This window comes from Humulus lupulus, chromosome 1 (genome assembly GCF_963169125.1).
Source record: "Humulus lupulus chromosome 1, drHumLupu1.1, whole genome shotgun sequence".
In the NCBI taxonomy this organism is placed as follows: Eukaryota; Viridiplantae; Streptophyta; class Magnoliopsida; order Rosales; family Cannabaceae; genus Humulus; species Humulus lupulus.
This window is the reverse complement of record NC_084793.1, coordinates 86,577,766-86,649,854: the sequence shown is the minus strand read 5'-3', so window position 1 is coordinate 86,649,854 and position 72,089 is coordinate 86,577,766. Positions and strand designations below refer to the sequence as shown.

General features: G+C 38.5%; 4 protein-coding genes across 10 annotated transcripts; 2 read left to right on the top strand and 2 right to left on the bottom strand.

Annotated features, from left to right (window-relative positions):
* Positions 1-34,759: 34,759 nt before the first annotated feature.
* Positions 34,760-36,307, bottom strand: LOC133817768 (uncharacterized). The gene has a single exon (XM_062250371.1). It carries the CDS (start codon positions 36,305-36,307, stop codon positions 34,760-34,762), a length of 1,548 nt encoding a protein of 515 aa, XP_062106355.1.
* Positions 36,308-44,972: 8,665 nt separating this feature from the next.
* LOC133817748 (uncharacterized) lies at positions 44,973-47,309 on the top strand. Its single transcript, XM_062250345.1, has 2 exons — positions 44,973-45,294; positions 45,343-47,309. The coding sequence occupies exons 1-2, from the start codon at positions 44,973-44,975 to the stop codon at positions 47,307-47,309; spliced, it is 2,289 nt and encodes a 762-aa protein (XP_062106329.1).
* Positions 47,310-47,688: 379 nt separating this feature from the next.
* Positions 47,689-63,159, bottom strand: LOC133795518 (uncharacterized). Of its 7 annotated transcripts, none has more exons than XM_062232979.1 (8): positions 62,655-63,159; positions 61,577-61,656; positions 61,196-61,258; positions 60,881-61,025; positions 49,420-50,274; positions 48,604-49,341; positions 48,018-48,520; positions 47,689-47,936 (listed from the first exon to the last, which is right to left on the bottom strand). In XM_062232979.1, the coding sequence occupies exons 5-8, from the start codon at positions 50,272-50,274 to the stop codon at positions 47,795-47,797; spliced, it is 2,238 nt and encodes a 745-aa protein (XP_062088963.1). In that variant the 5' UTR covers positions 60,881-61,025; positions 61,196-61,258; positions 61,577-61,656; positions 62,655-63,159; the 3' UTR covers positions 47,689-47,794. The 7 variants fall into 7 exon arrangements, 5 of the variants coding, with proteins under 5 accessions (XP_062088963.1, XP_062088955.1, XP_062088960.1 ...); XM_062232971.1 differs by having other exon boundaries at positions 61,577-61,639; XM_062232976.1 differs by lacking the exon at positions 61,196-61,258.
* On the top strand, positions 52,070-54,907 carry LOC133795544 (uncharacterized). The gene is made up of 3 exons (XM_062232998.1): positions 52,070-52,578; positions 54,126-54,364; positions 54,467-54,907. The coding sequence occupies exons 1-3, from the start codon at positions 52,114-52,116 to the stop codon at positions 54,714-54,716; spliced, it is 954 nt and encodes a 317-aa protein (XP_062088982.1). The 5' UTR covers positions 52,070-52,113; the 3' UTR covers positions 54,717-54,907.
* Positions 63,160-72,089: the final 8,930 nt, after the last annotated feature.

Sequence of the window (72,089 nt, the reverse complement as noted above, 5' to 3'; positions counted from 1 at the left end):
GAAATTCCCTTTTCTCAACATAACCCCACAAGTAGACCTACGACCAGCCCAACCAATATGGGTTGCGTAAAGTCCATCACTCAAAAGAAAAAGAAAACAACCAAATCTTCTGCCAATCAACCTGCTCCTCAGGTTGAAACTCCTTTGACTAGCCCACAACCTGAAAACACCTCCCAGCCAGAAATTCAAACAAAAGCCCGACTTCGAGACGTCCTTCGACCAGAGGTCTAATGGTACGTAGTACCTCCTAGTGTTATTACAGCTAGGATGGCAGGGAATTATCTCAAGAAGTACGGATTTCCTGGGATAACCTTAATCAAGCCTCAATCGACCAGCGGGCAAACCTGCCTGGGGGCGCCTTCAGCGCCTAGTCGAGGTATCACATTGAGGCAGGGGCAACCTTGCCTCTTCATCCGTTCCTCCAGGGGGTGGCCAATTATTTTGAGGTCACTCCCTTTCAAATCACCCCAAACGGATATAGAGTGCTCTCTGCTCTATATATTCTATACAGCCATAAGAAGTGGCCTGTCCCTATTATTTGTTCGATCTCAAATCTAACCCCAACCACAACAACACGGGGTTCTTCCATTTCTACCACCAGGAATCTACTCACACCTTCCTGAGTGATATTACCCACAAGTCCAACGTGGGAAAGTACTTCCAGGAGTACTTCTTAACACCGAACCTAGTCGCCAACAACCTGGCCTTTACTGAAGGAGGTAAACCATTTATTTACTGGTCTTTAGATTTCGTTTAGCTTTTCTACACATTCTTTAGAACTTTGGTGTCATTCAAGTCCATGGCATCGACCGGTCCCCACTCCAAAAATGGAGATACGAGCAGCATTCTTGGCCAGCATGACAAATATTGAAAAAAGTGTCAAAGAGCTGGTCATGGAGAATAATCTAAGGCTGGTTGGCCTTCTAGCACCTCACCAGGACGTGAGGTATAGTGGGGGAGAAATTCCCGAGCAGCATTTAGATGTGTCACAACCCCCAAGGAGGGCAATGGGAGTGACCATCAAAGAACCATCCAGCACCCCGCGAGCAGCGGCTGTCCCTGCCCAGCATGGGAAAGGCAAGGAGAAGCTTCCTGATCACCCCGAGCCTATACTTGAGTCCTCGGACGAGAATGGTACTGATTTCTCACTCTTAGATAGTTTGCCCATTCCCTGACATTTATTTGACGGGGACGACAACTTTAAATACACGCCTAGTTTTAATTCAGACTTCTTCAACGCAGAGAGTGAGTGTAGTAGTAGTACAATAAATAATGTAGCGACCAGTAGTTGTAATTCAGGTATTTTACCTATAATTTCTTTTCTCTCCGTTTTTTTGTCTTTCTTGCATGACAACTTGCCTTGACTGATCGTATGCTTCTTTTTTGCAGACATGCCTACCGAGAGGGCGTTCGACTTGTACACCAATCCTACCTCATCTCCTCCTGCGAGCAGGAAGAAATCAAGTCGGTGCCAGCCTGGGGAAGGCTGTAGTGACCCTTCTGCAAAGAGGGCTCAAATGGAGGGCCCTCATACACCAACTCCTTCAAAAGATACGACTCCTCCTCTAGTCCCTGTCAACCAGAATCCTCCAGCTCCCGTCGACCAAACTCCTCCTTTAGCTCCCGCCAACACAACTCCTCCAACTTCCACTGACCAGGCACCTCCTGGTCAGCCAGAAAAATTTCCAGGAGAAGCCCTTATGAACATGGCCCTCAGCTCAGCCAAAGATAGGCTGACAAAGCTATCAAGGCACTGACACAGCCGAGAGGCCATCAACGACACTGAATCTATGGAAGTCGACCAGATCTTTAATAGTGCACTGAATGAAGTGCTCAGCGAGAGTCGTCGTTCTGGTTGAGCATTATTTGTTTGTCTTGTCAATTTATTCTCACTAATAGTTTTATCTTTTTTCTGATCACATGGAGTTTTAACCATGAGTACTGGTTGGCGCCGCTCGGGGGCATTAACTGCTCAGTACGAGAAGAGGCTTAGCAAACAGCTCAGAATGGTTGAGTTCAAGCACACCGAGCAGCTCAAAATGGATGAGGCTAAGCACGCCGAGCAGCTCAAGGAGGTCGAGGCCAAGCATGCTGAGGAGTTGCAAACAACTGAGGCCAAGATTTACAAGCTCAAGGAGGAATTGAAGAAGAAAGCATACTATGTTGCCAAAATTACTGCCTCCAAAGATAAGTGCAAGGAAGCCTTGCTGATAAACTACAGAGAAGCCCACAAACTTCAATCAGAGTTGGAAATTAGCCGCAAAGAGGTTGCTGATCTTGAGGAGACCAACGCGTGCAATTTGGAGAAGTACGAGGGAGCGGCTTCCAGTGCTTCTACATATTCTGGAGATGTAACCCCAAGGCTGATTTTACTTATCTACCAGATCATATAAGGCAAGCTGAACTGGAAAAGTGTGCTGCTCGCCTGGAAGAGGAAGAGAAGGCTCAGGGATCTTCTGAGATATCCTTAGCAACAGGCATTGAAGGTGTCAATGAAGATGCTGGGCCCTCAGTCGACCAGCAGCCACAAGAGCCTCAGCAGGATCCTCCGGCTGCTTCATAAGTTTTCCTATTTTTTATTTAGTTTGTAACTTGGGACATACGAACCTCGGTTCGTGATGTCAAGACAATATTTTTTTTTTTTTTGCTGCATGGGTAGCTTTTCCTTTTAATTAAATATTACATCTGAGTAGTAACTGCTCGTGGTGTAAAGGATTTTACTTTTGATATTATAATATTTGCATTTTATTATAACATCTGTTCGCATGGTCGAACTTAGCATAGCACTTTGCTTTGATTTAACAAAATTTTGAAAAATACTTTAAGTACCGTAGTATGCTTTCCCTTATTTTGCTCGTGTGTTTACATATACTTGTTGATATGCTTTGCTTGCCTGGTACCTTATATGCCCCCCAAGTGATTGAGGAGCTTAAGGTCCTCGGTCACTTGCCTTGACCAAGACCTATACGAACATTTCTGCTCGTGATAATTACTTATGAGAATGAGAATATAGCAAAACAATACACGTAATGATCAAATACTTGGAATAAATACAATAATTGGCAAGAACAATTGGCTGCGCATAGTTCCTTTTATTTCTCGTAATAAATGGACAATCGTATCTGTACGAGTGATCAAGAAATGATCTTACACTTATAAGTGATCAATCATATGACTGACTGACCCTTGTTCATAAACTTGTAAAAAGTTAAATTAATACAAGCCAAATCTTTAAAAAGAACTGTTTATTGATAATATTTGCGCAGGTGTTCTCCATTCCAATAATGAGGAATGAGATCTCCATTTAAGCGAGCAATTTTGTAGGTGCCTAGTTAAAGGACTTCTTCGAATTGGTATGGCCCTTCCCAGTTAGGTCCAAGCACTCCAGTAGCTTGATCGCGGGTGTTGAGGAAAACTCTTCTAAGCACCAAATCTCCCACATTAAATTTTCCTTCACATACTTTAGAGTTAAAGTACAGGGCGACCTTTTGCTGGTAAGCTTCCTTTCGTAGTTGGGCTTGCTCGCGCCTTTCATCGACCAAATCCAGAGATTCCATCAATAACTGGCTATTAACGTCTTGATCGTATGCCAACCTTTGATGTGATGGCTAATTCAACAGGAAACATTGCCTCATACCCATAGGCCAAGGAAAATGGAGTATGACCTGTTGCTGTTCGATGGGATGTTCTGTATGGCTAGAGGACTTCAGGCAAATGCTATGGCCATGCCCCCTTCGCTTCTTCAAGTCTTTTCTTCAGAGTATCCTTTAGTGTCTTGTTGACAACTTCAACTTGTCTGTTTGCCTGTGGATGAGTACTGAAGAAAAGCTTTTGATAATCCCATGCCTCTCGCAAAAATCTGTGAACAGATCACTATCAAACTGTGTGTCATTGTCTGAGATGATTTTTCTTGGCAATCCATAGCGACACACAATGTTCTTGACCACAAAATCCAACACCTTCTTGGTTGTTATGGTTGCAAGTGGCTCAGCCTCAGCCCACTTCGTGAAGTAGTCAACAGCAACCACAACATACTTGACATTGCCTTTTCCTGTGGGCAAAGACCCAATCAAATATATCCCCCACACTGTGAATGGCCATGGGCTTTGCATAAGTTTAAGCTCATTAGGGGCTGCTCACAGTATCTTGGAGAATTTCTAACACTTGTCGCATTTTTGAACGAAATCCACAGAATCTTCATTCATCGTTGGCCAGAAGTATCCTTGTCTTAGGATCTTTTTAGATAAACTTTGCCCCCCAGCATAATCCCCGCAGAATCCTTCATGGAATTCTCTCATTAATTCTTTGGCCTTTTCTTTTGAAACACATCTTAGGAGTGGCATTGAGTACCCTCTTCTATATAAAATTTCATCGACCAGGATAAACCGAGCAGACTGCCTCTGGAGGGCTCTTGCTTTGTTTCTGTCTGTCGGCAGTACACCATGAATTAAGTACTCAATAAAGGGTGCCATACATGTGTCCGCTCACTGAATTACCAGAGAGGTTTCTTCTGTTTTGATGCTTGGGGCAGATAACCGTTCAACAGGCACTATGTTCAAGGTGTCAGCATCCTTTGCACTTGGTAATTTGGCTAAAGCATCAGCGTTTGAGTTCTAGCTGCGAGGTACTTGCTGGAGAGTATATTTTTTAAATTGTTCCAACAAATGCTTTGCTTTGTTCAAGTAAGAAACCATCTTCAGACCCCGAGCATGATATTCTCCAGTAATTTGATTACCCACTAACTGGGAGTCACTATAGATTACAAGCGATTTTATGTTCATGTCTTTGGCTAATCTTAATCCTGCGAGCAAAGCTTCGTATTCAGCTTCGTTATTAGATGCTATAAAGTCGAATCTGATTGCGCAGTGGAATCTATGCCCTTCAGGTGTGATTAAAATCACACCTGCTCCAGCGTTGTCCTCGTTGGAAGAGCCATCTGTGAACATTTTCCAAGAGGGAGTTGGCTCTAAGGCTCAGGCTTTTATATTGGTTCAGTGTCTTGAAGTCCAGTGAACTCTACAACAAAGTTTGCCAGAGCCTTGCCATAGGGGCTGGTCGGTTAATACTGTGATGGGGTGAGCTTGGAAGTATGGTCGTAGCTTTCTGGAGGCTAGGATCAAGCAGTAGGCTAATTTCTCAATGGGTGGATATTGCAATTCTGCTCTTATTATCTTTTTGCTTATATAATACACAACTTTTTGCACATGTTCCTCCTCTCTTACCAAGACAGCACTAGCAGCATATTCTGTGACCGCCAAATAGATGAATAAAGTTTCATTTTCAACCAGTTTAGAAAAAATCGGTGGCTGCGACATATGAGACTTTAGAGCCTGGAAAGCTTGTTCGCACTCTTCCGTCCACTCGAATTTTTTATTGCCCCTAAGTAGATTAAAAAATGGGACGCACTTGTCTATGGATTTAGAAATAAATCTACTTAGAGAGGCAATCCTCCTGGTTAAACTTTGAACATGTTTTTATCTTTTTTGGCGATTTCATATCGACCAGGGCCTTCAGTTCACTATAAATCCCAAAAATTTCCCTGATCCAACTCTGAAGGAACACTTAAGGGGATTCAGCTTCATCTGATATTTGTTTAAGATGTTGAAGCATTGTTGCAGGTCCCCAATGTGTTCTTCTTCCTTCTTCAACTTAACCAGCATGTCATCAACATATACCTCCATATTTATACCGATCAGCTCTTTGAACATGTGATTGACTAATCGCTGGTAAGTCGCACCAGCTTTTTTCAAATCGAAACACATTACTTTGTAACAGTAAAGTCATGTATCGATCCGAAAGCTGGTGTGATCCTCATCAGGTGGGTGCATAATGATTTGATTGTACCCAGAGTATGCATCCATGAATGATAGGATTTCATGCCCTGAAGTGGCATCGACCAGCTGGTCAATCCTTGGGAGCGGGAAACAATCTTTAGGGCAGGCTTTATTAAGGTTTGTGAAATCCACGCATGTTCTCCATTTGCCATTCTGCTTGGGAACTAGTACAGGATTAGAGACCCACGATGGATAAAATGCTACCTTGATGAATCTGTTCTCCTTTAGCTTCTCGAATTCTTCCTTTAAGGCTTTTGATCTATCTTTGTCGAGCATCCTTCTTTTATGTTGTATTGGTGGAAAACTTTTATCTATGTTCAGAACATGGCTGATAACTGCTGGGTCAATTCCAACCATATCCTTATGCGACCAGGCAAAGACTTCCTGGTTCTTCTTCAAAAATTCCACCAGTCTTTGTTTTGTTGTTGTCTCTAAGTTTTTACCGACTTTCACAACCATAGTCGGATCTGCCTCATAGTGTTGGGCCTCCTCGAGGTCCTAGACTGGTCCTACTTCTTCATTAAAATCCCCAAAACGAGGATCTAAATCCCTATCCTCACTTTGGGAAACACCCTATTTGGTGACGTGCTCACCTAATTGGGCTTGTACCTCATCGGTCAATTGCAATTCTTTTCCGACTCCTTCCATCGATCCACCCTTTTTTTCCTTAGTAATCAAGGAATTGTAACATTCCCTCGCTTCTCGCTGGTTTCCCAACACGCATCCTATCCCCGCGTCAGTTGGGAACTTCATGGCGAGGTGCCAGACCAAGGTTACGGCTCGCAAGTCGACTAGAATAGGCCTTCCAATCGCAGCATTGTATGCAGAAGGACAATCCACTACTATAAAAGTAGTGAGTAATTTCCTATTCACAGGTGCAGTTCCTGCTGTAACTGGAAGCCTAATCGACCCTGTTAATGTGAGCCCTTCGCCAGAAAAACCATAAATGGTTTGGTTGCATGGCTCCAGGTCTTTCACTGACAATTTCATTCTTTCCAGCGAAGACTTGTACAAAATGTTCACTGAGCTTCCTGTAACACCCTAGGTAGCCAAGATCATTACACTGTGTATTTATAAAGGTGCGGGACTTGCTAATCAAGTCATTTAGTTAAAAATGTGTCACTGACATCACTAATGAACTAAGGTTAAAAGGGTTTTGGTCATAAAGTATACATTTCAAATAATTAAACGTTTTGAACAAGGGATCCCAAAAGAAACAGTGTTTAAAATTCAGTTTACAAAATTTCTAGAGTACAAACAACCACTAGCCACTCTAAGGTAAAACAGACATTTATGGTCCCCCTGTTCCTGTCTCCTCCTCAAACGTGGCGGCCGAGCAGCTAATCATGTACATTCTGCCTTCAGAGCTCTTCGATTCAAGGCTGATCAAGCTTACCCTTGCCTTTACCTACACCACGTAGCACCCGTGAGCCAAGGCCTAGCAAGAAAACATAACATTATAGTATAAACAATGATAACAATCGAATAATTCTTAAAGCATGTTCATACACTTAGCATACCACACTAATCACATAGTCCGTAGACATAACCAGAGAATCAACAAATCAACACTCAGCTATTCAGCTTGACAAATCCATCAATCAATAATAATAATCAAATCACATGATAATCAGGGTTGACGACCTTAGGTCGCACCCTCTTTTTACCCCACTGACTCCGGTCCGCTTAAACCGAGCTAAGTGCATAATAAGTTGTCCTCAGCTACTAGTGGCTGAGCCGCGCCCTGTGCGCTGATGTAAACTTCGGCACTCTTAGGCCATTTGTTTATTATTCACATGGTATAATACCATCCTTCATAGAGCATACAAAACAGGGAACCCATAGTCCCATTATAAATTCACAACCGGGTGCAGTTTTCTTACCTTTAATTTCCAAATGTACTGGTCACGCCAGATGCCTCTTAAGCACGATTCGTTTCCCGAGCCCATATCTTATACCTAGTCATAACCAAGATAAGGGATACCATTAATAATTGCAAAAAGGGTTTCCGGATAAGGTTCTAGCCTCTGGGACATCGAATTCCACCAAACACGGTAGTAGAATCGATCCCGAGCACCCTAGGTTATGTTCCCACGCTTAAAAACTCCAAAAGGCCACAAATTTCCTTAAGGGCTGCGGCTCAAGCTCCCTATGTCGCGGCATGGCCCCAACCAGAGGCTCAGCCTCGCCCATAAACTGACACGGGCAGCGGCCCGCCCTCCATCTCCAGCACCCATCAGCCTCAGAGGGCCGCGGCACACCAAGAACTATGCCACGGCCCGACCCCTTCGAACCCAGAAAAACCACCATTTTTAACACTCAAACCTCACTCAAACTACCCATAACCATCCCAATAATATACTCCAACTATCACTAACATTCTAGCATGATTTCAGTAACATAAGCTAGTAGAAACCTAATCTAAAAACTCACCAAAACACCACTTTAATTTATGAAACCCACACACTCAAGAACACCAAAACCAGTCAGAAAAACACAGAATTCAAACACTATATCATAAATTGGAGCTTACCTTCACTAAAGAATCAATCCTCCAAGCAATAACTGAGCTAACACCCAAGCTTTATGCCTTAATTCAACCTTGAAGTTAAGAACCTAAGAACTCTTAGAATCCAGCCCCAAAACTACATAATCAATTGATCAAAAATGTAATTCAATGCTTACCTCTATTCCTGGTTAGTTTCCTTAGCTTCTACTGAGTTAATCTTCCAAAATCTCTACTCAATTTGTTGAATTCCAGCCAAGTTCTTCTTGGTTCCTTGTGGTTTCCTTTAGTTTTTCTGTAGTTTTCCTTGAGAGAGAGAAAGAGGAAGAGAAAAGGGTCGGTTCTTAATGTTTCCACCACTTTCTAAGTTTTGTCTATCTATCCTTAAGCAATTAAGTCTATCCTGAGGCTTGGGGCACCGAAAACGTCCCCTAGGGTAAAATGGTAAAATTCCCCAGTATTCCCACTTAAACTTCCTAACCTCAAATATATCTCCAATTATTTATTTCCATAACCCGATAGCCCAAATAACCATCTAATACCCGAAATACCCCTTGACTTGCCCCAAGTCAAGTATTAGGTCCCGTTGTGACTTTCCCGCTAACTAGCTCCCTAGGATCGCCTCAAGTCGCATGCTGCAGATTTACCCACATAATAATGTGGTCCTCGCAATTATAACATATAATTACATTTACGCCCCCAACGGGCCAAAATTACATTTACTCGTAGACATGCACTTCATAGAATCATGCATTAAACTACTTAATTTACACATGATCCAATCGTGCCCTCCCAGCACACTAATCAAGGCCATTAAGCCTTATTAGTGATTTTGGGTCGTTACACTTCCTGTGCCCACTAACACCCGCTTAACCAACATATTGGCTATTTGGACATCCACGACCAGAGGGTCTGAATGAGGGAACCGGACATACTGAGCGTCAAGCTCAGAGAAAGTTTTTAGCTCTTCCTCTATTCGAGATTTCTTGGGAGTTCGCTCCTCCACATTCAGCATTTCGATGTCCTGGTCGTGGCGTAAGGTCTGAGCGTATCGCTCCCTTGCCTTCCCACTATCTCCTACAAGGTGTGGACCGCCACAGATGGTTAGCAATGTACCCGCCACAGAAGCTGGCTATAAAGGGGGCGAGTGTTGGCATACAGGAACCTTCTCGTTGCCTCCTTGAGCCTCTCGCTAAGAACCTCCAGTGGCTCGTACATACCTCCTTAGGTTTCCTTGTCTGATAAGGAACTCAATTTCATCTTTTAGTTGGTTACACTCATTGGTGTCATGACCATAGTCATTGTGGAAACGACAAAACTTCGTTGTATCTCTCTTGGAGATATCCTTCCTTATTGGCGTTGGTCGCTTGTAAGGGACATTGGTGTTGGTCGCCTGGTACACCTTCGTTATGCTTTCGACAAGGGCAGTGTAGTTGGTGAATCTTGGCACGTACCCATTGCCCTTAGGGTGCTTATTTTCAGATGTTGACGACAACTTGTTCACCCTTTTTCGACCATTTTTCTCGTTGCTTTTGCCGTTTCCATTGGGTTTATCTGACCTATTGGCGGCTTTAGAGGGATATTCCTTTGGTCCCTTTTCCTTTGCAGGCTACTTCCCTTTGTTGGCAATCGTCTTTTCAAGCATAATGTAACGGTCTACTCAATCAAGGAATTCTTGGGTACTCTTCACCCCATTCTTCCTCAAACTGTTCCAGAGGGGTGGGTGGAGTCGTACTCCAGCAGTAAGTGCCATCATCTTTACCTCATTTCCAACTGTTTTAGCTCCAGCTACCACTCGCATAAAATGCTGGACATACTCCTTTAAAGACTATCCCTCCTTCTAGCGTATCTCGACCAGTTGGTTGGCTTCAGTCGGGTTTACACAACCAGCATAGAATTGCCCGTAGAATTCCTTCACGAACATTTCCCATGACACAATGCTCGCATGAGGGAATTTAAAAAATCATTCCTAAGCAGTATTGGATAGGGTGGCCGGAAAGATCCTGCAGCGGGCATCATCCGACACCTTTTGGATATCCATCTGTATCTCGAACTTATTCACATGAGATACTGGGTCCCCATATCCATCAAAGTTGGGCAATACTGACATCTTGAATTTGCTAGGGGTTTTCACCATTTATATTATTTGTATGAATGGAGTGCCTCTTCTCCGATCATAGTCGATGTAGGATGTTCGGCTCCCTACCACCTGCTAGACGGCCTGGTTCAGCGCATCGATCTGGGCCTGCACTGCGTCTGGTATCACTGGGGTGACTGGTGCTGGAGGAGCATACTCATCGTGCCTTTCATGCCTATCATTGAGCACATCCCTCAAGCCATCATCTCTACACCTTTGCTCGCTAGCGCCTAACCAATCAAAGATGTTAGGTTGCCTAGGCTGCCCCCCAGCGTTCTAGCTCGCAAGCCTATTTTCTCTTGGTGGGGGGTTCCTTTCTCCACCTCTCTCTCCTTGCCCTCAACCAGCATTCCCTCAGCCGAAATCAGCTTTGTTATAGTCATGACCATCCTGAAACGTGATTGGTTATGGCGCGACTTGTTGATCGCACTATTCCCTCCTCTTGCTGGTACCTCTTGAGCGTCAGGGGGAGGCCTGCGTTGGTCGGTGGGTCCCCGGGCATTATTATGTTGTGGGGGGCCCCTGATCGCAGAGCCTGAATCAGCATGCCTTTTGTTAGCAGAAGGATGTTGTCCCCTGCTCGGTGGATTCAGTTCCTCAGTACTTTGGCGTCTAGGGCTTCAGGGAGGCTACCCAGCCCTATTCTGCCTTTGACGTTGGGGATTATCTCGACTAGCACAGAAAGGTGGCTGCTGCTCAGGATCTTGAAATGGAATATCCTGTTGAGTAGCAGGATGTTGCTCCGGCCTTAGAAGGCTTGCCGGTTGAGGTGGAGGACTTGGGTCTAGAACTTATTGTGGTGGTGCACTTGGTGGCTGATCTGGTTGAGAAGTTGGCACAGGTTATCCCCATGGCAACTGAATGGCTGCCTCTAGGGCGGTGGTATCTTCTCTTTGTCGGCGGTCCATGTCAGCCTGTCGCTCATTCAACTCTTGCCGTTGACGGTCAATCTCCCTTTGTTGCAACACCATCGTCTCAGCCACATTCTCCTAATTGGCCCTCATATTGGCCAAACCTCCTGCAACACCATCAGTGTTGTCCTCAGGGTCTCAGAATCCATTTCCTCCTCTTCAAAATCCAATTGTGGTTCATCTTCAGCCACATTTTGCGAAGGAGGCTGGGTGGATGCAGCACCATAAGTATGTCCCGTCTTTCTGGATGTTTTCGCCATTTGATTTCCTTGAAAGTCTTGAGTTGAACTCTCAATGAAAGCACCAAAATGTTGACCCTCGAATTGGTCAACGACATGGAGTCAAATAAACGATATAAAATGAGATGAAAACAAGAAGAAATCCAGACGAAAAGGTAAACGATGCAAACAATTTATAGTGGTTCGGCCCCAATCAGATGGTAATGACCTACGTCCACTTAGTGTTCTTATTGATGTAGAATCCAAACACTGTGATCAATGAACTAGGGTTCACGAGTTTCACCAGCTTCAGGATGATTACGATTTCGGTGAATAATAACACTAGAATTTTCTCTCAGAATTCTCAAAAGTTTAAAAGTCCCCTCCCTTGAGCCCTTTGATTCGTATTTATAGGCTCAAGAATGTTACATGGGCCAATGGGCCTTAATTACCATTACAACTTGTGTATCTAGATAATAAGAGAAATTACAATTAATGCATAATTACAAGATTGCACATCTGAAGGAAATAAATGAATATATGCGACCAGGCTAGTCACACATAAGTATGATGCTTGATAAACCAATAATCTTTTAGTCGATGGTCGAGCAGGATACACTTACTTAAAACAGCCACGTGTAGACCAATCCTACCACGTCATCAGGTAGTCCATTTTTGGGTAAATAGTTTGTAAATCTAATTTTATTATCAATAAAATAATAGAAATCAATTTTTGACTTGGTCAATCACTTTGCTCACATGTTTTATTTTCATGATTATTTGTTTAATATAAACTTCTATTAAATCCCGAGCATATAGCTAATTGTATCTATAGTGACGTAATCACAGTGGAATATAAATATGATTATATGTTCAAACATAAGTTAGTCCTAAGATTAGTTAGTGCACAGGATTTACACTGACTTGCCAATCTACAATATGATCTACTTAAACATTGTAGTGTTATGTTCTTTCCAAAACATTAGCAAAGTAGATAAGATCGGATGTATTTGTTACATCGGACATGACTGATATTGACAGTAGATAGGATAAGTAAACATACTGTTATTATCTATTCTAGTCATACCATATAGTTGACCATAGGTCAATTCAATCTCAATTCTGAGTGGTTAGTATTCTAATTGATTGTATTATTTGAGTTCTTTGACTTGTTCATTACCAGCTTACCCTACGAACTATCCCATACTTACATCTTGGGAACTTGGTTGTAAAATTGAGTGAGAGTGTTAATCATAGATATGAACATCTATAGCTTCTAATGAAGAAGTAAAATGATGGTTTCCTTTTAGTTTGGTTCAAGGTGCTAAATGATAGAGATCTCATTTAAGTAATTAATATTAGTTTACTGAAATATCATTTACAAGGAACTAAGTGTTTTAAGGATAAAATACAATGAGAGGTAAAACGGTAGTTTAGTCCCATCACATTGTAGACAGTCTATAAAGGATTGAGTGATAATTATGGTTGTAACAATGGATAACTAATAACGTATCTATATTTCTTATAGAGTGTTCTATGAAATCAAGAGTGCAATTCTGTGCCTTTAGTGGAGTCACGGGGAATTAATAAGTTAGTAAATTTATTTGTTAAATTTATGATAACTTATTGGAGCTTGATTTCATAGGTCCACAGTTCCCACTATACCTTGGATAAAATCATCTAGATAGTCTCAATTAATTGATTTAATTATCAAAGTTGACCAGGTCAATTTTGGATAGTTTCACAGAGTTATGCAATTTAGAGAAGAAAAGAGATTTTAGGGCAGATTTATTAATTAAAACAAACTGGTATCTACATTAAGAAATAAGTTTAAATCAAGGTTCAAATTATAAATTTGATAAATTATTTAATTAATTAATCAATAGAAAATAATGCATGCCTTGATTTTAAGCCCAATGGGCTTATAAAAAATGGGAAATTTCACGGGCCTAAAGCCCATGAGAATTTCGACCTAATGGCCGATATTATCTATTATTTTATTGATTGTTTAATTAAAATAAATGACCTAATTGAGCCTATAAAAGGAACGCTAAGTGAGAGTTGAAATAAGATTTTTGAATTACTTGTTTTTTAGAAGATGAGAAGATCTATTCTTGATGCTCTAGCCAGTTTCTTGGCGATACTTTGCTATAGAAAGGATACAAGGGTTAGAAAAACTGAATGAAGGACTAATACATTCTGCTACGTATAATGTAAGTGTTCTTATAATTATCTATGTTTCAATTCAATTGTAGAAACATGTTCTAGGTTTTCTTATATTAATGTGTTTGATATGGATTTACATGAAAATAATTAAGATCCTGTATAAGTTTTACCAAATCATGCTTGATCAGCCTTTCCTTTGCCCTTACCCATGAGCCAAGGCCCAGCAAGAAAAATCAACACACAACAACTCATTCCAGTAATACACAACTTGAACAGATAGCAGACTAAACACATAGCGGCCTACGCCGACCCAGGTGCTTTACCAGGCACTGGGTTCACGATCTTCACCTAGTGGGTGAGTACAGCACCCTTAGAGGGTCTCACCCTAGCAGCCTGCATTCAACATGCTTAATGTCATTCTTGGCCTTTTCCTTTCTTTCATAATCATGAAAAACATAGCATATCAACTAAAAATATTCACACACACATTAACACAAATAATAGGGTCATGCCCTGCTCTACGGGCACAAACAGTTTTCTTACCTGTGTCTTGAGCTGACTGATTAATGCGATCCCGAGCATGATCCCCTAATCCGAGCCTTGGCGGTAACACCTAGTCACAAAACAATAATAATAATAATAATCCATCAAGCCCTATATCCATTAAGAACTTCATAACAATATTCTAGCCTCCGAGACCTCAAATTCTACTAAACCGGGTAATAGAACCCTTCCTGAGCCCTTAAATTTGGGTCCCGAGCTTAAAACCCTGTTTTGGCCATAATTCTCTATTTGAGCCGCAGCCCAGCCCCTTAAGGGCCGCGGCGCGCTACAAGATAGAGACCCTTGTGGCTCTCTTCTCGAGGACATGGGTTGTGGCGCCCCCTGCTTCCGTCGTGGGGCCTAGGCAAAATCTCGGACGCTGCCAGCCTCTTCGAACACATAGGTTGCAGCACCTAAACAACAAGGTCGCAGCTCGAGCCCAAAACCCAGAAACTCCCATGCATTTCTACAAGCCAAACCCTCTAAAATCCACCCAATTCAAAGCCTAAACCTAGAATTCAGTCTACAGTTCGTATCAAAGAAGCATAACCAGTATGACCACCCAAAAACTTAGCCTATAACCCATCAAAACTCAAAAATCAGACCAAAGCTTAAACCTTAAGAAAACCTTTAAACCCTAGCTAAAACCACCAAAAATTCAGGGCAAAGCCTTACCTCATTGAAGATTCAAATCCCTTAGGCTATCTCAGACCTCCATCTAGCTTGATTTCCCAAAGTTTCAGCCTCAAATCCTTGATCCCTCAGCTAACTTTCCAAGAGCTCCACCAACACTTCAAGCCTTAGTGTGAGATAGAGAGAGAGAGAGAAACGTGACAGGGAGAAGTCTTTGAGAGAGGGAGTTGTGTTATTTGTCTAATTTTTGGTTCATTCCATGGAGTTCTTAAGGCTAAGGCTGAGTCTATCCCATAGTACAAAAGAGAAAAATGCCCCTAATTTATCATTAACCTTTCTAACACCATCAAGGGAAAAACTGTATTTTGCCACATTCTCGCTAATTCCTCAAATAGTTCTATAAATCCCCATTTAATCTTGACATACCCAAATAATCGCTAAATCACTACCCGTTACCCGCTAATCTCGAACACGTGCTGCATTCCCAAAATACCCCTAGGCTCACCCCGAGTTAGGTATTCGACCCCGTTGTGACTATTTTGCTATCCTACTCCCTAGAACCATCTCGGATTACACATCACAAATGTATCTCCACAATATTGTGGTCTCTAACACAACATACACATCATTTACATTTGTGCCCTCAATGGGCCAAAATTATAAATATGCCCCTATTAACAAAAATGGGCCAACATGCATATTTAATTCCCCTAAACATGCATTTCTAATCATATAACCATTTAATCCACGTAATAACATAACTAAATCAATTATTGCCCTCCCAGCACATTAATCAAGACACTAAGCCTTATTTGCGGATTTGGGACGTTACAGTAGCGGCCCTAAACTGCTTCGTTTCAAAATCAACTGAAAAATGTCTCTCGTTCTATAGCTTGCTCAGGGGAAACAAAAAGTTTGAGAGGACCGAAGAATGTGAGTCCTAGATTTAAGCTCCGACGACCATAAACTTGAAGAGAGTCTTGGATTTTGTTGTGAAGAACATCGTAGGCCATTTTGGGCTCCCAAAGAAGATAGTGTCTAACAACGGAACCTAATTTGGTAGTGATCTTTTCATGAAATTTTGTGACAATTATGGCATAGCCAAGAGTTTTTCTTCAGTGGCATATCGGCAAGCTAATGGGAAGGTCGAGGCTGTAAACAAAACCCTAAAGGCAAGCTTAAAGAAACGACTAGACGAAGCTAAGGGATTATAGCCCGAGCAGCTCCTACAAGTACTTTGATCCTATAGGACCTCACGTCGCACCTCCACAAAGCACACTCCTATCTCTTTAACCTTTGGAAGTGAGGCTATGCTCCCAACTGAGGCACTAGTGGCGTCACATAGACAGGAAACCTTCGATCAGGATCGAAACCACAACTTACTTAACACATCTTTGGTCCCGATCGAGGGAAAACAGGAGGAGTAACAGTTACAACTCGCCCATTATCAATAGAGGATAACTTTCTATATTAACTCGAAATTCAAAGGATGAAGTCTCGAACTAGGTGATTTAGTGCGCCGAAGGTTATTTTTGGTGAATAAAGATCCTAAGGATGGTGTAGTGGGACCAAATTGGGAAAGACCCTACCAGATCGGGGAAATCTTGTATGAAGGAACCTTTAAGCTAGCTCGGTTAAATGGAGAGTTCGTCCCACGGACCTGGAATGCTCTACATCTTAAAAAATACTACCAATAATAGGATGGCTTTGTTAAGTTTTATCTTAGTAGTACTTCTTTCTTGTAAGGTTTATTTATAAAAGTAATTGTTATTTTAAAGAATTTGAATAATATAAGGTTACCGCGTAATTTAAACGAGGTACTACAATTATCATTTTTTTGTAATGCATCTCAAGCTTATTTTCTAAAAGCGACCTAGAATACTTATAAGTTTTGATCGCTTGGGGGCATATAACCCTCCACAGTCCTTGAGAAATTCGGGAAAATTTGATAAAAAAATTCAACTTAGAATTCGGAAATTTGATTATTCTATGGATTTTTAAAGCTTGAATTTTCAAAGAAATTCCGAATATGAACTAAGAAAATTCAAAGAAAAAAAACCTAGAAGTTCGACTAGAAAATTCTTGGATATAACCAAGTTTGAGGACTGATTCCTAAAAGGTATAATGCTATTAGGTGAGGTAACTCCTAGATATAACCATGTCTGAGGCATGATTCCTAACAGGTATAACGCTATTAGGCAAGCAAACTCCTGGATATAACTTGGTTCGAGACTTGATTCCTAACAAGTATAACCCTATTATGCGAGCAAACTCTTGGATATAACCAGGTTCGAGGCCTAATTCCTAAAAGGTATATTGCTATTAGGAGAGAAAATTCTTGGATATAACCCTTATGATTACAAATGTACAAGGACTTAAAAGTTCATAAGAATAGCAAGATAATAGGTTAAGGAAACAAAAATTAATCAGAAATTAATGAACATGTACTAACACAAGTATATGAATAAGTCGAGGAGAAATAACGTCGAGTTGAGCCCAAAGGCAATTCTCTCAACTTTTAAAAGCTTAATTACAATATGTTCAAAGAACTCGAAAATAAAGCAAAAAAATAAAAAGTAAAAAAGAGGATGCGGGCACCCTAAACATCACTGAGCCTTGATGACTTTCCCTTGTGATGTAACCTGATCATCGCCCCCTTCAGCAACTCCGAAAGCCTTCATGGTCTCGAAGGGCTCTTGAGAGAGTTATCTCTAGAACTTGGCGAGGTAACGCTTCCAAAGCTCCGCATCCAAAAATGAGAAATCTATTTCCTGGTTGTATGCCCAGCACTGGCATAACATCTCCTCCAGGGCGTTCATTGCCTTGGAAACGTCCTGCTTTGCCTTCTCGGTATACTGCTTAGCTCTTTATTTGACCAAGGACAATTTCTTTTTGAGCACATCGACTTGCTCAAGTTTCTTGTTGAGGTTGTCGACCTCGACCTGTAGCTGGTCTCAACGCTGGCTCACTTTGTTGACCTGTACCTTGTAGATTCGCTCATTGTCTTGGGATGCCGCCAGCGCGGTCCTAACCTCATCTCTTTGAGCTCGGATCCGGGTGATGTTGCAGATTTGAGCTAAGCAAGACTACAACAGAAAATACATAGCAAGATTAGCTCGCGGAATAAAAAAAAGGGAATGTAGCGAGAAGGAGGTTAAGTCACAGTCATATTCATTCCGAAGGCTGACTCTAGGATGTCCCCTGGGGAATGCTCCTCTATGGCCCTCAGGTTCTTTATGTTTACTTGGTTGGCATGACTCACCATGTGATTCGCCATGTTGTGAAGGGGGCCACGAAGTGCTTCCGGGATCCTTGCAACCTCGAGTGGCTTGACTGGGAACTGCAAGTCTGGGAGCTGCGTGTCTGTGAGTTACGTGTTTGTGAGCTGAGCAGATGGAGTCTCGCCTTGAATAACTTGAGGAATTAGAGTCAGTTCGCAAGGACGAGGTGGAGGAGCCTCATGAATGGTACTGACACCTTTTTCCTTTGCATGGGATCAAGTGGTAGCTTCAGCTCTAGAGGTATTTTTCTTTGATACTCTCGCCCTCTTGGCGATGGGTCCAGTTACAGCCCCACCATATTTGAAGGCACTCTTCAAGTCCATATCTTTGTCTACAACAGGGCAAGTAGAAGAGTTAAATAAAAATGGTGAGCAGAAGAGTCAGATCCTAGAAATGATTAGTCAGGATAACACAAAGTAAAAGATATAACAAGAATCCTACTCTTCGAGCTAGAGGAGGAAACTATTATGATTGGCTCTAGATTATGAATCGGATTGGGTAAAGCCTTTAACTCTTGGATTATCAGAGGAGGGGGAGACTCTAGTATTATTACACTTTGAAACCTACATGGTTTAGGCTCCTCATTTAGACTAGACTCATGCTCGGCCTGCCTAATACCTAGAGTAAAAACACCATGACATAGGGAAGGCCATGACAAAAGGTTTGTACCGTATTCTTCAAAAAATGGTGGACCTAAAGTGAAGGGTATTATCTACCACTACGATACATCTGGGGTAGCTATGGTTGTGGCATACGACCAAGTGATCCACACACTGAATGAGGGTCATATTCAGGTCCGGATCACTCGGATGTCAACTCACGAGCTGCCTTGGGTTGAATCGGACTAGCCTAAAAGTGGCAGCAGCTCGGTTCATTTCTCTATATGTGTTACCTTGGCCAGAGGTGCCAGTTGCTTCCCCCGATTCAACTAAGCCTTGATCAGGATTTTGTCCATCCTTAGGAACCTTTCTTTTGCATACCAACTGCGCGACCTCCTCCTCCTCTTCATCAACCTCTTCAACGCCTAGGATGAGTTCCTAGGGAGAAGGGATCTTGGGGGGGCTCAAACTCTGATGGCCAGTGTCTGATCTTTCTAGATCACCTTGCAGGCCACCATGGCAGCATCATTTACCACCATCCAGAACTATTTCTCCCTTACAGGAATATGAGACAGAGTCTGATATTGACCTCCGAAGGTCTCTGACTGTCTCGTTCTCTTATATATAGTTGCACAAGGTAACAACTCGATCAGAATATGTTTAAACTAAGTTGAGAAGAAATTCAAGTACAAATTTCAAGGAGCTAAGAAACTTACTAGGACAATTGAAATATCGATGGGTGCAGTTCTTGAACCCAATTGACATAAAGAATTTATCCTTGTAGTCAGCCAGATGGATGGGGAGGTCGATGATGCAGGTTGTGCTAGGGAATCTGGTGAGGTAGTAGAAGTTATCACCTCTTCCCTTTGACTTTGCATTGGCCTTGAGGCAAAAGAAATACATAATATCAGTCGGGGTGGGGACCTCTCACTCGTGCTTCAAAAATAGATATTTTATCCCCGCCAAAAGTAGGTACGAATTTAGGAGGAGCTGGAATGGTGCCAGTTCGGTGTAGTTTAAAAAATCTACAAAATATTGGTGCAAGGGAAGAAAGGAAACTTCCTTCAGGTGTTCATCACTCCAAGCCCCAAAGTTTTCCTGAAGCGGAGTGCAGCTCTACTCTTCCTCCATCGGAGGGGGGGAAACAAGACCCTCGGACCCCAACTCGATCTCGTGACTCAGTAAAATTTTATTCACCTTCCCCTGAGTCATTATCTGGGATTTGATATGCTTAGCCTTAAAGAAGGCATTGGGGTCAACCATGATCTCTCTATCCACTACTGGGCCGAAATAGGGAATAGGGGTCTCGGATGCAATCTGCTTACCCCTATTCTCACTTTGGGAAGAAGAGCTCGCAAATGACTTCTTCTAGTTAACCATAATTTAGTTCGACCGGTGACATAGCAACCTGTTAGAGGCGACCTAAGATACAACCTTGCTACGATGATAAAGGTTTTGGATTTGATCTATTCGACCTAAGAATACGAGCCAAGATATCCCTTAGCGCCAATGTGTGTGCGCACGTGCGGTCAGTGACCAGGCGCTGTAACCTCGGGAAACCCCTGATACTTCGAGATGTGTGAGTCAGACCCAATACCTTTTTGGAAAAGTGGTTTAATACATAACTACTCAAGAAACTGTGACCCTTAAGCTACCTAGAACTTAACCTAAAAACCCTCCAATCTTTACATTCACATACTCAGACGATCCTCTTTCAAACCTAGAAAACCTAGAGAATCACCTGTTTCTTTTTGTGCATTATTTCTAATTAGACCTAGTGCTATTGTTTTTGGCCTAACAAAGACTCATACTAAACTCAAACGTAACCGAAGTAAGAAAATATACTGGAAACTTTCATAAAACTTATTGAAAAATAAAAAGATGAAATTTAAATTGAGCATAAAGATACTTACAGTTTGATTTTCAATCGAGGAAATGATAGCAGCACTGGAGGTAATAACCTGGGAGTTTTTGGAAAATGAGGGAACGCATAAAGCTCTAAAAATATTTTGAGAAGAAAGAAGAGGAAATTTTTGAATGCAAAGGTGGTTAGATTCAGGTTTGATTCTCCTATTTATACGTAAACTTCGGGAACCGATCTTGGCCACACGATGAGATCAGTTCGAGATCCAAGGGCCTAGATTAAATAAACCAAGTCGTGGCAAAAAGTTGACAAGATAGTTTTCACAGTACTTGAAACCAAAATAGGCTCCTATTACAGACCGACACGTGTCTCATACTCAAGTGAGTTGGTAGGCATGTTTTCACATAACAGAAGCTTAGAATGCTTTACTGTGCATGTCAGAAGCAACGTCATGCACGAGCAGGAGCTTGGGGGAAAATGTTGTACCCCAAAAATATGAGTTGAATTACTTAGCACGGGGTACAACTGGTAGACAATCGTATGAAGAAACCGTGCAGATAGAATATCTAGCTGACTCTGGAGTGAGTAGCTCGAGTCAAACTTGATAGCTTACAACAATCAGATTGTCTCCATATTGCCTCTCGGGCCAACAACTTAGTTCGAGATGCGAGGGAACCAAATTGCCTTCGTGAAATTCTGAGCGTGACCCATATCAATTTAGATTAGTTCTTTGACCCCTAGCTCGAAGGAAGTATTCAGCTCGCGAAAGCCTGATCATGACGCACAGTGAAGGATCCAAAAAGACTCAGAAATTCCTTATACACTCATTAATGCTCATATATTATTCTGTATTTATTACGCAATATTGGGGGCATAAAATCAATAGGCATTAATATATTTATATAAATAGGATGTTACCAAAAATGTATGTTACCATATTTATGCACGGTTACACAAAAATGTTCAGTTAGAATTCCCTATAAATACAGGGGAGAATGGATAGAAAGGGGGATTGACATTTTTGTATAATGAAACTCTAGTTAAATAATCACACATAATTTCACGTGAGAACAGGTTAATAAGAGTGACTTATGGACTAGGTGGATTTTAACCACTAAACCATGTAAAAAGTATGTGTTCTTAATACTTTTTATTTACCCAATTAGGGTTTAGCAAAAGCCTAATATCTCTATTTTCAGATTTCTTAATCCATTGTTGGCGAAAAATTGCCTCAACAATAACTCTATATATGTTATACTATTATATATATATATAGATTTTGGATTTCAGGTTTTAACTCGAACCCAAACTTTCAAATTCTAGAATCTAAACCCGATCTGAACTGCACTCGGGTCAGACAGGTTTCACCCTTTTTTTATTTTTCATTTTTGAGCTTGTTTCGAAATAGGTTTTTTGGGTTTTTCGGGTCATGTGTGCACCCCTACATTGTAGGCATAGCGAACGTCCCATAGGTTTTTGAAAAAATCTTGATAATTTATTATTTACTGCCTCGACCTACCCATTAGCTTGAGGGTATGCCACTGAAGAGAAACTCTTCATTGTGTCGTATTTCTTGCAAAATGTGTTGAATAGGCCGCTGTCAAATTGAGTTCAATTATCAGACACAATCTTCTTTGGGAGTCCAAAACGACAAACGATGTTTTTCACGATAAAATCTAGCACTCTTTTCGAGGTTATAGTCACCAGAGGCTCGGCCTCAACCCACTTAGTAAAATAGTCAATTGCGAAAACTACGTAGCGAACTCCTCCTTTTCAAGTAGGCAACAAGCCGATTAAGTCAATCCACCATATAACAAATGGGTAGGGTGACGAGATCATTGTTAACTCCATGGAATTGGTGGGAAAATTTTGGCATTTGTAACACTTGAGGACATATGAGGTCGAGTCCTTTTTCAAGGTGGGCCAGTAATAGCCTTGCCTTAGTACCTTTAGAGCCAAGTTTTGCCCCCCAGTGTGGTCTCCACAAAATCCTTCGTAGATTTCTCGGAGGATAGCCTACACTTCCTCGGGTAAAACGCACCTTAGGAGGGGTAAAGAATGACTTCACCTATAGAGAATTATGTCAACCATAATGTACCACGGGACATGATATAACAATTTTCATGCATTCATCTTCTGGTAGTTTTCCAATCGCGAGGTACTCAACTATGGGAGTCATCCATGTCGGTTATTCACAAATCATTCCAGCCTCAACTGGCTCTTCATTGATGCTTGGTTTATCCAAGAATTCTACTGGGACAACATTTAATGTTTCCACTTCTTTGATTGTAGCGAGTTGGGCTAATGCATCTGCATTCGTATTCTGCTTGCTGGGGACCTGCTTGATCGAGTAAAACTCAAATTCTAACAGTTTGCCTTTAACCTTAGCTAGATCATGTTCAATTTTAATTCCTCAAGCCTAGTATTCTCTTAATATTTTGTTAACCACGAGTTGAGAATCACTAAAGCATTGGATTACCCTTGCTACCAAACTCCAGCCAATAATGTATCGTACTCTGCTTCATTGTTGGAAGCATCGAAACCAAATGGGAGAGCCGTATAGAAGCGATGTCCTTCGAGTGAAATTAAAATTATTCCAGCTTTATGCTCGTTATCGTTTGAAAATTCGTCAACAAAGAGTTTCCATAACTCTTGTACATTCAGCCACGATGTCAGAGAGCGCTAGGCCTTTGATTGTTGTTCGTGGTTTGTATAATATCTCAAACTGACTAAGTTCGATGGCCCATTTTAACAAATGTCCTGATGTATCAGGTTTTTGCAAGGCCTGCCTTAAAGGTTGATCGGTTAAAATGTGTACAATGTAGGACTAGAAATACGGCATGAGTTTTCTCGAGGCCAGGATCAAACAGAATGGAAGTTTTTCAATCAGAGGATATCTGGATCCAGCTCCCAGAAGCCGCTTGCTCACATAATACATTGGTTTCTGTGTTTGGTTTTCCTCTTGAACTAACACAGCGCTGACCGTGTTTTCTGTTACTGCGAGGTATAAGTATAAACATTCCCCAGCAATTGGTTTTGATAACACAAGGGCTCAACCAGATGAGTCTTCAGATCCTGAAATGCTTGTTTGCACTCTTTTTTCCATTCAAACCGTCTATTTCCCCTGAGCAATTTGATACGAATCGATTTAAGGCCGTGACCTTTCCAGTTAGGCTTTGTACATCTTTTCTCCACCTAGGTAAAGGCATTTCTAATAGCGACCTGATCTTTTCTGGATTTGCTTTGATTCCCCTTGCGTTGACTATGAAGCCTAAGAACTTCCCCGATGAAACCACAAAGGTACATTTCTGGGGGTTCAACTTCATGTTGTATTTTCTCAGCACGCCAAAACATTCTTCCAGATCGAATACGTGGTCATTGGAAGTCTTTAACTTGACAAGCATGTCATCAACATACACCTCCATGTTTTTCCCGATCTGGTTAACAAATATCTTATTGACCAGCCTTTGATATGTTGCACAACCATTCTTTAGCCTGAATGGCATGACCTTGTAGCAGTATATGTTATGTTCGGTCATGAAGCTGGTGTGCTATTGGTCCACAAGGTTCATCGCAATCTGGTTATATCCAGAATACGCACCAATGAAGGACATGAGCTCGTGGCCAGCTATGTCGTCAACTAGCTAATTGTTCTCAGTTGTGGGAAACAGTCTTTAGAACAAGCCTTGTTGAGGTCATAGAAATCAATGCAGGTCCTCCACTTTCCGTTGGGCTTCAGGACCAAAACGGGGTTGGCTATCCAGGTCAAATATTTAGCCTCCTTAATGAATCTGCATTTCAATAAGCGAGCTACCTCTTCCTCCAGAGCTTTTCCTCGCTCTTTTCCCAACAACTTACATTTTTGTGCCTTCGCATGCACATTTTTGTCTAGGTTTAATGTGTGCATCATCACGCTTGGACTGATTCCTACCATGTCATCGTGCGACCAGGCAAAGACGTCAAGATTTCTTCTTAAAAACTCCACCATTTCTTTCTTTCTTTCAACTCCGAGATTTTTCCCAACCTTTACTACTTTCGAAGGTACTTCTAGGTCGAGGATGATTTCCTCTAGCTCCTCTAAAGCCTGGAGCTCAAATCTGTCTTCTCCTAATCTTGGAGTAATTTCTTCAGGTTGGGTGACCTCATTTTCGACTTCCTTAGGTTCTTCCACCTCTCCGACAGCTACCATTTCCTGAGGTTCCTCATTCTCCTCGGTTATTACAATGGCTTGCTGTGCGGGTTATTATTTCCCCTTCATGGCAATGCTATAGCATTCCCTGGCAGTGAGTTGATCTCCCCCCACGGTGTATATTCTTAAAGACAATGGAAATTTCATGGCCAAATGGCGAACTGAAGTTACAGCTTCAAAGGCCATCAGTGTAGGTCTTCCTAGAATCACATTTCAGGCAGCCGGACAATCAATTACCACAAACTCGGGCATCTTGGTGACAGCTCGCACCTCATCGCCTAATGTTACTATGAGCTTGATTGTTCCTATGGCCGCCATTCCCTCTCTAGAAAATCCGTAGATGGTCATAAAGGTCTCCTTAAGATTAGCTACAGATAGCCCCATCTTTTAGAGGGTGGACCGAAATAGCATATTCACAGAGCTCCCATTGTCAATCAGTATTCTACGTACCCTCAGGTTGGAAAATTGAATAGTTATCACCAGTGGATCATTATGAGAGAATTGGACATGGCTAGTGTCTTCTTCCATAAAAATGATTGGTTATTTATCCAATCGATGTTGTTTAGATAACCCTTGCTCCAAGACAAACTCGGTGCCATCATGCATTTTTAGCTCCTCAATATATCTCTTCTGGGCACCACTACTCATCCCTGCTAGATGAGTTCCACCTGCAATGGTGGTTATGTCCCTTCCTTCAACAAGGGGAGGGATGATATGATTTCCCTGAGCTGATTGTGCTGGATTGACTTGGTTATCCGGAGTCGGTTGAGGGTTCTTTCCTGCCTGCTGATTAGTAGCCACCCTATTCTGAACGTATTAGGCTAACGGTCCAACTCGAATGAGAGTCTCGTTCTCATCTTTTAACTGACAAAAATTGTCTGTATTGTGGCCTATATCATTGTGGTATCGACAGAATTTAGATGGGTATCTCTTCACCCTTTGATGCTTCATGGGCTCGAGCTTCTTCCAAGGAAGGAGAGTAGAATTGGCTAAATAAATACACTCTCACGTATTTGTTAAATGAGTATAGGTGATGTAGATGGAGGTATATGTATCCCCGTGCTTATTTTTCTTGAACTCGTTCTGGTCACCATCACCATGCTCTTTTCTTTTATTAACCCCCGCCTGGTTATTTTGGGTAGCGGGCTGAGTCGTAGCTGCATCATCTGTCACCACTCTAGCGAGTTGAACGAGCGTTTGGCTGGTTCCGCGACAACAGATACGGCCTCTCCTCGATTTATCCACTCTTGAGCTCGAGCCAAGAATTCTCACTCCTTTCCTTTGGAGCTCCTTCCATAAATCTCCTTCTATAGTGATTCCTATTCTCATGACCATGACCTTGGCACTATCATCAGCGTCTCTAGCTCGGGCCACTACATTAGTAAAATGATTGAGGTAGGCCTTCAGGGACTCACCGAGCTGTTGCTTAATGTTGGCCAGTGTGTCGGCCTCCACTTGAACCTCTTTGGCAGCTCGGAACTGTCTTTTGAACTCATAGGACAACTTTTTTCCAATAGGTAATTGAGTGTTTCTTATACTTGTTGAACCATAGCTTGGCTATTCCGGTCAATGTAGCTGGGAATTGAACACATCGCAGGTCAAGGCTCACGTTGTGGGCCATCATCAGAGCGTTGAAGGTCCCAATGTGGTTGGATGGATCATTGGTTTCGTTATATGTGGGCATAGTTGGCATCCTAAAGCCAACGGGATACGGAGCTGCTAAAATATGATGAGCAAAAGGCTCCAGCTCCTCATTGGAATCATAATCATCTATGTTTTTTCTAGACAAGAACCTCTTCATTTGCTCCTCCGTCAGGGCCAGCCGTTCGAGGGTTGGATCCTTAGTCTCTAGGATATTTAGGAGCTGGTTACCAGCTCCCATTCTATTGTGCGTGTTCAGTGGGTTATTCTCCCCCCAAGCTTGAGCTTGGTTAGGCAAGACATTCCCATTGTCACGCACAGTAGACAGATCTCCCCCGTTCTGAGTATAGCTCAAATTTTCATAACGAGTTGACTATCCTTTTTGCATGTTTAGATAATCACGTAGGTTGGACGGTGGATTGGAAAGCAAGCTTTGATCTGAAATCAACTAATTTCTCATAGATCTTTCATGCCTATGGTAATTCGCATTACGGGCATTCCCGGTCCTGCCCCCACGATGGCTCTCTATAATGACCTGAATTTCCTAATAAGGTTTAGGACCTTGATTAGGAGGCCGAGAGGGCCATAATTGATTTATTATGGCATTAAATAATTATATGCATGTTTATGTAAATTATATTATTATATGATGATAAATATATGCATTTAGGTCAACTTTTAATTATAAGGGCATTTTGGTAATTTGGCCCGTTGAGGGCATAATTATGCATTTTCATGCATGTTGGTGAATTATGAATACTACCACATGATAATGTGGATTTGTTCGAGCCATTCGGCATGAGACAATCTTTAAAGACAAGTTATCAGTCTGGTCATAACGGGGTTAATTTCGAGGCTCGGGGTGAGTCTCGGGGTAATTTGGTGATTAGAAAATTACCAGGAATTAAAGGGTAATGGGATTTGATTTATTAACATTTGAGAATATTGGAAATAATGGGAATAGGAGGGTGTTAATTATGATTAACGAGATAGGCGGGAAAGGACGATTTTGCCCTTGGTGGCTGTTCAGGGTTTTATTTAAGCCTAGGGGTATTTTAGTCTTTTCACCTAAGGATATATATGAACCATTGAGAAGCCTGTGGAAAGCTAAGCAAAACAGAGCATCCCTTTTTCTCTTCTCTCGTTCATCATTTCTTCTTCATTTCTCTTTGAATTTTGAAGCTCTTTTTGAGGAACCAAGCTTTGATGACCTAGAGTTATGTTCTACCATTGAAGAGGATGTGATATTGAGATTGAGGTGAGTTTCTAGTCATTTAAACTGTGGTTCTTGCTCTGTTTTCTTATTGAGTTTCAGTTGGGATTTTGGTTTGAAAGTTGAGAATTCAATGGGGTTTTTGGCAAAGGTTGCTTGGGTTATGTTGCCTAGAACATGTAGAGTGGATATTTGGATTCATTTGGGGGTTTGAATGGAGTTTAGAAGCTTGTTTTTCAGGTTGGAAATGGAAAACTCGAAGGAGGAGGAACCAGGGCTACGCTACTGCGCTGTCCGGGACCAGACTACCCTGGTTGTAGCGCTGGGGTGCTAGGGGGGCAGCACTGTAGTGCTACCCTATTTTTCCTGATGCATATTTTGGGCACTTTTGAGGGTTTTTGGCTTGGGGTTTCAATTTATAAGGCTCGAGATCAAATCTACTCATCGTTTGGGTATGATTCGGGGTTCCAGGAGTGAGGTTTAGGTCAAAAACCTTTTATTGTTGATGTCATTAATTGGAAATTATATTTAGTTATGACTAGGTGATCGTTAAGGGATCAAAGGATTAATTGTTCTCAAGGGTCGTTCAATTGTTATTTCTCGCTCGAACCAGAGGTAAGAAAATTGCACCCCATATGTGACATGCATGGTTATTCATGTGGCATGTTGAGTGACATATATGTGGACATTGATTGCATATTAAATGCTTAGCAATCTTTCTTACTTGTGAATGGCACTGACTCATTAGTCATAATCGGCAATGGTGTAGGTATTAAGAGTGAAGCTGTGACTCATTAGTCAAGTTCGACAGTAGTACTGAGCACTGGTCGTATAGTATTGGCTTATGAGTCAAGAACGGTATTAGCGTGTTTAACGCAAGCCGAAAAGATTAGATCTAATCAACATAAGCATTGAATGACTCATCATGAGCATTAATGCTTGACCGGCCTCAAGTTCGATGAAAACTAAAAGCGCTTGTCTAGTCTCATGACTAGTCACTCAGAGCCAAGGTCAAAAGGCCCAGGTGACTACATCGTAACATGGCTAAGGGTGCGAAACCCATGTTAGTGATGTTAGGAGTGTGTCCTAAAATCATGTAAAGACATTTGTTTTTCTGTGAATAAATAAATACAATGGTTTATTATTATTGTTATATTTAGATTGTTAAATTATTGTTTGAATAATTTTGTAAATATCAGAAAAATTCCATATTCATTATTGAGGATGTGATCTTGTATTAGTACGAGAGAATTATGATCACATGAATGAATAAAAATAGTCAACAACAACAAATTAAAGTTATGGAATTCTTTAATTGGAGTTGTAAGTACGGTTTACTGAGTATCATAATGACACAAATAATCTAGATTCGGATTATTGATGTGGAAAGACATCTCGGTAAATGTGCTTTATATAATATGATTATATATGACATGGACCGATATGAATTAAAGTCTTTATCCAAAAACCATTTAACAATAAAGGCTTGTAATTCATATCATAACTGATGATCATTTATAGATCAACCTAAATCCTGAGTGTTCATGAACTCATGTTCATGTTTATTAAATCTTTTGATTCATTCGTTAAGGTCTCTTCAAAGAATGAGGCTAATGACTTTTGTTTTGGAGATTTAATATCATGGATGGCTGGGAACATGTATCAACAATACAGAATCTAATCTTTCCTAATGGATCGTATATTAGTTCCCTTAAGGGTTAATTCTGGAACTGAATGATTTTGAGCTCAAATCTATAATTAGATTATAGATTAATTATTCACTAGTGAATTAATGGTACTTAAGGAATAAGAAGTAAATTAGAAAGGTGAAATGGTAATTCTTCCATTCTAATTTATGAACTAATTAATTAGAGGGTTGAACTATTGTAAGATGGTTATATCAATGGACGACTTAAGAAAAGATTTCTGTAAAAGTATATCTATAACATAGAGTGCAATTCTAAATTTATAGTGGAGTAATATCAGAATTAATAAATTAACTATTATAATTAAAGAGTTTAATTACTTAGTTTATTTATTGGAGCTTAATGTTATAGGTCCATGGTCCCCGAAATGGCTCAAACAATCACTGACAAAGGTAAATACAAAAATAGGCAAAAAAGGACTTATGTGATAAGTAAAATATTTTTCTATGTATCAAACATAATTATTGTTTAATTATGTGTAATTAATTAATTAAGAATTAATTAATTATTTGATTTAACAAAAATATAATTAATTTTGAATTAATTTATTTTTGGGATTTTTTGGTATTTAAATAATAATAAAAATTCGGAAAAACCACGTGTGGCAAAGTGCACAGTCACTGTGCTACACGCATAAGAGACTGTGTTCAGTTTCTTGGTTCCACAATTTTAGTTATTTAAATATTAAATAAATAATGAGATATTTTAATATGATTAAAATATTATTATTTAAACAAAAATCTGATAACTGATCAGTTATTTTAAATTGTTTAAAATAACAAATATATTAATATATTTGATATATTAAATATAGGATATCAGTTTTATAGAACGTAACTTTTTAGGGATAGAAAAATATCTAGAAATCTCTCTCAGAGAAAGAGAGCAGTGAAAAAAACAAAAGTCATTATTCTTCACAAAACCTAGGTCCAAACTTTATCAGATCTCATGTGTTGAGAACATCTGATAAATAGTTTTTTGCCTATTGGTTGTATAGCGAGCCCACACTCGTTCTTTGTGTGCTGAGAACATTTTGGAAGATCTTGGTGTGAGATCTCAAAGATTTAGCCATACAAAAAGATAGCAGCAAGAAAGGACCTGAGGTAATTTTTCTATTCTTGTCTTTGATTCAATATATATATGCATGTGAAGAAGTAGATCTAGAAATCTTTTGGGATTAAACTGACAATTTGATTGTTGTTCCGCTGCGTATAATCTCTGATTTGATCAATAAAAACTAACAAGTGACTCACTCATCAGTCACTCATTTGGTTTAAGTTAGTGACTTGCTCATCAGTCACTCATCTAAGGGTGCGGAACCCATGTCAGTGACTTACTTCTCAGTCACTCATTTGATTAAGGCTATAAGCCCCAGCATGGTTTTCGAAACCTCCAGTGTTAATCACTCATCTGTTTAGGATTGACTTGATAGTTGTCCATACAGGAGGGCATGGCCCACAACTATCATTATTTGGACTTATTTGCATGCTTGAATAGGGCTATTATTGCTAGGCATGCCTGTTATGATTTGGTAACATGTTATTAATGTTCATGAGCATATTGAGTTTTCTTGCTGAGCTTCGGCTCACAGGTGCTATGTGGTGCAAGTAAAGATAAAAGAAAGCTATACCATCCTTGAGTTGGAGAGCTTAGGTGACGATGTGTACATATGCGGCTGCTCGACCGCCACAGCCGAGGGTTGAGAAAGGAACTAGGGTTAAACCCTATTTTTCCGCTTAGGTCAGCTAGTTGTAAATATTTATTTGTAATTAACCTCTAAATTATATTTTTGGGATCCCAATGTATACAATAAACGTTTTAGTGAAATGTTGTATCTTAACCAAAACAAAATTTAACCCTAAATCGCTAATCATACTTAGTTACACGATTATGGCCAAATGACTCGATTAGCGAGTTTAGCACTGTTTAAAATGCTAACTGTAACAGTCCCTGGGGTAGTAGGGCGTTACACTTTCTATCCAATAACTACAATCCATAAAGCTTACTACTCGTGGTTAAGGTCGAGGAGCTGGATTATTAGTGCGAGATCGCAGGGCATATGCATCTTCTACATATATAGAATTTCTCCTTTCATTTTCCCGCTCTGGAGCATTCCTCTGTGGGCGTGGTGGTGTTGGATGATGAATAGGTGAGGGAGGATGCCTTATCGGTGAGGCATTCTGTGTCCTATCTGGGCGGACTAGATTAGCGCGCCCATTGTCTATTCTCATTTCCTGACTTGGCGGCAACACGGAGTTATTACTTGGTACCTGAGCCACTGGCTGAGGCGCTGGTGGATTCACGAGGACTTCCACCCTTCTCGATGTGGTCTCAGCTCGCCGTTCATGGCTAGATTGATTTCTGTGAGTATGAGTCTTTTGTCAACTCCTACGATTATTAGTAAGAGAGTTGCTCCTGGGAGTCCATTCTGAAGGCACAAAGCTTGGTGTTGTTGTTCTAACAGAACAATTTATATTAGGTTGATTATTTTGGTGGCATAGAGATCTGTGGGACCCACTTTTCCTCCTTCCGAAATTCTCGTCGGTTGTAGGAGGAAGTAGTCAAGCCATGATCTCATCTATTCGCCTGTTAGCCTGGGCAAGGTGGCTCCTCAGCTGAGCATTCTCCATTTCAATGGCGGTCAGGTACCCAGGATTGGGATTTGGTGGGCGTGAAGTTGAACTTCCAGCATTGTCCTGGTCCACATGTTGTTTTCCAAGGAGACGTTGTGCGAATGTACCTTCTCCAGTGGGGATGGTCGTACGGTAACCTCCCTGATCATCAGGTTGCTCAATTTCATTGTCACGCATAAAACAAGTGACCACCATGATGATTGTTGGGTTGAATATCGTGCAAAATCTCAAGCTTAATCTGCTCTCAATGAAAGCACCGATCTGTTGACGCGATTTTTCGTCAACAGAGGATTTAGAAATCCAAGACAGAGAGAATAAGATTTTTGTAAACCGAATGTATAAGAATATAAAAACACTCACAATTTACGTGGTTTATTGGTTAAAATCCACCTAATCCATGAGTCACTGTTATTGATTTGTTTGTGAACTCTTAGACAAAATTGTTTAAAGCAATTTTGGCATAGTTTTTGCATACAGAATGTATGTCCTTTTTACAGTCTATTCCCCTTATATTTATAGGGAAATAGGATGGACGATATTGGATAACTGCGATATAATTGGTAACGTACAACATTGGGTAACTTCCCTAATTAAGACACTTAAATATCCTAATTAGGCCTATTGCCGTTTTACACCAATCTATAAATACATATAACGATTGTATGCATTTATCTCACATAACGGGTATCCGAGTCTATAGGGATTCTCCCATCCGACCTAGATGCCAATCATGAGCTAGACATGAAGGAACATAATGGTTTGTCTTAAAATAATGCCTGGGCCTGATGCAGGCAATCTAAATGTTGGGTGTCTCGATCTTCGTCATTTGCCTCTCTGACAATCTGGAAGATCCTATACTGCTATAGACCCAGTGACACAACCTCAAGATGTTAGGTCCGGAGATAAGAAAACATTTCCAAAGTCTTGCTTATGTTTATTTCGCGTCAGTTGTACCCCAAGCTAGATGGTTGAGCTCGTATTTTTAGGGTACAACATGAGTCTAATATTAGAATTTCCCATATAATATGTATAAATATATTTTAATTTTTAAAAAAAAGTTGATATAAATTTATACATATATTTAATTTTTTAAAAGATATTGAAATTCCGTTTTTTTATGATTACCAACTTAATTATTCAAATTAAATAATTAATTGTTGAACTGTTACAGAAATGTTTAAACAGACACAAAGACTGTTTGAACAGAAACCAAATATGTTTAAACAGTTTGTGACCAGAAGATAAAAACGAACATAAAGTAAAGAACACACTAATTTTTACGTGGTATCAGCAATCTTTGCAGATTGCTACTAGTCCACGAGGCCACGCCCAGAGAATGAAATTTATTAGAAGAATATCTAAACGATTACAAAACCAAATTGACTTGTACAAATAAAGACTCCCTCTTGAATTTGTCGCAACTGTTGTAATCTAAACTCCTAATCAAATTTCTGAAGTGCTAAGATCTTGAACTCATTTCAAATCATAACACTTGCACTTTTCCTCCTGAAAAGTGACTCACGAACAAGACTTCTCCCGAAGCTTGATGACCAATGTCCAAGTGTGTTCAACCTGCACAATTAACACAAAGAAAACAATACAGAAGTACACTGTAATAAACCACTAAGAACTTGCTGGACTCAAGTTCTTCACATAATAAAAAGTCTCTATAATATTTGAAAATAATACACCAAGAGAGATATTCAAAAGCCAACGACCTAAGGATGATTATATACTTTAAAGAACCCCTTTAGGTCGTCGAAAACAAATCAGAAACCAATAAGCCAATAAATGGAAAATCTTCCAAAACATGAAAGTCAGAATCTGTTCAAACAGACTGGCAATCCGTTCAAACAGATTCATTGAACCTGGACAGTTTTTAAACCCAGTTTCCCTAAATAAATAAGGAAACAATATATACATTTTCTCTGCAAGCTGTACACGATTTCTGGACAAATAAATCAGATCAAAAAATAAAATAAATACCAATAATTTCCATTTCAAGAAAAGATATTCTTTTATAGGAAATTATATATTTATTTTATTAACATATATATAATAATCTGATTATAGAAAGACATATCACAATAAAACAGGAAACTACCCATTTTGAAAAATACCACTCAATATTACAAAACAATAAACTACCCATTTCGAAATACTCATTTAATTAATTTTGTCAAATATGCCAATAAAGGATTTTACAATCTCCCCCTTTGGCAATTTGATAGACAAAATTAATTCAAAAACCTGCAACACAAATGTTAGTGATAAGTAAAGAGAAAGAACTCCCCCTGAAAACATGCATTAACTTATAACAAACATGTAAAGAAACTAGACTTAACTCCCCCTCAAAATAAGAAGGTCCAGAGTTAAACAAAACAACAAACAAACAGGTTTTTGGAAGTATCTACTCTCCCCCTTTGTGTCTTTCAAAGAAGCCAAAGAACCATAAAACAAAATAACAAAAGAGAGTATCAATGTTCAAGAAATAAAACTAAACGACTGGATCTTTTGATAGAGATTGAACAGCCTCCAACACATAACGTTGCAGTCCTTCAAGTGACATCACTTGAGCAGCCAAAGAATCAACAGAGGCTCGAACAGCAGCTATTTCTGTGGCAACAAGTCCGGAATCAGTGGCAACAGAGGAGGACGCATGAGGAATGTCATCCGAGGAAAACTTCAGAGATTGGGGCTTGACTTTCTTGGTTGATGAACATCAGTGGCTTCAGAAGGAGGAGCAGAGGCTTTGTAGGAAGCAGCAGTAGTGGGAGCCACCAAGTCTTCTTGATCACGTTGGAGATCTTTTTTCTGCATACTCAACACTTTATAAATAACTTGAGGAAAAGGAAGATTCAAGTTTTTTCTATTACCTTTGCGAAACCCAATGATTTGATCATGAATAACCAAAGCCAAATTTATACCAAGACCGGTCCCCACCTTGTACAAAAATGAAGCCATATCAAAAGAGATGGTGGCGGTGTGAGAAGTGGGCTTCCAATTCGTTGTGGCAAACTTATGGAGGACAGCATAAGTGTAGGTGAGATTGGAGACCGAGATGACTGTATTAGATGGCCATACCATTTTTTGCCCTACCAATTCAGTGATAACCGTATCCTTGTCAAGAGAGGCAACATCATCATCATGCTCGACATCAAGGGGAAGATGCAAAGCAAGGGCAATGTCTTGAGGAAAAAAAGAGAACCAATGGCCCCTAACAAACACTTTATTATACAAAGAAGATTTAGGTTCTATAATTTCATTAGTAAGATTGGCATAGAATTCCTTGACTATTCTATCCACAAAACCAGTAAATTTAACCAAAGAACCTGTCCATTGTCGATCTTGAAGCATTGTTAGCACACCATAAGGCCGATGATCACTCAAGACATAATTTCTCTCAATGATAAATTTCCTTTGAGCATAGAGAACCACATCACAAGTATTATCATTATAACAAAAAGTGGAAGAATAAGGTTTGAAATTTACACCTGAACGTTTTGGAGAAGGTGTAGGATCAGAAATTGGTCTCTTTCCTTTAGCCTTGGATGACAAAGGAGTTGCAATTGGTTCTGCGTCAGATTCGGCTTCTTGTTCAGAGGGGACAATGTCTTCTTTTTCTGGCTCATCAGACTCAGCCTCTGATTCTGCATTGTCAGGAACTGTTTCATCAGACAATGTGGTATCATGGGTTGCTTCAGATTCTGACTTTTCTTCCTCAGGGTCAGATTCGGATGAAGACAGAGAAGGGGGATGAGCCTTCAATATTTTCTTGGCAGCAGTCAAGGGGGAAGAAGACGTGTCAACTCCCAATTTCCTTTTGGGAGCCCCAGAAGTTTTCTTGGACTGGCTCGGCTTCAAGGGCAATTTGAGCAACCCAGCAGCAGCTTTGGAAGAAGATGAAATAGATTTAGATTTTTCCCTAGCCGCCAGAGACAAATCAATCGGAAGAGGAGATGGGTCCTTGGCTCGAGAGGGCACCACCACTTCAGATGGTGGTGCAACATCAACAATGTCAGCTGAGATATCTGGAAACACCATGGGGTGTTCATGAGAGAGAGAGAACACCTTCTTGCGTGCCTTGGATTTGCAAGTCTTTCCAACAGATGGGGCAGGTGCTGGAACAGATGGAGTTGCCGTTGAGACAGATGGAGGTGGCGATGGAGAGGGCACCTTTCGGGATTGAGAAGTAGGGATCTTCTTAGAGGAAGCACCACGAGTTCTCACCATTGTTTCTTCTCTGAAAAACAAAAAGCACTTACAAAAAAAAAAGAGAAAAAAATTAGAAGAAGAAGAAGTGACTTAGTGAGATCGTGGGTGAGAAGAAAAAGGGTTAATGGCAAGCTTTTTAAGGACAACACTTACCCAATTTGGAGACCCACGGCAATAAGAGGTTTCCTTTTTTTTTTTTTTTTAAATGTTTTAATTAAACAAGAAAAGGAAACAATCTTGAAGACACACCATCTACATAAATCCTTACACTTTTTTTTATTTTATAAAAGGAAATAGATATAAAATGACAATCCAAAAAAGGTAACCGAAAAAATACCCCATACAATCTTCTAATTGACCTTTTCCTTTTTTTTAACAATTCTAAACAAGGTACAAGACAATAAAGATACAAATCATGGTATTCCAAATTGAGAAAGAAGACAAAAATAAATTCCTTGGAGACAAAGAATATATTAAATCACACAAAATAAATGCATAATTTCACAAAATTACCACAATGATTCGGTCCACCATGAATTTCCTTGCCAAAATTTTTTTATTATTATTTTTATTTTCATTTTATATATGCACAAAAATAAAAACTCAACCAAAAAATTCTGCTTTGATCAATGTGAGTCATCCTGATAAGAATAAAAACAAGCAAATGAAAATAAGTGTTAGTGTATACCATGGATAAGAACACTTGTGAAAATAAAAAATTAGAAAGAATATTCGAGAGAAATAAACCACAATTCAGTCACAAGCACATATTCTTAAGTGAATCAATCAACATGTATGAGACTTACACACATTTTTTTAATTTTTATAAACTGTGTACAATTTTTTTATTGCATTGTTTCAAGCATAAGTGTGTGACAGTGTAAGCAAGGGAACATTTCCCAATGACAAATAAGTCTTTTTCGAAATTAAAAATAATTGTAACCTATGAAGACGCTGTCACACTATACCAGTGGTAGCCCTTTTCTATGGTAGCGTATCCTCTTCATAACTCTGAATTACAAAGTTCCAACTTACTCAAAAGACGGCTTTCACACACTGATGTGGGTAGCTCTATTCTTTCATAGGAGCTTGAAACAATGCTACACAAATGGAAGCTCAAACATTAAACATTGATTAATTTTCTCGAATATGCCTAGGAGGAATTGATTAAATTTCTCTCAAGAATATACAACTAAATGTTCATAAACACAAGTCATATTATCCAGCTTGACACACAACAAAATTTTCAAATTGATTGACAATTTTCTTAACCTTAAATAACACACATTTGATCAAGCGGATAACACCATAACAAGACAATTTAAAGATAACAAACCCCCAAAGATTTTCGGAGGAAATCAAAGCGAACCGAATCAAGAGCTTTAGTGAAAATATCAGCAATTTGTTTATGTGTTTCAATATATTCCAAGACAAGAACTTTATTTTCAACTAATTCTCTTATGAAATGATGACAAATATCAATATGTTTAGTACGGGAATGTTGCACAGGATTTTTTGAAATATTAATTGCACTTGTATTATCACAAAAAATAGTTAAAGTGTCAAGATCAAACCCATAATCCATCATCATTTGCTTCATCCACAAAAGTTTTGCACAACAACTTCCTGCTGCAATGTATTCGACCTTACCTGTTGAGAGAGAAGTAGAATTTTGTTTCTTGCTGTGCCAAGAGACTAGATTATTTCCCAAGAAGAAACATCCTCCACTAGTGCTTTTTCTGTCATCAGTGTTACCTGCCCAATCAGCATCACTAAAGCACACTAGATTAGGGTTAGTTTCTTTTGAATACCAAATACCATAATCAGCAGTCCCATGAACATATCGAATGATTCTTTTGACAACTGTAACATGAGACTCCATGGGATTTCCTTGGTACCTGGCACACACACCAACACTATAACTTAAATCAGGTCGACTAGCAGTGAGATAAAGAAGACTACCAATCATGCTCCTATACAATGTAGGATCAACTTTGACACCATTTTCATCTTTGGATAGCTTCACAGTCGTTCCCATTGGTGTTTTGGCAATCTTTGAACTTTCAAGTCCAAACTTTTTGACTAGGTTCTTAGCATATTTGCTTTGAGAAACAAATGTGCCTTCATCTAACTGCTTGACTTGCAAACCTAAGAAATAAGTCAATTCTCCCACCATGCTCATTTCAAATTCCTCTTTCATTTGTTTCACAAATACCTGCACCTCATTGTCAGAAGTAGATCCAAACACAATATCATCAACATAAATCTGAGCAATGATTATGTTAGATTTAATATTTTTGATAAACAAAGTTTTATCTACTCCACCCCTTTTGTATCCATGAGAAACAAGAAATTGAGTGAGTCTCTCATACCAAGCCCGAGGGGCTTGCTTCAAACCATATAGAGCTTTCTCCAATTTGTAAACATGATCAGGTGCATGGGGATCTTCAAACCCTTTAGGTTGTTCCACATATACTTCTTCAATCAAGATCCCATTGAGAAATGCGGATTTGACATCCATTTGGAACAACCTGAAACCAATCAAACAAGCAATAGACAATAATAATCTAATTGATTCAAGTCTTGCAACAGGTGCAAATGTTTCATCAAAAGTCTATTCCTTCCACTTGTGTGTACCCTTGTGCCACTAATCTTGCTTTATTTCGCACAATTGTACCAAATTCATCATATTTATTCTTGAAAATCCATTTTGTACCAATAATATTGGTATTTAAAGGTCTTGGCACAAGAATCCACACTTTGTTTCTAAAAAATTGTTCCAATTCCTCCTGCATAGCTTTAATCCAATATTCATCAGTTAAAGCTTCTTTCACATTTTTAGGCTCAATTAGAGATAGGAAACAAACAAATTGAACAACATTACTAAACCTTCTTCGTGTTACCATACTGTCTTTTTGGATTTCCAAGTATTAAATCTGCTGGATGATTTAACATAACTCTGGTCGATGGCTCCTTTTGGACTTCATCCAAAATAATATCTGGAAATTTCTTTTCTGTCTGTCCAGAATCTGTTTCATCGGATTCGCGATCTGTTGGAACAGATGGACCAGACATTGCAACAGTAGTATCACTGACACAAGCTTCTTCGTGTTTTTCAGTAGGTTCTTCAATAAACCTTTCAATTTCTTCCTCGGTAGAAAACTCAGAAAAATCCCTGGAATCATCAATAACAACGCTAGCCGACTCCATTATAGTTTGGGTTCTCATGTTATACACACGATAAGCCCTACTGTTAGTGGAGTATCCAATAAAAACACCTTCATCACTCTTAGCATCAAATTTACCAAGATTTTCTCTATCTCTCAAAATGTAACAAACACATCCAAAACACATGAAAGTAAGCCACACTTGGTTTCTTACCTTTCCAAATTTCATAAGATGTTTTAGATGTACCTGGACGAAGAAAAACACGATTTATGATATAGCAAGCAGTGTTAATTGCTTCTACCCATAACCGTTTGGTCAATTTTTTGCTATTTAGCATCACTCTAGCCATTTCTTGAAGAGTGCGGTTTTTCCTTTCTACAACTCCATTCTGTTGAGGAGTTTTGGGAGCTGAAAACTCATGAGAGATACCTGCAGACTTACAAAAATCATCATAGACAGAATTCTCAAATTCTTTACCATGCTCACTTCTTATACGAACAATTTTTCCAATGTTGCAATCTTTTTCAACTTTTAATTTTAAGCAAAGAATTTTAAAGGCATCAAAAGTGTCAGATTTTTCTTTCAAGAAATCCACCCAAGTATATCTAGAAAAATCATCCACACAAACAAAAATATACATTTTCCCATTTAAACTCTCAATTTGAATTGGACCCATAAGATCCATGTGAAGCAATTCTAAAACTTTCGAAGTGTTTATGTCAGAAACACTTTTATGTGTAATTTTTAATTGCTTACCAAGTTGACAACTCTTGCACTTACCATCAGATTCTTTACCTAGCTTAGGTAAACCACGAACACTCCCTGCATGTGACAATTTTTTTAAGGTTTTGAAATTTATGTGACCAAGTTTAGAATGCCACATATCAGTGTTATTACTCATAACAGATTGACACATAATAGATGGCAAAAGAGTGTAGCAATTGTCATTAGATCTATAGCCTTCAAGAATATTCTCACCATTTTTGTTTAAATCAAAACAATTCTCTTTATCAAAGTTAACAGTATAACCTTGATCACAAATTTGACTTATGCTTAGAAGATTAGCTTTAAGACCTTCCACAAGTAACACTCTTTTGATTCTAGGCAACCCTTCAAAGTTAAGAGTACCCATACTAAGAACATTACCTTCAATTCCATTGCCAAAAGTAACAGACCCACAATGCATAGGTTTTATGTCTGTAAGAATTGACTTATCACCTGTCATATGTCTTGAACAACCACTGTCAAAATACCAAAAATATGAAGAAGCAAATCTATCATATTCACTAGTAAAACCAGCAAAACAATTATTCTTTTTGATCCATATTTTCTTTGATTCAACATTTTCCTTTTTTACTCTTTTGAAATTATCAAAATAATTGAATTTTTCAAAATATTCATTTTTGGCAAAATTCATAAGAGTAAAACACTTAGGACGAATATGACCCTTCCTACCACAAAAATGACAGATTGGAATGAATTTTTCAAACTTACCATTGAATTTACCTGCTGACTGTGTCCTTTCTGTTGGAACAATCCGAGTACCGGGTACAACAGATTTCAGTGAGGATGACACAGGAACATCAGACGATAGCATCCCAGCCGAGATAAAGACATTTTTCTTTGATTTTTGAGAACTTGAAGCACCAAGTCCCACATGACTTCTTTGACCTGAATTATGTATATTCTCAAAAACAGTTGAACCAGGGTTAAGCATTCTAACATTTTTCTCAAGAGTATCCAAATCTTTAGACAACTTATTAATTTCAACATTTTTTAAAATTATTTCTTTTTCAAAATTTTCATTTAAATCAATAAGTTGTTTAATTTCAAAGGATAAATCTTTATTTTTGTTTACCAATGACCGATTTTCAAAACACACTTTTACCCATGATTCATACATTCTTTTGTAAGATTCACTCAAGGACTCATCATTCAATTCAGATTCATCACTATCAGAATTTTCTTCATCTTTTGAAACATTATTTAAGCAAACAATTTTTTCATTTTTAGATTTAGAAACAGGTAAAATAAAAGTGAGAGCGACATTACCTTCCTCATCTTCACTACTTTCAGAGTCATTATCACTCCAAGTAGCAATCATACCTTTTTTGTTCTTTTTCAAAGTGTTTGCACACTCAGACTGGATGTGACCAAATCCCTCACATTCCCTGCACGGAATACCCTTTTTATTAGTTTGAAAAGGTTTAAGAGAAGAAGGATTACCTTTTGACATCTTGCCATTGAATTTCTTGTTTCCTATCTTATTCATATATTTTCGAAAATTCTTTGCAAGCATTGCCATTTCATTATCACCATCTTCATCATCTGAGACTTCCTTTTCAATGCTCTTGAAAGCTATGGTTTTCTCCTTTTCTTTGGAAGTACTTGGCTTGTCTTTTTGACGAATCTTTTGATTTAACTCAAAGGTACGAAGTGACCCCATCAATTCTTCTACCTTCAGAGTACTGAAGTTTTTTGCCTCTTCCATAGCAGTGAGCTTAACATTGAACCTGTCAGGAAGAACTCGAACGATTTTTCTAACTAGAACAGAATCATCAAGTTTCTCACCAAGTGCAAAATACTCATTAGGAATATCAGATAATCTCTCATAAAATTCAAATAGTGTTTCAGAATCAGACATTCTAAGGTCATCAAACCTAGTTTGTAACATAATAAATCTAGACCTTTTAACATCTATAGTTCCTTCGAACTGAGTTTGAAGAATTGTCCAAGCATCTTTAGCCGAGACACATGTGGAAACAAGTTTTATAAAACTTTCTCCAACACCATTAAATATGGCGTGAAGAGCTTTATTATTATAGCTGGATAATTTTTCTTCTTCTGTATCCCAAATAAGTTCAGATTTTACAATTGTGCTTCCATCTTCACCTTTTTCAGTAGGAGGTGACCATCCAGACAAAATTGCTCTCCATGCTTTCTCATCTTGAGCTTTTATAAAAGCTCTCATCCTAACTTTCCAATATGGATAGTTTGAGTCATTTAGCAATGGAGGTCGAGACACCGAACTACCTTCTGCAAAGAAAGACATTTCACACAAAACAAATCAAACGGAAAATAACCACAAGATCTCACTAAGAGTTTAGTGAACCGCTCTGATACCAATTAAAATTCCATTTTTTTATGATTACCAACTTAATTATTCAAATTAAATAATTAATTGTTGAACTGTTATAGAAATGTTTAAACAGACACAAAGACTGTTTGAACAGAAACCAGATATGTTTAAACAGTTTGTGACTAGAAGATAAAAACGAACATAAAGTAAAGAACACACGAATTTTTACAAAGTATCAGCAATCTTTGCAGATTGCTACTAGTCCACGAGGCCACGCCCAGAGAATGAAATTTATTAGAAGAATATCTAAACGATTACAAAACCAAATTGACTTGTACGAATAAAGACTCCCTCTTGAATTTGTCGCAACTGTTGTAATCTAAACTCCTAATCAAATTTCTGAAGTGCTAAGATCTTGAACTCCTTTCAAATCATAACACTTGCACTTTTCCTCCCGAAAAGTGACTCACGAACAAGACTTCTCCCGAAGCTTGATGACCAATGTCCAAGTGTGTTCAACCTGCACAATTAACACAAAGAAAACAATACAGATGTACACTGTAATAAACCACTAAGAACTTGCTGGACTCAAGTTCTTCACATAATAAAAAGTCTCTCTAATATTTGAAAATAATACACCAAGAGAGATATTCAAAAGCCAACGACCTAAGGATGATTATATACTTTTCAGAACCCCTTTAGGTCGTCGAAAACAAATCAGAAACCAATCAGCCAATAAATGGAAAATCTTCCAAAACAGGAAAGTCAGAATCTGTTCAAACAGACTGGCAATCCGTTCAAACAGATTCATTGAACCTGGACAGTTTTTAAACCCAGTTTCCCTAAATAAATAAGGAAACAATATATACATTTTCTCTGCAAGCTGTACACGATTTCTGGACAAATAAATCAGATCAAAAAATAAAATAAATACCAATAATTTCCATTTCAAGAAAAGATATTCTTTTATAGGAAATTATATATTTATTTTATTAACATATATAATAATCTGATTATAGAAAGACATATCACAATAAAACAGGAAACTACCCATTTCGAAAAATACCACTCAATATTACAAAACAAGAAACTACCCATTTTGAAATACTCATTTAATTAATTTTGTCAATATTGTCAAATATGCCAATAAATGATTTTACAGATATATATTATATAAAATATGAAAAAGAAAAATTAGGAGACTCATTGCCACCCAGCTCGCTTCGCCATTGACAACGAACCAACCTTTATAAGTCAAAAGTAAGATTAAAAAACATAAGTAGAGGAGAAACGAGACTGTGAATGTGAAAAGAAGCGAGGAGATAACGTTATATATGCAGAAGTGAGACGTGAAAAAGAAGAAGAGAGAAGGATTAGTTTCTATTTTTAGGAATATTTTTGTTCGTGTGAAAATAACTAAGAAAAGACAAAATTGTAATACTAGTTGGGGAACTCCATGAAATGACCCTATTTTATAGGGTAATACTAATTCTAACCCCACATTAATGTTTCTCATATTTTTAACCTTATACCCATGTGAAAAGACTAGCTTACCCTTATTAACATTAGGCTTCTTCCTCCCATTTTTTCCCTTCCCATTTCGTCTTCAGCCCCTTCTCTCTCTTCCTTCTCTCTCATAAAGAGAATAAACACTCTTCCTTCTCCCTCTCTCTCAAATCATCATCAAAGAGAAATCATCACAATTTTTCTTCTCACGAAGCTTTGGAAAATGATGTAATCTATCATAATTTTTTTTTCTTCTCACCCAAGTTGAAGAAGATTGAAGATTCTCTCAAACTTGAAGAAGTTTGAACATTTGATTTGATAATGAGTAAGTTTTTTTTATTTATAGGTTATGAGTGTCTTGTGTAATAGTTTAAATGGAAATTTGGAACTACTATACACTAAAAAATCTATGAAAAGAAATAATTTTATGTTGAGATGACGAATTTTCGAATGATTTTCGCGATTTAGGTCACTGTGTTCACACTTTGTTCACACATTATTCACACTTTGTTCACACTTGGTTCACATTTTCGCGTTTTAGGTCACTGCGTTCACACTTTGTTCACACATTATTCACACTTTGTTCACACATGATTCATACTTGGTTCAGACTTGGTTCACGAGTACTTAACACATGATTCACATTTGGTTCACATATGATTCACACTTGGTTCACACATACTTCACACTGGGTTCACACACAGTTCACACACGGTTCACACACGTTTCACACATGATTCACACATGCTTGCTTCACACATTTATTTCTTATTTCTTTTGGCTAGTTTTACCTAATAACCTTTGGATTTCGAACATTTTGTCATATGTTATACAGGTCAAACACATATAAATATTGTGGTGTTATATAATGGATCGTGGGAACAAGTTTTGAACGAAGGTTGGTCATTTAGTGCTAAACAAAGCAAGGGTATGAAGGTGCCAAAGACTATCACTTACAATAGTCTTGTTGATCAATTGTATACTTTAATCGGAGCTGACAAGTCTCGTATTGATCTTGACTTAAATGTAATCTATCATTTTGGAAGTAAAGGTATCCCTCCATCTTTGATTAGTAATGATGATGATGTTTCTTTTTTTCTTGATGAGATAGGAACATCTATCAATCATCGGACACCCCTATGTGTGTCTACTATAGAGAAGAGAAGTAATGATCCTTTGGTTACTAAAACACATGAGTTGTATACTATTCCTCCAGTTGAAACCAAAGTGAATGATGATTTTTGCATTGATGGCAATGAAGACAGTTGTGATGATGATAATAATGATGCATTAAGCTCAGATGATAATGAAAATATTGATAGGCCTACCTGCAATGATGTACTTGTGAAGCATAATTTACAACAGTCAACCTCCAATGAAGTATTGAAGAGCCATGATTCCTCAAATAATAGAGGTCGTAAAGTAAGACAGGTTGGTGAAGATAATCTATGGAGTACTCCACTTTTGTTGAATCAAGGGGAAAAAGGCTCTACTTCATCCTCAACAGCTCAATTACTGACATCTTCTTCGAGTATAAATTCATGGGAAATAAAAGAGGGTCAAATATTTGAGAACAAGCAAGAGTTGAAGATGAAACTCCATCTTTATGCATTAAAGAAAAACTTTGAGTTTAAAGTAAAGAAGTCTGCGAAAAATATATGGTGTACAGTATGTGTTGATGATAAATGCAAATGGAGGTTGAGGGCTACAAAATTGGTTAAGTCCAATATGTTCGAGGTTCGTAAATTTTTCGATGAACACACATGTTCATTGGATGTTCGACATAAAGATCACCGTCAGGCATCCCCATGGCTTATTGGACATGTCATAAGGAGAAAATTTGAGGGTGATAATGTTAATTACAAACCAAGGTCAATTGTAAGAGATATGAGTTTATCATATGGAGTTCATATGAGTTATGCTAAAGCTTGGAGGTGTCGAGAGCATGCATTGGCTTACATAAGAGGTACACCAGAATCATCATTTCAGAAACTTCCCTCATTTCTATACATGATGGAGCAAAAAAATCCTGGAACTGTTACTCATTTGCAGATGGACAATGAAGGTAGTTTCAAATATTGCTTCATGGCCTTAGGTGTTTCTATAATGGGGTTTAAAACATACATTCGCCCAGTTATATGTGTAGATGGAACCTTCTTGACTACTCGGTGTGGAGGTACTTTGTTATGTGCCATGGGACAAGATGCTAACAAGCAAATATATCCAATTGCATTTTCAGTAGTTGACTTAGAGAATAATGACTCATGGTTGTATTTTCTACTGAGGTTGAAGGAAGCGATTGGTGAAGTGGAGAATCTAGTATTCGTGTCTGATAGACATACTAGTATAGCAAGTGCCTTGACTAAAATTTTTCCTGAGGCACACCACAGTGCTTGTATACATCATGTTAGCATGAATATCCGTGTGAAGTTCAAAACTGACCATTGCCATGAAGAATTCTTCCTTGCAGCGAAAGCTTATAGAAAGCGAGAGTTTTTACGCCATTTTGAGAAGATTAAATTCAAAGATCTTGCAATTGCTCAATACTTAGAGAATCAAGTGGGTTTTGAAAAGTGGGCTCGTTCTTTCTTTCCTGGTCATCGATATAATTTAATGACTACAGGTATTGCCGAAAGCTGGAACAATGTCATTGCTGAGGCACGTGGGTGGCCAATTACTTGTCTCATGGAATTTATGAGGCACACTTTACAAAAATGGTTTTTCAAGCGTCGAACTGCAGCATCAGCGACTACAGGTCCTCTTGCCACAGAAGTGGAAGCTGATTTGCGAAAGTTAGCAAACAAGTCCACTACCTCGTTCCCTTTTCCGTCTAGTCAGTATGAAATAACAGTATTGGATGGTGATCTTGATGGAGATGTCGACCTGAGGAGGAAAACATGTAGTTGTAGAAGATTTGATTTGACAGGTCTTCCTTGTGAACATGCTCTAGCTGGTGCTCGACAACGTGGCATTAGTCCATATAATTTATGCTCCAGATTCTACACAGTTGAAGCATGGTTGTCATCCTATGGTGGATCTGTATATACGCTGGGTAATGAAGAATCTTGGGTGATACCAAATGACATAGGAAGTATGATGATAGCTCCTCCTTTAGTGAAGCAGAAGGCTGGTCGTCCAAAGAAGAAACGACGTTTATCAAAGGGTGAGAAGAATAGCAAACAACATAGATGTACTAGATGTGGTGTCCTGGACCATAATCGAGTGACGTGCACCACTGTTTGTCCCCCGCTGTCTAGACATGCTTAGTTTGTACTTTTATTGTTTTACTTTGTACTCTTCAATTGCGGAATTTGAAATTTTAGATTGGTTCAGTAATACGACTTTTTGTGTTAAAGTTTGTTGTTTCGGACACACCTAATTCATATTCACACTTAATTCACACCTAATTCACACATAGTTCACACATTATTCACACATATTTCACACGCGGTTCACACATAATTCACACATAATTGACACCTGGTTCAAACTTAATTCACACCTAATTCACACATAGTTTACACCTGATTCACACATATTTCAATCCCGATTCACACATATTTCAATCCTGATTCACACTTAATTCACACCCAATTCACACATAACTTAATAAGATAAAAGTGACAAAGATTTATCCATTCCACTATTAAGATGAAATAAAAGAAGTCATTCAATACCATTTAATGAGATGAAGTTGACATAGTTTCTTCATACATCCAAAAGTAAGATACATATATTTAAATAAAAGACAACTATGGTTGTAAGTTATGGTAAAAAAAATCTGCACAAGTCTTTTTTCTAAAGAAATCCATGTTGTCGTCATTTACTTCGGATAGCGGTTTTTCGGCTAGCAAGTACTCCAGATGTTTGATGACATATACCCCACAATCGCCACTGCAAAGGAAATAAAGTTTTTTAATTATTGGAAGACCATAGTGATTATTTGCAATATAAATATGGTTAACAGAGTTATACCTAGTTTTGGTCTGTGGCACTTTTTCTGTGCCAAGTCTTGTGAACTCAAAACGCACTTTCTCTGCTTGTAGTTGGACATCTTTCCTATGGCTTAACAGCCCACTGGATTGAATTAGAAATGGTAGCATTTTTCCCCATCTGCTCATTTTATTCTCAAACTCCTTGTTGGAGACCACAGTGATATCAGAGTCATAAGCTTTTATAAGATAGCTTGTCAATGATATCTCTAACAACACCCAATGTGTCCCAAAAAAATTAATTGGGGTAAACACATCATCAATGTCTTTCCAACTCCTTTTGAAATTGTTATCATCACCTACCAAGTAATCAAGCACTTCTTTTGGCCAAATGTAGCTTAATTTGATTTTCCTCTTGTTGAATTGTTCCCAATGTGGTTCGAAGAACTGTTGGAACATAGAATCCACGATGGTGAATCTTTCGGAGTAAGTCTTCTTGTAAGTGTACACTCGTTCTTTCATCAACCCTAAAGCTGCATCAATGTGCTGCATGCCAAATATTATAAGTATATATACATCACATTCAAATTATATATATTTTTAAAAAAAAATTATTTCAGTAGTCTTACCAGTCTGTCCAGCCATGTACGTGGTGTAAGTAGCTGAATAAACCATTTCGCTGTGCACGAACCAGCCAAGAGAGAAATAGGCTTATCATTCTTTTTTAAACCAATTACCCATTTCTTAAAACATCTCATTTGCTTTTCGTCATATGGCTGTAGGGGATTAATTTCACAAGGATCAGTTACAATTGTCTTTGCTTTCTTTTTCTTCCTAGTTGGATCAGTAAACTCGGAACCAAAAATTCTTTTCGTTGGAACCCTCCTTCTCTTGAATTCCACCCTAGTCATATCTTCAGGAGATACCACCTTATAGCTAGGGCTGTCTTCTCCAACAACGTGCTCCATAATAAATGTACGATGTGGTGAAGCAAGATGCTCATCTGATAATGAATCCTCAGAATTACTACCTTTACGTTGCGAGAGCACTAATTCAATTAGATAATCCAACTTCTCCTCCATTCTTTGTTGGTTACTTTTCAAAGTGTCAATATCAACTAACAACTTTTCGTGGTGGGTGTTAATTGGACTTGGTATCTCTTTCTGGTCTTGCTCGTGACGATGCCCATCTGCTACATCGGGCTTTGTGGGAGATTCCTCACGTTCTTCCCTTTCAAACTCCAATTCCACATCATCGTCTACAAAGCTAATAACACGTCCCATGAGTAGTTCATCTGGTCCTTGAATAATAGAGTCATGAAATTCTTTCTCTTCGGGTCTTGGATTGAGCGTGGCCTTCACAAGATTCTGCAACAAAATAATAAATTAATAAGGTATAAACATTACTTATAAATCACAAACTCAAATAAAATCTTAACGACTTACACTTTTTTTCTTAAATACACCTTCAATATCTTTCTCTTTCAGCATTTTATGCGCTGACCAGCTAAGCATTCTTGGAAAGGCAAGGGGTTGTTGATCAGCAAATGCAGAGAACTTTGTGAAAATTTCATAGGCCCAATATTGCAAAGCAATGGCATAACCATAAATTGTGTACTGAGGTGCTGGTCTTTTTCTCTTTTGCTCAACATTCTTCAAGTATTTATTCCTTAGCCTTTCCATATCTTTTGTCAAGCCGAATAATGTCTTCTCGTACGATAATCTCTCCAAAGGATAGTTGAAGAAGTCATCTTCATTTTCCACCATGGAAAGGACATCAATAAAGCATTTCTTCTTTGGTTCACTAGGTAATAAAAGAGAGTCTACCAAAAAACATAGACCTAATTTCCATACGTCTTCTTTCACATCACACCTTTTGAATCCATCTTCCAACTCTTCAGAAGACAAACATTCTTTATTGTTCAAGTATGTCTGGAGAAGTCTTTTACTCTTGGTCATTTCTTTATACTTTGCCTGATCCGGAGAAATTCCACAATTCAATCCAGTGATCAAACCAAATTCACTAATTCCAAACCTTGTATTCTGACCACAAATATTAAAATTCAAGCAGTATTCGTTCTTTCCTCTACCAACAACTCTCCTAACCAGTAACTGGTGAATAATAACTCCAGAATATTGTAGAGGCGGAGCTAAGAAGAATTGCTTGAATGGTGACTGTTTCGCTCGTTCCAACAAGTCAAATGTCGTGAACTTCGTTATTATTGTACTCATAATGCTCCCTCTCCTATACGCAGCCTTTGCTGGATAATGCCTTTCAGTAGGAAGCATGAGGAGTGACATCTGAAAAAGTAAATTAAATAAGCGCTTAATACATAACTCAGATATGTTCACACTTTCTTCACACACGGTTCACACATGGTTCACCCAAATTCACACCAACTTCACACATAATTCACACCAAATTCAGACATAGTTAACACTAAATTCACCTCTGTTCACACAAAATTCTAACAAAGTTAGTATTTAACAAATATATACACATGATAATCCATAAGCCATCCCACTGTTGGTCTTGCTTGAGCTAAGATATTTTTCAATCAAAAACCCAAAACCTAAAAAAATATTACTTACATTCTGCAAAAATAAAATGATATTTCAAATGAGTTTTTCTATATCATTAAAAGATACTAGTTTTTCAATTAAATTCACATATAAACATTAAAATAACATAAATTGTTGTGAAGTACACACTCCATAAGGATTCAATTAAAAACAACGGAGATAAATAAGGTACCTATTCTTTAGCTACTTTGAGCATGTTTGGCATTTGATAATACTCATTCATATATTTGATAACAAACTAGTGCATTTGAGTTACAAGTTCCTTCCACAATTGATTTTCACTTATATATCATACATAATATGCTAATAAATTTATTACAATAAACAAAAAGAGATATATACACACTAGAAATTGAGGCCGTGCAGTTTTATAATAGGGTTAGTTAGTGTAGTTTCCTTTTATAATTCACACATTATTCACCATAAGTTCAGAACATGGTTCACACACCATTCACACCAAATTCACACATGGTTCACACATCATTCTCACATTGTTCACCATAATTTCAAAACATGGTTCGCACATCGTTCACACACTATTCACACCAAATTCACACACTATTCACACTAAATTCACACATGGTTCACACCAACTTCACTTCATACATGGTTCACACCAATTTCACACATTGTTCACACTGAAATTACATATGGTTCACAACAACTTCACTTCACACCAAATTCACACTAAATTCACTCCTTATTTCCCAATTAAAGCATGCCTCAAGTAGTTAGAAATTTAACCAAAGTCCAAACCTTACATTCTTCTAACATGTTTCCAACCACAACCATCAAATCTCAAAGCATCAATATGACAAATTCAAAATAAACAAAGGAGTCATAAATAATATAACAACAAGGGATCCCAACAACAATACATTGGGCTAGGGTATCGGGCTTGCAAGGGGAGTGTGGGGTCTTAGGTGTTGTAAACCTTGGGCTCGGGTGACGTGGGCTCGACGATATGGCTGCGAAGCACGGCGAGGCAGCAATGTGGGTTCGTGGGGTCGAGAGCAAGCGGAGGGGATGGGGGTTGTGGTAGATTTGAGAGAGAGAAGGAAGAGTGTAAAAGGGGCTGAAAACGAAATGGGTAAGAAAAAAAGGTGGATGTGGAGATGATGATGCAACTGGGAGGACATGCATCGGTGTGGGACGAGGTGGGTGCTGGCCGGAGACGACAACACCACCGCAGCTTCGACGGGAAGATAGTTGGGTTTGGGAGGGAGGGTTTTCAACGGGAAGGGGATGAGAAGAGTGAAACTGAAATAGGGTCATTTCTAGTTATTTGTTTAACAAAGGGGTAATTTTGTCTTAAAGAGTCAAAAATGTGAAAAACTTTAACTAAGAGTTGGAGTTATAAATATAGGACTCAATAAGGTTATTTAGTGTAGTTACCCTACTAGTTTACTTTACTTGTGAATAAAACAAAAATAAAAATGCCGTCTTGGCCTCTCTCTCTTTATATAAATATACTTATCCTCGCAAGAAAAACTTATACATATCCTTCTTCTTTTCTTTGTCAACTCCTATCTATTCCAGTAGTACAGTAGCATAGAAATGGAGAAGATAGAGCACACGACGGTTCGTACCAACGGCATAAACATGCACGTGGCGTACATTGGGACCGGTCCGGCGATCCTGTTCTTGCACGGGTTCCCTGAGCTCTGGTACTCGTGGCGCCACCAGATGCTATCCTTATCCTCTCTCGGCTATCGCGCTATCGCTCCTGACCTCCGAGGCTACGGTGACACGGACGCTCCCCCATCGCCGGAGTCGTACTCGGCGCTCCACATCGTGGGAGATTTAGTGGGCCTTTTGGACCATCTGGGCCTTGATCAGGTGTTCTTGGTGGGCCATGACTGGGGGGCCATAATCGCCTGGTACTTCTGCTTGTTTAGGCCTGACAGGATCAAGGCCTTGGTAAATCTCAGTGTTCCCTTCTTTCGAAGGGACCCTGCCATTAACTTTGTGGAAAAATTCAGGGCTGCACTTGGTGATGATTTCTACATGTGCAGGTTTCAGGTGATTTTACATATAAATTTCCAGCATAAATTGCAATTTAATCCATATTTTAAGGCCAGTACCAATTTCGTTATTCAATACTTTCTTTTATATCTGTTCCAAAGAATTTTAAAAATTAAATTATTCAATTTTTTACAGTAAAGTATTGTTTTATTTATTTTTTTAAATCAACACTAAGAACAAAGAAACTTATAACATATTTATTTTAAAAACCCATAATATAATCTTGATTCATATTAGAATTTTAGTTTTTTTTTATTTTTAATTGGTTGAATTTGCACCTCCGACTACAAAACTTGTTTTAAATTTTAATTTCAATAATTAAGTTCTATATTTCTAATCCTCTAACCTTCAAAGGATATAATTTTGTTTTTTAACGAAAATGATTTGATACTTATGTTTGGAAATAAAATATTTTTCAAATAAGCACCAAAATTTTACACATACTCAAAGCATGTCTAATAGAATGCTAAATTTGTGATATAATGTTATATTTTAACATTTTTTTAAATAATATTCCTCTAACAATATGCTAAAAGATGTGTCAATTTATACTTATATAAAAGATGTGCCAATTTATACCTATATTATTATGTCAAATTTGGTACAACAATAATTATATTTTTTATCATTAATGATAGACTTTAATACACATTTTTTAAAATATTCAATATATTAACTATCAATGATATTTTACTTTTTATATCAATTTACATCTTAAACTGTTATTATATATTATAGCATAATATATAGTGTTATATTAATTTTTTTTTTTCTCTTTAACAAATTTAACATTTTTTTTAGATTCATTAAAAACGATTTTATTTTGCAAATCTTTTAATGTAGTTAGTTTCTTTTTAAATACAAATTGCTGTGGTAAAAAAATTCTATATAAATTTGTGTAAAATTTGAGTGCAGATGATGGGGGCCATGAAAAAAAAAATTCAAGGGAGTTTGAATACTAGTTTCTTAATATTAGTTTTTCAAAGAAATTCACAAGTTCATTAGAAAATGAAAAAAAGAAATTAGAAATTGAGCTAGCTGCCAGTAACAATGTCAAAAGTAAATTAAAAAAATTGATAACTTATTAATAGCAACTAAGGAAAAAATTTGAATAATTACGTGATTTGGGAATCAATGGCTCTAAATATTTATAGATATATATTTGCCTTTTTTTTGGCACTAATATAGATTTGTTTTGTTAGGGGGAATTTCAATCAATAATTATGAATATTATTGCTCATATTTGGTGTGCTAAGCGAAATAATACAAGGCCTTATTATATTCATTGTTTTGGTGAAGAAGACAAAATTGGCTTTCGCGGTCAGCTACATAATGTAGAATTCACTTAATTAAATATATCGTTATAAAGGTTTTGGTAAGGCTGTAGTAGTATAAGAATAATTATATTAACGTGTGACGTAATAATTTTGAGGAAAGTCCACTTTGCATCAATTCATTTAATAACCCAAAATATTTTCGTATTTCAAAAATAGATATTAAGGAATGAGAATGAATGAATTCAGAATTGTTGTGTACATGTACAGATACCTGGAGAAGCAGAGGAAGATTTTTCGTCGGACACAGTGAAAGTATTTACGAGAATCCTTGCAAATCGAAATCCAAAGCCTCCATTGATCCCTAAACAAATAGGATTTAGAGGAATATACGAAGACCCACCCTCTTTGCCTTGTTGGTTATCTCAAGAAGACATCAACCACTTTGCCACTAAATTCAACCACACTGGCTTTACTGGAGGATTGAACTACTACCGAGCTTTGAACCTGTAAGTTAATTGAATCTAATAGTAATATATGCTACGTTTGATATTAATTAGGTACTTAATTAATTATAACATTAAATGCAATTATATATATATATATTACAGAACGTGGAGTTTGACAGCACCATGGTCAGGAGCAACGGTGAAAGTGCCAACGAAGTTCATAATAGGGGATCTTGATCTTACTTATCATTTTACTGGTATGAAGCAGTACATATACAGTGAAGAAGGTCTCAAGAAAGACGTGCCTGCTTTGGACCAAGTTGTCCTTGTTGAAGGAGCTGCTCACTTCATCAATCAAGAGAAGCCACATGACATCTCTAAACACATTTTCGATTTCATCACCAAATTCTGATACCTCTTTGTCTGTCTTTTCTCGTCTACATTTCGCATGATTTCATAAATGATGATATAAGAATATGTTTAACTTTCTTTACGGTTGTTTGTTGAATAATTTATAAGTACTGAATATGATATTTTTGGGCTTTTAAAGTTCCAAAAAACAATTTTAATATTGTTTAAGTTTACAATGCATTTTGTGTAATACATCATTGTTGCTGCAGAAATTAAAAAATGAATGAATTTACTTAATGAACTTTCTGGGTTGAGTCAAACGCTTAATAGTTTTCTTTTAAGACTTTTCACGACTCTTTTCAAATTGTGCAAGGCAGCTTATCAACCATGTCATACCAGGATAAAACAGCCAAAATCATCTCTGTCTTAGGATCCTTATACACTAAAGAACATCATTCTACGTAGAAAAAAATATTTGGTTTAGAAAATTGAGAATATCGTTTCATCCATTTGATCTGTCTTTCTATCAAACTAATGGTAAAAGAAAACGTTCGTGATGTGGAGAAAGTCGTGGTTCACGTTCACAACAAAATGGGAGAGAAAATAGGAATAACTCATTCTCTTGTTGACTAATTTTATTAATAAACATTTTCTTTCAATAAGTTAATTAATAAATTAAAAGTTATTTATTTTTTTAAAATATTTTTCAACAAAAATAATAAATGTCACTCCATACCAACCAAGAAGCTCCAGTCCGACAGACAATGGTGGCAGCACGCGCGGATGTGTAATGGTCAAGTGTGTATCTCCTCACCTATACACACAAAACTAGGCACCGCTTGGAACGCATCCCCAAGAATAAAGCTCCCACTAAATATACAACCTTAAAAGAGTATTCCAAATCCATATGGGACTCTTTTTCTTTTAACACACAAAAGAAATTTTTCTACTTTTAATATTATTTTTAAATAATTCATATAGGTCAAAAGTACCAACAATCCCCCCTTGAATTTTTTTTTAAATATTTTCTCAAGCAATATCATAATCTATATAAAATTGTACATAAACAAAAGTATCCTTCCACTTGAACACTTGTATACACTACTACAAAAATGAGCTTTCCCGACAGTTTTTAACTATCACTATTGAACAACGACGACAGTCAACTAACTGTCGTATTTGCTTATGCCAGCATAGGGGTAACTATGCCGACAATTATTAGGTGTCATCGTTGCTGGCAACACCAACAATTATTAGGTATCACTGTTTCTAACAATGCCGACAGTTATTAAATCTCGCCATGCTGGCAACACCTACAGTTAATAATTATTTTGATTGGCTTTCTATGGTGAAAATTTCTAACTCTCGCAAAGTTTCCCCACCATAAAGCATTGTAGATATGTTGTCAATACACCTAATTTCAAAATTAATGCAACAATTGCATTAAAAGAATGCACATCAAAAATTAAATTAAATCAATATTGGTAACATTAACTTTGTATTTGATTAATGAACGTGGTCAGCTCCAGGAACAATTTGTGGAATATGAATGGCTCCCCATTAAGTGCTCAACATGTAAGGGCTATGGACATAATGCTGCTGAATGCAAGAAAAGTGATACAAAAGTTTGGGTTTCTAAGAACAAACTAGATCCAAAATTGCCCTCTCCTGTTTCTGGTGCCGAGGCTGCAACGATAACACTTGGTGAGACATCTGAGTCTCATGAGGTTGCGATAGGGCCAAAGAGTACATCTATGGTAACTGGGACTGGTGAGGTTGTAGTTCAGGATAAGGCTCAGAGTACAAATCTAGCTCGGTCTCCAGCTAACAAGGAAAATTGGGAAGTGCCTAGGAAGATTGGGACATCTAAGAGTAAAAGTAAGACAGTAAGCTCACAGTTGGACAGGGATAAAAATGTTTTTAAAGTGCTTCAAGAACAGGTGACAGGGGAGATGAGTAGGGTTCCTTTTGACTCCTTTGCAGATGGATAGTACAAACATCTTTTGCTGGAATGTGAGGGGTTTGAATAAGAGGGACAAACAGCAAGCTATTTTGCGTCTCTTAAAGGTGAATAAAGTTCGTATTTGTGCTCTGCTAGAGAATAAACTCAAGGGTGATAAGGTTCAAGACATGATGTCTAAGGTGATGATTGGCTAGGATTGTTTCACTAGCCCGGTTTCAGAGGGAAGAATTCTGGTTTTGTGGCAGAGGTCCTTTGTCAATGTTCGAGTGCTGCTGGTTCACCAGCAATTTACTCACTGTCTGGTGCGCTTTTCTGGTTTACAACAGGAGGTGGTGGTTACTTTTGTCTATGGGTTCAGTATGTTAGCTGAGAGATTAGAAATGTGGAGGGGTTTATCATCTCTATCTACTCTTAACTTGCCTTGGCTGGTTATTGGAGACTTTAACTCAGTGTTTGATTTTGATGATAGAGTGGGGGGAAGGGAGATAGGAACTAATGAGTTAGTTGACTCTAATGCTTGGCTTGCTAGCTCTCATCTTGCTAAACTTAAATGTGTTGGTTCAAACTTTACTTGGACTAATAAACAGGAGGGGGGTGATCGAGTCTATTCTAGAATAGATCATGCTTTTATTAATGAAGGTTGGATAGACTGTAAGATGCACTCCCTCGCTAAACTACATTGGGAAGTGTATTCTGATCATTGTTTCTTTCTTGTTAAAACTCTGTTGGCTGGGAATTTAGGAGTTCAACCGTTCAGATTTTTCAACTGTTGGACCACTCACAGAAATTTTAAGGAAACTATCATGACCAGCTGGCTGAGACCTATGACAGCTAGAGGATTATGGGGTGTGACTAAGAAGCTAATGCGCCTGAAGCATATTCTGAGGAAGTTTAACAGTACAGAGATTGGCGATCTTGAGTAGCAGTTCCATCAAGCTAAGGGTGATTATCAAGTGGCTTTAACTAAAGTTCAAGAATCTCCCTTTGATATCCTTGCTCAGGAAACAGAAAAGACAGCTGCTATCAATTATAAAATCCACTATGCTAGGTATAGAAGCTTCTTGATTCAGCGGAGTAAAGTGACGTGGTTGCAAAAAGGAGATGAGAATACGGCCTATTTTCATGCTTGCATTAAAAAAAGGAGAGAGGAGAATAGGATTGTTTCTTTTCTTAATGATACTGGGGACATCATTGATGATTATAATTCAGTAGTGAATCATTTTTTAGATCATTTTAAGAGTTTCATGGGCAGCTCTAGTACTGCTACTGGTTGTGTTAAAACAGAATGCATGGCAGTTGGACCTTGTTTGGAGATTGATAAGCAGATGGATTTAATCAGAGACTTCACTAAGGCTGATGTTAAGAAAGCCATATTCAGTATTCCGGGTACAAAGTCCCCTGGGCTAGATGGGTATAACTCAACTTTCTACAAGGTTTTATGGAAGCAAATTGGGGATGAAATCTCGTTGGCAGTGCTGGATTTTTTCAACACTGGGAAGCTGCCTTCTGAGATTAATAAAACAGTAATCACTTTGGTCCCTAAAACTGAGGCTCCTAGTAGAGCAGTAGACTACCGCCCCATAGCTTGTTGCAACACTCTTTACAAGTGCATCTCCAAAATGCTCTGCAGTAGACTTGCAGAAGTTCTTCCATTTATAATCAATCCTAATCAGGGAGCGTTTATTCATGGGAGATCATTGGCTCATAACATACTTATTTTGCAGGACTTGATCAAGAACTATAATAGGAAGAACACTTCCCCGAGATGTGTTTTGAAGATTGACTTGAGCAAGGCGTATGATACAGTTGATTGGGGGTTTCTGGAAAGATTGTTGACCTGCTTTAGATTTCCTACCAAGTTTATAAATTGGATTATGGTTTGCCTCAGGGGTACCTCGTATACCCTTATGTTGAATGGGCGGCTGCAGGGGGGTTTTCAAGGGGTTAAGGGCCTTCGTCAAGGAGATCCTATATCTCCTTTACTGTTCGTTGTAGTAATGGAATATCTGTCTAGGCAGCTTCAATTTGGAGCGATGCAACCTGTTTTTCGGTTCCACCCAATGTGTAAAAGTCTCAAAATCATCAATTTATACTTTGCTGATGACTTAGTGATTTTTTGCAAAGCTAACTCTAACTCAGTTCAGGTTATTAAGCAAGTGTTTGATGATTTTTGTACTAGTTCGGGTCTGTCGGCTAATCTCAACAAGTCTCAAGTTTTCTTTGGTGGTATCTCGGATCATGAAAAATCTAAGTTACAGGAAGTGCTTCAGTTTGAGGAAGGTTCATTCCCTCTCAAATATTTGGGGATCACTATGCGGCCTACTAAATGGAAAGAGGCTGACTGTGGTGAAATTTTGAAAAAGATTAAGCTCCGTCTTCACACTTGGTCTAGTAGACACCTTTCTTATGCAGGAAGAGTTCAGCTCATTACTTCTGTTCTTCTTGGGCTGCGTAACTATTGGATGAATATCTTTCTTTTGCCCCAAAGTGTCATTAAGGAAGTCGACAAATTATGTATGTGGTTTCTCTGGGGACACAATGGGACTAGGAGTAATTTCCATCTTCCTTCTTGGTCTACTGTGTGTTTGCCGAAATCCCTTGGTGGTTTGGGCTTTGGTGAAGGTCCTAAATGGAACAAGGCCTTGCTTGGGAAGTATATTTGGGCTATCAACCATCAACAAAAGACTTTGTGGGTCAAATGGATTCATTCGGTGTACTTAAAAGGGGCTGCTTTCTGGAACTACCAGCTAAAAACAGACACTAGCTGGTATTGGAAGAAACTCTGTCATTTGCGTAACTTGTTTGCTCAGGAGGATATTGATAATGCGAGTTATCATGGGAAGTTTAGGATTGGGCTGTTATATGCTAAGCTTATCCACCAAAATCCGACCAAGTACCATCAGTTTGTTTGGAATCGATTAAGCATTCCTAAGCACAAGTTTATCACTTGGCAAGTTGTTAACTCTAAGCTTTTAACTAGAGATCATCTAATTAGAGTTTCTATGGTTATTGAATCTGGCTCTTGCCCGGTTTGTGAGATGGCAGCTGAGAATCACAATCATTTATTTTTTGAGTGCCTCTTTTCTCAGCAGGTGGTTCGGCAGATTCAAGTTTGGGTTCGGTGCAAATGGCCTCTTAGTTTCACGGCTTGGACTGCTCGGATTGAGGATATGAAGGGGGGTTCTCATGCCTTGCTAGTGGCTGCTGTGTTTTCAGCAACCGTGTATCACCTGTGGCTTAATAGGAATTTATGTCTGTTTCAGCACTTTTCTCAAAGTGTTAACTCTGTAATAGTTTTGATCAAAAAAGACATAATGTTTAGACTTAGTTGTTTTAACTATAAGATAGTCAGAGGTATTCAGCTGAGCTACTGATGGTAGCTGGGTTTGTCCGGTTTTTTGTCTGAGTCTGTGGACTTTGTCTGTATTCTTTGGTTTGTGTTTAATGAATTCATTTTTCTTGATAAAAAAAAACTTTGTATTTGATTAGTTCTAACACTTTCTAATAAAAAAAATACATTGTTCCAAAAAAGTTTGTCATCAAAATAAATATAAAGCAAAGTTCCAAAAAAACTAATTTGTCATAAAATAAATATTTAGCAAAGTATGCACATCAAAAAGCTAAATTAAGTCAACCTATAACTTTTTAGATTGATTTTATATTTGATTAGTTCTAACAATTTCTAATAAAAGAAATACAAAGTTCCAAAAATGATTAAATATCTTCACATAGGTACTGAGCATGCATGCTATCATTTAGTGAGATATGAAATCTGGTTGTTGTCGGCACTATTAACATACACAAATATAAAGTATATTGCATATACTTGTTAGTATACTTATATTTAAATCTTATATCTTACAAAGTTGAATATTACTAACCTTTGGACGATAATACTTTAGGCTTAAAGTTCTTTTTCATTTTTCCGTGTCATATAACATGAAAGCACAATACATAATAAAAATATTTTAATTAGCAAACACAACTCAAACTTCAAAGAAGCTAATTGGCTACCTAAAGGATAATATAGAAAAGGATTTCCTTACATAGGTTTTTTGACAGTTTCATCGACCATGACACAAACTACAAGAAAATTAAGTTATAAATGGCATATCTACATCCATTGCCATTATTCCACTATACTCTACAACATAATAACTAATTAGAGAAGAAAAATTAGCACAACAAAACTGATGACATTATCTATATAGAATCAATATATAGCTCAGCAAAACAAATTCAACATTAATACAGGGACTTACTACCGAGCTTCCGAGAAAGAACTCCTTGAAGTAATTTTCAATGGGGATTTGTCAAAATATTACTGGTTTCTCAGCACCAACAATGCTCAGAGCAGGTCGAGTCTAGCTTGGAAGTATATAATGTAGCAACTACAGAATGTAAAATCTGCCAAAAAGAACAACTTAATGTCATACACAATATTAGGAACTTGTAAAAAAATTTACCCCCCAACCACTTTAAAGAAAGAAAGGATAGAACAGTGAATAAGTAAACCATTTAAAACACTAAGAATCTGGTCTGTTTTTAATTTTTTCTAGTGAATTGAAATAATTTACATATTCTTTAGAAATTAAATCTGCCATTTCAATTGCAGACACACCAAGCACCCATACATCAACCTGGAGAAAGCAACAAAATTAAAAAATTAAACAAAAAAACACTCAAAGAGGCAGAGGGCTTCAAAAAAACATGCAATAGCTGACAGATGGAGGACAAATTTGGCCAAGTATCACATGAACTTCAATTAAAAAAAGGAGACTTTAGCTTCTGCTCATACAAAAAGTACGAACTCTCTAAAAGAAGCAACATGAAACTCAGGGAATCTGGACTCTACATCTATGTGAACATGTACTTCATGTCTAGATGATGAGGGGAACTAAGAATATAGCCAAAAGTAAAATATGAAAATATTTATTAAAAAAAACAAGTACTGATACCTTCCCATCATAGCGACTTTCTTCGATAACTTCTGGAGCCATCCAATGTGGGGTGCCAATGAACTAGAAACATTAAAGAACTAAATGCATTAAGCATCAGTTATCACCATAAACAGACTGCAAATATTGCCTCAGAACTCAAAAGCATAGAAAATGAAGCATTTCATTTATGCAAATAATTAATGACCAAAAGAAATGGTTATCAAAATTAATTTCCAGGTATAATTGAAAAATTAATTAAGAAATTGCATACAGTGTTGTGCTTTGACAAAAATAAAGTCAACTTTAGTAGTCAGCTTGTGGAAGTGCGCAATAAAGCAATAGAAAATAACAAAGGACTAGTCCATCGCAACACTTCCATTCTAGTAAAGTTTGAGGAGCAAGAAAAATGTCCTAAAAATGATCGTGAAAGAACAGTAAAGGCTTATATTGCCTAACAAAAGAGATAGAACTTAAACATCAAATAATTCAAACAAATATATGTATGAAAGATACTTCTCAGCGCCCTGGATACTAAGACACAAGAGCTCTGCAAGTCTCTTCAGCATAATACTGGATAGTGTAACAATCACATATCTATCTGAGATCATCAACAACAAAGATGCATGATAAAATGATCTTTATAAGAATCAAAACAAAACAAAAAATTCACAACTAAAAGAAATCATATTGTGATTGAAACTGAAATACTTCTGATTAATATATCTCATTCAAGCTTTTTTCCAAACCAAAATTCACTACAACTCGTAAAAAATCCCCAAAATGAACCAATCAATTAATTTGGCAACAGAGTGCAAAGTGTTCGACTCTGTATATATGCTAAACAGGCCCACTCAACCCAGCCCCGAAATCACCGGCCTCCAAACAGAAACTTAACAAACCAATAAAAGACTTAACCATAACAATCAACAAGATAAAAAATCTGATCTCAACAATCTCATACCCAGAAAGCTTAATAAGAAAAGAAAAAAAAAAGGTCAAAGAAAAGAACCGATACATACTCAAGTACATATATAAAAAAATCTAACAATTACAAGTCTTCATCAAACCCTCATGGGAGGGGAGATTGAGAATATACCTCAACCAGCAATATAACAAGCCGGCATATTCCACCAAAGCACTTCGATCCGAGATCCGCAAGGCTGAGACAGAGAATAACGGCGTCTACAGAGGCAGCAAATAAGGTAGAGACTGCACACCCACGACCGCTAATATTTCGATGTTGGCAACTACACACCAAGCAAGGTTTCTCATTGTCGATTGCTTCAAGATTGGAGCGTTGGGGCTCGGTTTCTAGCAAGACTGTGATTGAGAAAGAGACAAACGGAATGGAAAAAAGAAGAAAGGCAGAGAGATGAGAAAGAAAGAAAGAAAGAAGAGTCAAAGAGCAAAGACGAAGAAGAAAAGGAGCAGAGGAGGAAGGCAGGCAGGCAGGCCGGAGAAGAAAAGTCTCTCAGTCATTCTCTTTAGTGAAAATGATATTATAGGGTTTTCTCCTTTTTTTTAGGGGGGCGGGACTTGGCTTCACTAAAAAAAATTACTTGGCACGCCTTTGTTTTCATTTTTTTTAAAACCTCCGCCGTTTTTTTGAACGACTTTTATTATAGCTGCCCTTTCCAATAGCCACATCTTATACCTGTCGGCCCGACTGTCGAGTTTGCTTTATAAAAAAATTAATATTTTAAACCTAAATAATAAAAAAATATACAACTAATAAATTTATAAAAACTTTAAAATTATTTTACAATATTTTAACAATCAATAAAACAACTTGTTTTTTTTACCAATACTAATTTAATATATAAGTTAATTTAAATATATTATTTTATATATCATAACTAATTTAAATTTTAATATAAAAATTATTATAAATACTAAAATTAATAATATGAAAAATTTAGAAACAAAAAAAATCTAATTTTAAAAGTTTTTAATAAATACATTATTTTTATAAATATATATTTACATAATTTATTTTATTTTTAAATTTTAATTATTCATTAATTATATCTTTAGATTTTTTATTTGAATTTCGGTGACATTTTATAACTGTCGGTATTAGTTTTTTATTAAGTGTTGGCGTTGATGTCAATAGTGACAATTTTAAACTGTCGACATTGGTCTCGAATTAACTATCGCCGTTCGGGTCAACTATAACAGTTTTTAACTATCGGCATAGGTCTCGAAATAATTGTTGGCGTTGGGGTCAATAGCGACAGTCAAAAGCAACGGTGACAGTTATTCATTGTCGACGTTGGTTTCTATGCCTACAGTTTTTAACTATCAGCGTAGAGTCGCGCTAAGCAATTACGACAATCAACAGAGTTGTTTACTGTCGTGGTTGGGTATTGGGAAAACCCTGTTTTGTAGTAGTGATAGTGAGAACAATTCAGATTACACCAGAGTGACACAAAGTCTTGAACTCCATCTCTGACATCAAACCACACACAACCTTTCCAGAGTGTAGTCAAAAGTCTTTGTATTAATGGTCATAAAGTCTATCCCAGTATAGTGAATGCTCTAACAATATTGTCCAAAATTCCATAGAAAGCTGCCCCACTTCCACATTCACATGGGTGAGTCTATCAAGAGTACTTATGTAGCTAGGTACTCCACTCCACATAGAGTATAGATCTCATTAAGAGTTTCTATTAACTAATCTGTTTATTGCTTCAAGACTTCATGCTTCTATTTACTTAAAGAAAATAGCATGATCCAACAAATATTACTTCACAACTTGTTATTACCCATTGAACACAATTCTTGGGATCTCCAGCCTTTAGGTTGGGTTACCATTATGAGTGACTCATTATTATAAGGGCAGTAGTCCCATTCCTTTCGATGTTTTATGGACTTTCTCCCTAGCTAATCCTTTCGTCAAAGGATCTCCTAAATTATCATCAGTGCGTACATGATCCACTCTAACAATTCTTGTTGAGAGGAACTCTCTAACAGTGTTGTGCTTACGACGTATTTGTCGTCTCTTACCGTTGTAATAGTAGTTCTTAATTTTTGCAATAGCTGCGGTACTACCACAGTGAATCAACACAGCTGGTATCGGTATTTCCCATAAAAGGATCTCAGCTAGCAGGCTTCTCAACCAACCTGCTTCTTCACTAGAAGTAGCTAGTGCTATAATTTTAGACTCCATGGTGGATTGAGCTAAAATAGTATGTTTCTCTGATTTCCTTGAAACAACTCCATTAGCTATACTAAGAATATAGCCACTTGTTGCTTTGTAGTCATCTGACAGAGTGATCCAGTATGCATCACTATATCCTTCAAGGACAGCTGGAAACTTATGATAAGGTAATCCAAAGTTCATGGTTCTTTTAAGGTATCTCATGAACCTATCAATAACATGCCAATGCTCTATGCTAGGTCTATTAGTAAACATGCACAGTAATCCCATAACATAGGCAAAGTCGGGTCTAGTACAATCAATGGCATACCCAAGGCTGCAAATGAAGCTCGCATACTCAGATTGTCTAACACTGTCACCAATGTTCTTAAACAGTTTTATACTTGGATCATATGGTGTGCAAGCAGGTTTACAATCAAAGTAATTTTATTTCTTTAGAAGCTTCTCAATGTAATGAGATTGATCTAGATAAATGCCCTTTTTCAGAATTAGTAATGTTTATACCAAGGATTACACTCGCTTCTCCGAGGTCATTCATATCAAAGTTGGCACACAACAAAGATTTCACAGTATTCACATCATGAATATTCGAACCAAAAATAAGCAAGTCATCCACATATAGACATATGATAGTGCTAATGTCATTCTCAAATTTATAATAAATGCATTTGTCACTTTCATTCACTTTAAAACCAATTGAGATAAATAAATTGTTAAATTTCTGTTATGATTTGTTCAATACAAATGATAAGTGTTGTTATACAAGCTAGGTATAAAACACTTAGTGAATTTTACATAGTGTAGATGTGAAATTTGAGTTTCAATTGTAGGCACTTAAAAATTATGTTTTTGGGTCCAAAGAGATACATGGAGGTATCTAAAGATCCCCAAAAATCTTGGTAGCAATTGGAGCAATTGGAGAAATTTTAGGCCTGTTGGAGGGGTCAGAAACTAGAGAAGGTGGCAATGTGTTGCCTCTTAGGAGGCATTGCATCTCCTGGATACAAAGGGCTCAAAAATCCCCAGCAAGTAACGCATTGCCTGCTAGTAGGTGACGCATCGCCTACAGGCAGGCGATGCGTCGCTTAACATGTCCATACAGACACATGTTTTAAGCTCCAAATGATGAGATATTTAGCTCTATTCCCATTGGTTAGATCTAATGATGGTGCCTACACTATAAAAGGGTCCTCATAGAGTTTTGGAAGACTTTATCACTCTTTCAAATCTCTCTCTAACCTCTCTCTCTCTCTCTAGCTTTCAAGAATCTTAAGTTTTCTCCAAGAAACTCATAAACAAAGTGCTTGATTTTGTGAGTTTAAGGCTTGTTAAATAAAGTGGTGGTTTTTCTAGTTCTTTATGTGGATGACATTCTCCTAATTTGAAAAAAATGTAGAGACACTGTCAAACGTAAGGAAGTGGTTAGCCGAAAAGTTCCAAATGAAAGATCTGGGCGAGACAAGCTATGTTCTGAGAATCCAAATCCTAAGGGATAGGAAGAATAAGCTCTTGGACTTTCTCAAGCTAATTATATAGATAAGGTGCTTGAAAGGTTCTCTATGGAGAATTCCAAGAAAGGTTAGTTACCGACCAGACATGGAATTACTCTTTCCAAAGAGCAATGTCCAAAGACACCTCAAGAGGAAGAGAACATGAGAAAGTATCCCTATGCTTTAGCAGTTAGGAGTTTTATGTATGCTATGTTGTGTACTATGCATGACATATGCTATGCAGTAGGGATTGTGAGTCATTATCAATCAAATCATTGTTTGACTAATTGGATTGCAGTAAAGAACATTCTCAAGTTTCTTATGAGAATGAGAGATTATATGCTTGTATTTTAAGCGGGTGAATAAAACCCTACTGGATACACTGATTCTGATTTCCAATCAGACAAAGATAGTCGTAAGTTGACGTTTGGGTCAGTATTCACTCTTGGGGGAGGAGCTGTAGACTAGAGAAGTATTAAACAATCCAGTATTACAAATTCATCAATGGACGTCGAGTATATAGAGACTTGTGAAGCAGCTAAGGAAGCAGTTTGGTTGAGGAAGTTGTTCCAGATATGGATAAGCCACTAATTATGTATTGTGACAACAATGGAGAGGTAGTGTTTACTGAGTTTTTAGGAAACTATAAATATATTGAGAAATAAGAGGTAGAAAGAAAGGCAAAGAAATGAACAAGATCACAGTTTTTACGTGGTTGTGGCGTTAATGAGTCTTAGTACACGAGTCACTAGTATTGAGCTTTAGAGAGTTTAACGATGGAGGTTTTCTGCAAGTTCAGCAACGCTTATGCATACAAGGGAAAATCGGATCCTTGCTACAGTGCACAAATGACTCTATTTATAGGTGGTCATATAGCTTGGGTCGTACTAATCCAGGCCCAATAGGGATATAATCATAAGTGCTCTCTAACGGAGCTATAATACAAGAGTGCAACATGATTACAGGATGTTAATCTAGGCCCACTGGGCTAACTTAAGTGTATTAAAGCCTTACAGCTGCCCATTGTATGTTAGTACGGACTGATCTGTGTGGGCTACTAGGGGGAGTCTAGGGACAAGATCTATCAGAGTAGTGGCATTACCGATCCCTAGGAACATCATACGTTACGTGCGTATCCCTTTCTGTAGGTTAGTTAGGGAGATCAACTGCCGGATTTCTCAAGGACACGTCACCTTCATGAAGAACTATTCTTGATCTACCTGGACATATGGTCTGGGTTCGTTTACCCAAGCTCAGGGTCATTTACCCAGGCTCTGGATCATTTACCCAGGTCCGGGTTCTTCTACCAAGATGGACATCAACTAGCAATGACAGATCGAAAGAAAGATTCTGGTAGTGAGGTTGATCGAGAGGATGAAACCGAAAACTTCATTCGGATCCCACATGGTGGGATCCGTCCCTTAGGATGGATCGTCTTCCAAAATGATCTAAACCTCGGAGGGTGGAGATTGGGTGAGTCCATGAAGTTGGTTCGGGCCTATACCTCAGGTTTGGGCCCTTTACTATACGATTATTCGATGGGCCTTGACCTCTCTTAAGGGCCTATGAGGCCACTTGACAATGCCATTTATTCAAGGTGGAAAATATGGACAACATTTACCCCCAAGTCTTCATTCGTGTTTGCGCGGTGGAGACTTGCCTTATTCATTCCGGAGCAATCCCCGAACTCCTGATTCAATTACCTAAGTCCCAGTTCGTTTACTTGAGTCCCGGTTCATTTACTTGGGGGCTAACTGGTTAATCCCTAACCTTTCGAATTCCTACTGACCTAGACACGTGTCTCAAGGAGAATGGCACATTTGTGCAACTCGCGCCCAAATAACCTGGCAAAAATCCTTTGATGTCCTGGGTGACTGATGGATGTCAGCGCATTTCCCGAAGCATCCCGTCTAGACGAAAAGGGGCTTTTAGCACTCGACTGGACTATTTAATGTTTCAGCATTGTCTGGAACCGTCGGATGAGGAATGTCTTGGGATTTTCAATTCAGACTGTTCGAAGAGAGAGGTGCGGATTGACGAATCCGTGATTTAGCACTTGATTGGGCTAGTTAATGCACATGTACTATCCAGAACCATCAGATGTGGATCTTTTGGGGGTATTCCCTGTGGACCGTTGGATCAAATAGGAAGTTTTTCTCCTATAAATACCCCAAAGGGATCCTCTCCTCACTTTTTACTGATTCTAAACTTTCAAACCAGAGAGCCAAAACTCTGAATGTCTGAAATCCCAAACGAACGTTTCTGACATCTATTGCATTTTTTAGCCCACCTATTTCCGACGTAGCCGCCCTTTGTTCATCAAGAAGATGACTTTGCCTTGGACGACCCTTCTGAAAAACATTGACGAGCTGTTCCACTGCCTCCTCAAGTTCAAGGCTGAGTTTCTGCCGGCGTTCTCACCCGTACATCAACAAATCCCAAGTTCAAGTCTTTTCAATAAGTTTTCTGGTCAATTCCTTATTTTTCATTATTATTCTTTATTATTATAATGCCTCCGCGACCATGTGGCCATTAGGGTTACGACCACCATGTAGGGTGGTTCTAGGTAGTGGTAGTGATGAATAATAGGGAACTTTCTAGGTGAATCCTCCTTCCATAGATAAATTGATCTACGGAGCGGGCTAGACTGCTTTAAATCATCGAATCTAAACGCCTCAAAACTGTCCAAGTGAATTAGTTTTCTTTTGCAATGATATTTTGCCTTTAGTTCCCGACTCATGCTCCTGGGACCTTAATTGTTCCTGGATCTGTGTCCGGAGGGGACCTCTCCAAGCAGTTTAGGATAATCCCCGTACCTTAACCAAAATTTTCAATTTTGGTGCTGACTGCTTGGTTCCTTCTTTTCTTATCTCTTCCAGGTATTTGATCATAGGTCGTGGCATTACCCTCCATCCATAAGATGTAGTAAATGCGGCCCTTGTCATCTGGGAGGGGAAAAAACTTCCCACTGGCAACACGTGGGAAATGGACGCGGAGGTAAACGAGTTCCGGAACTACCGGTTGCTAAACGAGCTGGAGAAATCCTTCGGGATAGAGTCGACTCCAGGGATTTTCTTTAACAGGTTGGCCCGGAAAGAAGAGAAAGCCCATGCTGGAGTGGGCGTATTCGGGGCCTGGAGCACAGTCCACATTAGGGCGGTAGCCATTCTCCCGCTTCACGACTACCTCGTGTAATTTCTCAAATTCGTGGGGATCGCGCCATTCCAGCTCCTGCCCCAAGCATACAAGTTGCTTACAGGGTGACATGTATTTTACACCTAGAAGGAGATCCTGGAGACCACCCCCACGGAGGTGTGTACTACTACCATTTGGAGTCGTAGCTAAACTCCAAGGATAAAACGCGGGATAGGTTTTATCGGTTGAAGAGTAGTGGTGAAAGTCCGGCTCCATACAGCTCCTGGAAACATCCCCCGGATGTCAGACAATAGTGGTTTATAACATCCAGGTTTCTTTTGGAGAAGAACCCCACTTTGGTGCTGGATTTTCAGCGCGTGGGTAAGTTATTCTTTCCCGTTCTTTGTCTCATCCTTTGTTTTATTTATTAGATACTCATGTTCCTGTGAATAGATCCGTATGCTCAAACCTGGCTAACCAAGTTCATCTTGGACCGGAAGAAGATATATGCCACCACCAGTGCCGAAGATCTGGATGAGGGGGGGTTTGTGACCATGGAGAATCTTCGACTGACCAGACTGATTTCCGCCCATGAGTCGATAGACGCCCCCAACCTCTAGGGTTTGCAATGTGAGAGGGACCCTGCTTTGGGGATGAGTTGGCCCTCATTCACATTGAGGTAGTGGAGGTCACGGTCAAGGTGGACGTGGAGAGATTAAAAGCGGAGCAGGCCGAATCCGAGGAGTTGGATGCCTTGCTCAAGGGGAGGTAGCCCAACACTGGAGCTCCCGGGGCCAGCATCTTGGGGCTAGGTAAAATGCCTCCGATTTTGACTTATGCCCCTCATACTGAGGGCTTTGTTAGGAATAGGCAATAGTACCAAGATTATTTGACCAGGATTGTTAGCAACGTGGGGCTTCCTTGCCCCATTACCGTGGACACGCTAACCCTCATGCATTCATTTGAGTTCCTTCAATATGGTAGCTTTTTGGACCTTGATGACATGAGGGATAAAATTCATGCTTTTTCCCTAAGAGAACTAAGTCGGGCCCATTTCATAGATAAGGGTTCATTTCGGAGGACTTAGACTTGCATGTTTCTTTTGCCTGTCCTTCCCGTTTCGTTACTAATCCGTATTTTATTCTTATCTCAGGTGAACCAGACATGTCTGATCTTGTGGCCAAGATGAAGGAACTAATTGATGCTAGGGCTGCTGCGGCAAAGGCATCAACGAAGATGGCTGCGAAGTGCCCGACCAAGAAGAATATCTTTTATCTGATACTCAGGGACTCAGAATCGGCCACGGGGGCTTCATAGGGAGTTCAAGCTGCCGCCTCGGCCCCTATGGCGCCTGTTGAGCAACATCTATCCCATCATGCTCCTCTCCAAATCATAAACTTGGAGCAGGAGCCTTCGAAAGGAGGTGAGGCAAATAAAAGGAAGACGGACTCTGCTGCCATGGTGTCCGCAAAGCGGGCCAAGAAGGCCAAGACAAAGGAGGACTTCACTGTGAATAAGGAACATTCCTCTGGTGAAAGTCTCATTATTACGTTGGAGCTCCAGGATGCTCCTGAGCTTCCCATCAACCTGTCCCTTCATGGGGAAGAGGAGTTGTAACGACCTACTACACAGTGACTGTTACACTGTGGATTTTAAATAGTGCTAAACTCGCTAAACGAGTCATTTGACCATAATCACGTAACTAAACGTGATTAATGGTTTAGAATTAAATTTTTTTGGTCAAATGGTACAACTATTTCATTAAAACGTTTACTTCCATACATGGGATCCCAAAATACATTTAAAAAGGTTAACTACAATTGAACAGTTACAACCAGCCGACCTAAGCGGCAAAATAGGGTTTGACCCTAGTTCCTCTTTAAAACCTCGGTCGTGGTGGTCGAGCAGCCGCATATGTACACATCGTCACCTAAGTTCTCCAACTCAAGGATTGTCCACCTTTCTTTTCCCCTTACCTGAACCATAAAACACCCGTGAGCCAAGGATCAACAAGTAAACTTAAACATGCTCATAAGCAGTTAATAAAATATTACCAATTTATAATAAGCATGCCTAGTAGTAATAACTCTACTCATGCATGCATACCATCATATAAATGACTATAGCGTCATATGGGACCAATGGTCCAAGATAAATGATCAATGAATCATACCGAGGCTCGTTGCCCAAAATACATGATTAATGAATCATACTGGGGCTCAACGCCCTAATACATGATTAATAAATCAAAGTGGGGCTCAGCACTCTAGGATGTGGGACTAATGAGTCCCCCCGGGGCCCTTTTCCCTATCATCTGTATAACCAGCCTTAGAACTGGCCAAGCGTACCTGGCGCTTTAGTTTTCCACGACCAATAGGTTGGTTAAGCGTATGTCACACTGTTGAATAGGCATAACCATATCGACCAGTGCTCAGCGCGCTATTGCCTCCCTTGACTTATAATTCAATGCCTTTCGACCAGCACTCATCATGCTAATGTCGTTCTTCATAAGTCAAGTCCATGGCCCAACCCTAGCCTAGCATATGGGAAAAATAAGTCACCCTGGAGCCCATGCCCTATCCTCTATATAACCAGCCTTGGAGCAAACCCAGTGTGCCTGGTACTATAATTTTCCATGACCAATAGGTCGGTCAAGCGTATGATGCACTCTTGGTTAGGCATAATGATAACTCTACAAAATAGAGTTATTTTACCACTTTTTATGTGCTAATTGTTGTTTAATTCT

Excerpts from the sequence above, each read along its gene's own strand:
- LOC133817768 (XM_062250371.1), bottom strand. The coding sequence starts at position 36,307 with ATGGTGAGAACTCGTGGTGCTTCCTCTAAGAAGATCCCTACTTCTCAA.
- LOC133817748 (XM_062250345.1), top strand. The coding sequence starts at position 44,973 with ATGAAGGTGCCAAAGACTATCACTTACAATAGTCTTGTTGATCAATTG. Across the intron at positions 45,295-45,342 it reads TGATGATTTTTGCATTGATG|ATGATAATGAAAATATTGAT; the intron begins GCAATGAAGACA and ends CATTAAGCTCAG.
- LOC133795518 (XM_062232979.1), bottom strand. The coding sequence starts at position 50,274 with ATGTCACTCCTCATGCTTCCTACTGAAAGGCATTATCCAGCAAAGGCT. Across the intron at positions 49,342-49,419 it reads GTGTATTTAAGAAAAAAAGT|AATCTTGTGAAGGCCACGCT; the intron begins GTAAGTCGTTAA and ends ATTTTGTTGCAG. Across the intron at positions 48,521-48,603 it reads GTACATGGCTGGACAGACTG|CACATTGATGCAGCTTTAGG; the intron begins GTAAGACTACTG and ends TTTGGCATGCAG.
- LOC133795544 (XM_062232998.1), top strand. The coding sequence starts at position 52,114 with ATGGAGAAGATAGAGCACACGACGGTTCGTACCAACGGCATAAACATG. Across the intron at positions 52,579-54,125 it reads TCTACATGTGCAGGTTTCAG|ATACCTGGAGAAGCAGAGGA; the intron begins GTGATTTTACAT and ends GTACATGTACAG. Across the intron at positions 54,365-54,466 it reads TACTACCGAGCTTTGAACCT|AACGTGGAGTTTGACAGCAC; the intron begins GTAAGTTAATTG and ends TATATATTACAG.